The 65,279-nt window shown below is 45.3% G+C and overlaps 6 protein-coding genes across 18 annotated transcripts in view; 4 read left to right on the forward strand and 2 right to left on the reverse strand.

Annotated features, from left to right (window-relative positions):
- Positions 1–6,545, reverse strand: part of appbp2 (amyloid beta precursor protein (cytoplasmic tail) binding protein 2) — a 34,639-nt gene extending 28,094 nt beyond the window's left edge. The window contains exon 1 of the mRNA XM_080459153.1: positions 6,170–6,545. Within this exon, the coding sequence (XP_080315279.1) occupies positions 6,170–6,307 (138 nt within the window). The 5' untranslated portion in view covers positions 6,308–6,545. The remainder of the gene's footprint in view (positions 1–6,169) is intronic.
- A 1,990-nt stretch (positions 6,546–8,535) lies between these two features.
- Positions 8,536–14,039, reverse strand: LOC308107863 (uncharacterized protein). Of its 7 annotated transcripts, none has more exons than XR_013935249.1 (7): positions 13,853–14,028; positions 13,524–13,689; positions 10,810–10,925; positions 9,767–10,690; positions 9,343–9,672; positions 8,869–8,973; positions 8,536–8,830 (listed from the first exon to the last, which is right to left on the reverse strand). XR_013935249.1 is itself a non-coding variant. In XM_080460435.1 (5 exons), the coding sequence occupies exons 1-5, from the start codon at positions 13,988–13,990 to the stop codon at positions 8,921–8,923; spliced, it is 591 nt and encodes a 196-aa protein (XP_080316561.1). In that variant the 5' UTR covers positions 13,991–14,026; the 3' UTR covers positions 8,536–8,920. The 7 variants fall into 7 exon arrangements, 2 of the variants coding, with proteins under 2 accessions (XP_080316561.1, XP_080316560.1); XR_013935251.1 differs by having other exon boundaries at positions 9,753–10,690; XR_013935250.1 differs by having other exon boundaries at positions 8,536–8,973.
- Positions 14,040–19,633: 5,594 nt separating this feature from the next.
- Positions 19,634–23,244, forward strand: ift20 (intraflagellar transport 20 homolog (Chlamydomonas)). Its single transcript, XM_080459197.1, has 5 exons — positions 19,634–19,893; positions 21,093–21,229; positions 21,311–21,396; positions 21,869–21,972; positions 22,236–23,244. Exons 1-5 carry the CDS (start codon positions 19,712–19,714, stop codon positions 22,315–22,317), a joined length of 591 nt encoding a protein of 196 aa, XP_080315323.1. The 5' UTR covers positions 19,634–19,711; the 3' UTR covers positions 22,318–23,244.
- Positions 23,245–28,566: 5,322 nt separating this feature from the next.
- On the forward strand, positions 28,567–36,824 carry usf1 (upstream transcription factor 1). Of its 5 annotated transcripts, none has more exons than XM_080460595.1 (11): positions 28,567–28,629; positions 29,311–29,372; positions 29,470–29,519; positions 30,373–30,485; positions 33,780–33,893; positions 34,001–34,154; positions 34,222–34,309; positions 34,613–34,671; positions 34,755–34,849; positions 34,926–35,054; positions 35,921–36,824. In XM_080460595.1, exons 2-11 carry the CDS (start codon positions 29,365–29,367, stop codon positions 36,008–36,010), a joined length of 900 nt encoding a protein of 299 aa, XP_080316721.1. In that variant the 5' UTR covers positions 28,567–28,629; positions 29,311–29,364; the 3' UTR covers positions 36,011–36,824. The 5 variants fall into 5 exon arrangements, with proteins under 5 accessions (XP_080316721.1, XP_080316723.1, XP_080316724.1 ...); XM_080460597.1 differs by having other exon boundaries at positions 28,584–28,629; positions 34,222–34,300; XM_080460598.1 differs by having other exon boundaries at positions 28,584–28,629; positions 34,926–34,980; positions 36,156–36,818.
- Positions 36,825–37,459: 635 nt separating this feature from the next.
- Positions 37,460–59,393, forward strand: gkup (glucuronokinase with putative uridyl pyrophosphorylase). 3 transcript variants are annotated; one of them, XM_080459464.1, is made up of 22 exons: positions 37,460–37,634; positions 43,497–43,603; positions 44,195–44,239; positions 44,333–44,486; positions 44,577–44,648; positions 46,349–46,437; positions 46,510–46,666; positions 47,974–48,051; positions 50,571–50,662; positions 50,748–50,853; positions 51,047–51,126; positions 51,202–51,270; positions 53,765–53,825; positions 53,909–53,925; positions 53,999–54,056; positions 54,145–54,298; positions 55,066–55,179; positions 55,408–55,465; positions 55,538–55,606; positions 56,550–56,613; positions 56,692–56,763; positions 58,817–59,393. In XM_080459464.1, exons 1-22 carry the CDS (start codon positions 37,578–37,580, stop codon positions 58,910–58,912), a joined length of 1,869 nt encoding a protein of 622 aa, XP_080315590.1. In that variant the 5' UTR covers positions 37,460–37,577; the 3' UTR covers positions 58,913–59,393. The 3 variants fall into 3 exon arrangements, with proteins under 3 accessions (XP_080315590.1, XP_080315591.1, XP_080315592.1); XM_080459466.1 differs by having other exon boundaries at positions 37,507–37,634; positions 43,471–43,603; XM_080459465.1 differs by lacking the exon at positions 44,577–44,648 and having other exon boundaries at positions 37,478–37,634.
- Positions 59,394–63,913: 4,520 nt separating this feature from the next.
- The window catches only part of ubash3bb (ubiquitin associated and SH3 domain containing Bb), a gene marked incomplete at both ends in the record, with an annotated part of 42,270 nt that continues 40,904 nt past the window's right edge, over positions 63,914–65,279 (forward strand). The window contains one exon of the mRNA XM_080459140.1: positions 63,914–64,041. Coding sequence (XP_080315266.1) covers positions 63,914–64,041 — 128 coding nt within the window. The remainder of the gene's footprint in view (positions 64,042–65,279) is intronic.

Consider the following 65,279-nt stretch of genomic DNA (forward strand, 5'->3'; position numbering starts at 1 on the left):
GGACATTAAGGACTGTCCGAACGTCCAGGGCTGGTAAAAGCTTTGCCCGGGCAGGTGAATCATCTGCCCACCTTGACCGAACGGGTTAGTGGTTTTTAGGGATGGAGCCGATCCGATCCGGGATCGGGTTCCAATGTAATTCACAGATCAGAAAGTTCCGATCCAACCTGTGGAGATTTCTGATCCATGATCCTGGTCTGATCCATGATCCTGGTCTGCTTCATGATCCTGGTCTGCTTCATGGTGCTGAAATGATCCCCAGTGTTTCCCTGCTGCTGCTCTGCTCGCTGGCTGCAAACTGTGGACTGGATTTCCTGAAGGGAGGCGGGTCTCAATGAGACCAGGAGGAACGAGTCAGGAAATCCAGTCCACAGTTTGCAGCCAGCGAGCAGGCTAGGGAAGTAGCACTGTGCTATCCAACTTTTCATGGCAACATGTTGCTGATTGGACGGATTTTACACTCAAAACACCACAAAGCAACACAGCAACGTGGATGTTAGCAAAGCAACACAGCAACGTGGATGTTAGCAAAGCAACACAGCAATGTAGATGTTAGCAAAGCAACACAGCAACATGGATGTTAGCAAAGCAACGCAGCAACGTGGATGTTAGCAAAGCAACACAGCAACGTGGATGTTAGCAAAGCAACACAGCAATGTAGATGTTAGCAAAGCAACACAGCAACATGGATGTTAGCAAAGCAACACAGCAACCTGGATGTTAGCAAAGCAACACAGCAACATGGATGTTAGCAAAGCAACACAGCAACGTGGATGTTAGCAAAGCAACGCAGCAACGTGGATGTTAGCAAAGCAACACAGCAATGTAGATGTTAGCAAAGCAACGCAGCAACGTGGATGTTAGCAAAGCAACACAGCAACGTGGATGTTAGCAAAGCAGTTGTACAGCGAGCCAGTCGCTTTGCAAACAGACGTCAGCGTTTTAAAGGAGACATATCATGCTTTTAAATCCTTCCTTTTTACATATAAATCATACAGTTGTGGTCTATATAAAGCGGAACTGCAATGCTTGGGTCTGAATTCCTCATTATTAGAGCTCCACAGGCCCCTTTTCTACCCCTTTTCTGATGTGCTTCTGAGAGCAACTGGTTTTGGGGCGGTCTCTTCATACCCCGCCTCCTCTCCAGGTTGCAGAGGTGACACTCGGTTCAACTCCACCCTGTTCGGCCATCTTGGTAGTTTGATAGAACAGATACAATTATCTAGCGGCGCAGAAACTTTATATTCACACATTATTTACAAAATGTCAACAACGGAAGATTTGTCCATCCAGCCATACATGTTGGAGCCAGAGTCGGACCCGGCGGAGCCAGATGAAAATGACGATGATGCACCTACAGAACAACGTCTTCATATGGATGTAACGCAATGGTGTGTTACTATATTTACACTAACTTCTCCATCCATGCCCACTACTACAATACTGCCTGTATTACAACGACTATTTAACACAGAAGTTACATTCTAATCTAAAACGAGCACACAGCGCTAACATGTGAAGACGGTGCAACTGCTAATGCTAACAAAACAATGACAGGGACGTCTTATCATCACACTTTTTAGCGTTATATACAGCTTACCGAAGTGCTCTGTTCGTCGTCTCCATAGATAGAAGGAACTGACCGCTCAATCAGACCAAGTCTTTCGGCAAATCCTTCTTTATACTGGCGGAGGTTGCTGAAGCAGTCGTCCTTAAAGTGATTCGCGCACACAAAAATGACCTTACCCACAGATGTGGGTACATTTCTGTGAAAAATAAAACTCAACCAGGCACTTGGAAAAGGTTCTGATGCTGGGAGACGGTGTAACGAAGCTTGTGGGTTACTACATCCAACAACCGAACATTTCCACTTATCCTCTCGTAACTTCGGTTGGACTACATAATCGCAGCGAGAAACAAAAATGGCGGATTGCTCGAAATGTCGATGTCCTAATTTGGCAGTTCCGCTGAGAATACTGTGACGTCATTGTTCAAAAAACGTAATAGAGAATAGAAAAATAGAAACGGATCGCAAAATATGACCAAAACAGAATATAAAGATATCAACGGAGCACCTGAAGAGACTACTTTGAACTTTTCTGTACTTCTAAACACTCTAAATATACAACAAAATGCATTTAAGGGCTAAAAAAGTGGATTTAGAATGATATGTCCCCTTTAAAACTCCAGCTCCACGAGGAGACCAGCACTGACAGCAGCATCAGAACAATGAGCAGCAGCTCCTCCAGGCTGTCAGCAGGCGATTCACACCTCTGTGAAGCTGCGTCCTACTCCACGCTAAACTCCCTGAAAATAGTCCCAATCATTTGTGTTGTGTTCGAGCTGGAAACACTGTGTTGGTGCTGCCTTGCTCAAGAATTTCTCCGGGGATTAATAAAGTGTTTCTGAGCTTTTAAAGATAGAACTAGTTTATTATGAGATGATGACGTCACGCAGACCCCCACATTGTCCACATGGAACTAAAATAGTGCGTTCTGGTGTCACTTCACCAGGGCAACGTTCGCTATCTCGGAACCAACACGGAAGTTGCGGGTGTCTCGTCGCCGGACACGTCGCCGGACACGCCGCCACGGCACCGGAGCATACCAGCTTTCGCTCTCTCTGAACCAACACGGAAGTTGCAGCTGCAGCTCTGTGGCTGCAAAATAAAAGTTAACTAAACAACTAGTGCAAAGTGGAGTATGTAAACAACAACAACAGAGGATTCATAAGGTCCAGATCAACCGCCCCCGGCTGAGATTGCTGTCACATATCTAAACCCCGCCTACATTTTAATGGTACTTTAATCGTCCTCTGCAGAGGAAACGCACCAGATTTGGCTCTGGTTACACTTTGCCATACTGCTGCGTACCGCTCCGTTCCATCCCTGCACTGTTTGTGGGTTGAAAATGTAGCTCACGTGTCCCTGAGCAAGACACTGAACCAACTGGTTGAATTGAGCAGCCTGCAAGTGTGAATTAGTGGCGTGAATGGGTGAATGTGATTAAGTGTTTGGGGCTTTGGAGATTGCTCATGCAGTGGAAAAACACAATATAATGTAAGAGAAATCCATTTAAATCAAAAGAAAAAACATCCTGAAAAAAAGGGCTCCCCACTGACCCACATTCTGCTGCTGCACTTTACTCTGAAGCTCTAATGTGACGTACAGGACCTGAAGATGTACTTAACAGGACCTTTTATGATCTTGATTGTCAATATTTGGTGGAAAAAGTCCCTAAAACAAGCGGTGAAGGCAGTTGTGGGTTTCATATATTCAAACACAGCTACTGGAAGGATAAAAAATGTGAAAACAGACATCTCCACAGAGCGATGTCCAGAATAATGACGTGTGCAGAGGTAACTAACGTAGCGCAGCAGTCATCACTTCATGGATTATACATTGACTTTGTTCCTCTGACTGAGTCATGAAGTGATTTCAGGACTATTAGAAACACAGCTGGTGACTGACCTGATGTGATCAAGCCTCACACAACCTGGAAACACACACTGGACAGGACTGACACACACTTCAGAGGAGCTTGTTTTCATATTCAGCATACCAAGGCTGAGCAGTACTTACACCACACAGCACTATGTGAAGGGCAGAGGACCTCTTTACAGTATTTCAATGTGTGACAACCCCAGTAAACATTGGAAACACAGGTGTATTTCACAACAGATGTTTTGTTCTCAAAGTAAATCAATTCATGACTCTGGTTCACAAAGGACTAAAATCAACTTAAACAGGCATTGTATGTTAGAATACTATGTCATGTGTTGTCAAAAGTCAACGTGGTTTTAAAATGAAAGCTGCCTGAGCCATAAAGAACAATATATTTGTGATATTGGGCCTCAGGGTTTACATGAAAGCACTCAGTAGGTAACGGTGAGGTAAAGTAATGTCATCATTAAACAGTCATTAACCACTAATACGTGGACCAGACAACTCAAAGACTCTGGACAACAGAGTATTTCTGAGAATGTGTAGCAAAAAAATAAATAAATAAATAAAAGCAGGTTTTTCTAAGTAGACCTGCAGTAAAAAGCAGGTTTTTCTGAGAGGACTTGCAGTAAAAAGCAGGTTTTTTTAAGTAGATCTGCAGTAAAAAGCAGGTTTTCCAGAGAGAACTTGCAGTAAAAAGCAGGTTTTCCACAGAGAACTTGCAGTAAAAAGCAGGTTTTCCTGAGTAGACTTGCAGTAAAAAGCAGGTTTTCCACAGAGAACTTGCAGTAAAAAGCAGGTTTTCCACAGAGGACTTGCAGTGAAAAGCAGGTTTTCCTGAGTAGACTTGCAGTAAAAAGCAGGTTTTCCACAGAGGACTTGCAGTAAAAAGCAGGTTTTCCTGAGTAGACTTGCAGTAAAAAGCAGGTTTTCCACAGAGAACTTGCAGTAAAAAGCAGGTTTTCCACAGAGGACTTGCAGTAAAAAGCAGGTTTTCCACAGAGAACTTGCAGTAAAAAGCAGGTTTTCCACAGAGGACTTGCAGTAAAAAGCAGGTTTTCCTGAGTAGACTTGCAGTAAAAAGCAGGTTTTCCACAGAGGACTTGCAGTGAAAAGCAGGTTTTCCTGAGTAGACTTGCAGTAAAAAGCAGGTTTTCCACAGAGAACTTGCAGTAAAAAGCAGGTTTTCCACAGAGGACTTGCAGTAAAAAGCAGGTTTTCCACAGAGAACTTGCAGTAAAAAGCAGGTTTTCCACAGAGGACTTGCAGTAAAAAGCAGGTTTTCCTGAGTAGACTTGCAGTAAAAAGCAGGTTTTCCACAGAGGACTTGCAGTGAAAAGCAGGTTTTCCTGAGTAGACTTGCAGTAAAAAGCAGGTTTTCCACAGAGAACTTGCAGTAAAAAGCAGGTTTTCCACAGAGAACTTGCAGTAAAAAGCAGGTTTTCCTGAGAGAACTTGCAGTAAAAAGCAGGTTTTCCACAGAGAACTTGCAGTAAAAAGCAGGTTTTCCACAGAGAACTTGCAATAAAAAGCAGGTTTTCCACAGAGGACTTGCAGTAAAAAGCAGGTTTTCCTGAGTAGACTTGCAGTAAAAAGCAGGTTTTCCTGAGTAGACTTGCAGTAAAAAGCAGGTTTTCCACAGAGAACTTGCAGTAAAAAGCAGGTTTTCCACAGAGAACTTGCAGTAAAAAGCAGGTTTTCCACAGAGGACTTGCAGTAAAAAGCAGGTTTTCCACAGAGGACTTGCAGTAAAAAGCAGGTTTTCCTGAGTAGACTTGCAGTAAAAAGCAGGTTTTCCACAGAGGACTTGCAGTAAAAAGCAGGTTTTCCACAGAGAACTTGCAGTAAAAAGCAGGTTTTCCACAGAGAACTTGCAGTAAAAAGCAGGTTTTCCACAGAGAACTTGCAATAAAAAGCAGGTTTTCCACAGAGGACTTGCAGTAAAAAGCAGGTTTTCCTGAGTAGACTTGCAGTAAAAAGCAGGTTTTCCTGAGTAGACTTGCAGTAAAAAGCAGGTTTTCCACAGAGAACTTGCAGTAAAAAGCAGGTTTTCCACAGAGAACTTGCAGTAAAAAGCAGGTTTTCCACAGAGGACTTGCAGTAAAAAGCAGGTTTTCCTGAGTAGACTTGCAGTAAAAAGCAGGTTTTCCACAGAGGACTTGCAGTGAAAAGCAGGTTTTCCTGAGTAGACTTGCAGTAAAAAGCAGGTTTTCCACAGAGGACTTGCAGTGAAAAGCAGGTTTTCCTGAGTAGACTTGCAGTAAAAAGCAGGTTTTCCACAGAGAACTTGCAGTAAAAAGCAGGTTTTCCACAGAGGACTTGCAGTAAAAAGCAGGTTTTCCACAGAGAACTTGCAGTAAAAAGCAGGTTTTCCACAGAGAACTTGCAGTAAAAAGCAGGTTTTCCACAGAGAACTTGCAGTAAAAAGCAGGTTTTCCTGAGTAGACTTGCAGTAAAAAGCAGGTTTTCCACAGAGGACTTGCAGTAAAAAGCAGGTTTTCCACAGAGAACTTGCAGTAAAAAGCAGGTTTTCCACAGAGAACTTGCAGTAAAAAGCAGGTTTTCCACAGAGAACTTGCAGTAAAAAGCAGGTTTTCCACAGAGGACTGAGAGGTTTTCCAGTGTTGTCGTGCGGCTGTTGATGCTAACGTTAGCTGCAGTGTTAGCAGCTGGTTACACAAAGTGGAGCCGAGTGTGTGATAAGCTGCTCCCCCTGGACCTCCTTACCTTGTAGTACACATCGAACTGGATGTTCTCCGGGAGCAGGCGGATGTCCCTCCTGGAGCGGCTGTAGTTGTCCACCACCGCGGAGATCGCAGTGTTGTACAGGCTCTCCGGGATCCATTCGAGCTCCGCCGCAGCCATGTTGTTTTCCCTCTCCAGAAACTGCTCCTCCCGAACTCTGCCTGCGATCAAACCACGTCCTCTGCCGCTCCCCGCACCACATCCGCTTCGGATGGAGGCCACGGAGCAGCGGTACTGTGAGCGAGCCGAGCTCGGAATCCTGGAGCCGGGCTCGGTGTCCAGGAACCGCAGTTAAACGTCTGTCTCTGTCTCTGTCTTCATCTCCGACCAGTCCCCGACCCGACGCGATGACATCACCAACACGACGTCGGCGGAAGTCCCGCCCCTCAGCTGGAGCGCCTCTGTTATTAATATAATTCATTATTGATTTATAATCAATTTATCACTGAGTTATTATCAGTTTACTAGTAGTTCATAAACTGAAACATAACCCCATTCATTATTAATAGAATAGAATATCTTTTAATGGCAATGTTACACACAGAATAAATAAATAAATGGACTAACTTATATAGTGTCTTTTCGCTGACAACAGCCCCAAAGCACTTTACATCGCTCATTACATCCACACACCATTGGAGGCTGCAGCCATGGAAGGCGCTGTCAGCCCAATGGGGGCAGTTTGGGGTTCAGTGTCTTGCCCAGGGACACTTCGGCATGTAGGCAGATATGGGAATCGAACCTGCAACCTTCGCATTGGGAGACGAGCACGCTACCAACCAAGCTATGCCACCAAAGACAGCAAAATAAATAGCAAAGACAGTTAAATATCAAATAAAACATGATTCAAATAAAGTAAGTGATATCATGTGCAAGACTCAACAGTGACTGGAATGAGTAGAAAGGAAGAAACAGAAAACACAGCAGACACTATTTACAGGGAGCAGCTCCAGAGTCTTATTTTCACATGAAGGAAAGATCTCCTGGGGCTCTGTAGTGGACTTGGGTGGTATGTGGGGGACTAGGTTTATGGACCACTACATGCTCTTCCATTAAAACCATTTATATTATCAATACTGTAACTATAAAAAAAAAACGGAGTACTAATGAATAAATATTATTTATGAATAAATTAATATTTATGGGCCTCAGTGGAGCAGTGATTAGCACTCTTACCTCACAGTAAGAGGACGTGGGTTCAAATACCAGCTGGGCCTTTCTTTGTGGAGTTTACATGTTCCCCCTGTGTGTGGGTGAGGCTAAATTGCCCCTCGGTGTGAATAGGAGTGTGTGTGATTGTCTGAGTGTTTGTCCTGTGATGGACCGGAGATCAGAGGTCCACAGCAGGAACACCTTCAGCAACAGACTCCATCCATCTCCTATCCTACTGATCCAAGTCAGGGTCGCGGGGCACTGGAGCCGGTCCCAGCCTGCTGTGGGCGAGGCCATGTGTGGACTCATTCCTCCAGAGTCCTGGGAGATCCTTCCTTCCTCCATCACTCCTCCATGTAAATAGTGTTTGCTGTGTTTTTCATGTTCCACCAGTCAAGCCTGAGCTTAGCCCTGTTTATATTAACACTTAATATCACTGATTGGACTTTATGCTGTTGTACTGATATTTTACCTTCTATTTATTCTGTGTAGTTTTCTGAGTGGAGCTTTTATAAGGCTTTCTCTCTGGGATGAGTAAAGTAATTCTATTCTATAAGTGAGACCTATGATCCGGAGGGTTAGAGAGATGGAGGACAGCCTTCCTGCTCTCTGGGAACCAGCATTCTGAATGGAGCCGCCGTTTGTAGTTCTGTCTCACAACACACACACTGCCTCCACCTCTCTCTCTATCATCACATACACACACACTGCCTCCACCTCTCTCTCTCTCTCTATCATCACATACACACACTGCCTCCACCTCTCTCTCTATCATCACATACACACACACTGCCTCCACCTCTCTCTCTCTCTCTATCATCACATACACACACACTGCCTCCACCTCTCTCTCTCTCTCTATCATCACATACACACACACTGCCTCCACCTCTCTCTCTCTCTCTATCATCACATACACACACTGCCTCCACCTCTCTCTCTATCATCACAACACACACACTGCCTCCACCTCTCTCTCTCTATCATCACATACACACACACTGCCTCCACCTCTCTCTCTCTCTCTATCATCACATACACACACTGCCTCCACCTCTCTCTCTCTATCATCACATACACACACACTGCCTCCACCTCTCTCTCTCTCTCTATCATCACATACACACACTGCCTCCACCTCTCTCCCTCTATCATCACATACACACACACACACACACACCCCGAGCTGCATATATGTAGTTAGAATCTGTTTATTTGTCGTCATTGTAAATAAATGAAATGTTTGAAATCATACTTGCTGTCTTGATAATGAGCACAAAGACGAATGAAATGTCAACTCTTCTGTGTCAAGAACTCTAAAATCCTTCAAGCTTTACTGTTATTTCTGGTCCAAATTCCAAATGAATAGTTTAGTATAGCAACCCCGGCTAGCTCAGTTGGTAGAGCATGAGACTCTCAAGGTAGAGGGTTCATGACCCACGCCGGGCGCCACCTTCCTGTGGGCTCTCCACCTTCCTGTGGGCTCTCCACCTTCCTGTGGGCTCTCCACCTTCCTGAGGGCTCTCCACCTTCCTGTGGGCTCTCCACCTTCCTGAGGGCTCTCCACCTGCAGGAAGGTTCTTAATGGGTCAATGTGATCTGGGTGACGGTGCTCAGACTGACACCCCTGTGACCTGGAAATGGAGAAGCAGGACAAAATGGATGGATAGTTCAGTATATCTTATGAGACTGGTATGACTGAATTAGCTATTATTTCCTGTGAACAGGTGGAGCTGGTGAGGTATCTGATACAGATCAGTTTACATTACTTGACAATCAAGAATGATTGTGTTATACACTACATCCTGATTTCTCACCTTTTATTTCTGTAATTGACAGTGACTATGGGAGTCGTTTTCCCTGTGTGTGTGTGTGTGTGTGTGTGTGTGTGTCGGTGGGGGGGCTTTAAGTTTGTTTTGTAACTTCCATCCATCCCACCATTGTCTTTTGTAACTTTGTTTAGTCAAAACTTTAATAAATATAATAAACACAAAAAGTTCTACCTTGGGAGCTCTTTGCAAAAAATTGTGTTTTGATTGGCTCCGAGCACCAAAGTCAAGAGGAGGAAGAGGAGAAGGAGGAAGAGGAGGATGCGGGGGAGGGGGCGAGGAGGAGAAGGATGCGGGGGAGGGGGAGGAGAAGGAAGAGGGTTTCAGTTTCAGGGTTTCCAGGAGCATGGTTATGTTGACACTGATGCTCCTGCTGGTCATCAGGTTTTCTGCTGTACTGCTGATTGATGGTGTCACGTTCTAATTCTTCCTCCTGCTGGGGCTGTTGATGGTGTCACGTTCTAACACCTGTAGTCTTCCTCAGAGCGTCATCTAGATGGCCACCTGATAAAGACCGACATGTCATCACATGCCAATTTACCACGCCTTCCCACAACGTCCTACAAAGAACTTTTGTTCCTTACATCTCTTCTCTTACCAGTCCAGCCCCTCATCCACCTCCAGGTAGCATGATGGGAATGCCCAGTGGAAATAATCAGCAGGACAACATAATTACATATCAGGTCCATGAATAGCTTTTGTATTTGCATTGTTTCCTGCCATATTACACCATGTTTTCTTGCCAAGACAGGGAACCTGCTGGGGAGGAAAAGTAGCTTCTGAGTTTGTCGCGTTGCTCTGTTGCAGATCTGGTGGGATTTCGGTCTTTGCCAGCAGGCACTGGCTGAAAGGTGACGTCACTTCGCCAGCTTCCAGGGATGATGTGGTGGTCTTCATCCTCCGTGTCTACCAGAGCAGGGGGGATGTAAGTGTCTCTGGCCTGTTCTCGCAGGTAGTTGTGCAGCGACAGAGCAGCCAGGATTATCCAGGAGACTGGCTCTGGTTCCAGAGGAATAGGAGTGAGGACGACTCGCCATCTGTTAGCAAGTATACCAAACGCATTCTCTGCAACACGTCTGGCTCTTGACAGTCTGTAGTTATAGACACGCTGCTCATGGTTGAGACGTCTGAAGGGGTATGGCCTCATTAAATGTGTTTGAAGAGGAAAAGTCTCATCTGCAACAAACATGAAAGGCATGACTACATCTGTGCCAGGTAGACTTTGTGCTGGTGGAACTTTTAAGCGGTTGCTTTCCACTGCTGCTTCCAGGTCAGTCTGAGCATACACACCTCCATCAGATGCTATGTCTTGTGTACCAATATGTGCATACAAAAAGCGATATTGGGCATCAACAACAGCCATAAGGTTTAGAGAGAACGGAGACTTCCGGAAGGGGCTCCCACCCTTGCTTGAAAGAATGGTGATATGCTTGCTGTTGATGGCACCCAGACAGTGAGGAAACTGCCATCTGTCCTGGAACCCGCTGGCCACCTCTCTCCATTCAGGCTCTGTTGTTGGCGTCTATAAAGAGTCAAAACAGAAGAAAATAATAATGGCATCGGTTTACATTCCTGTGAATACTACATATATGTTAATAATGTCCTGCATGTTGCATTCAATCGTTTCAAAATAGAGCTCACCTTCAGGTAATCTTTTTTCAGGACACGGTGCAACATCCTGCAAGTCTCCTTAACAATTAAACCAACAGTACTCCGACCGATGCCATACTGGACGCTCAACGAAGAAAATGACTCTCCTGCCAACGTGAAGATCAAGAAGGGAAGATTGCTTTATTTTGTCTATGAGAGAGAGAGAGAGAGAGAGAGAGAGAGAGAGAGAGAGAGAGAGAGAGAGAGAGAGAGAGAGAGAGAGAGAGAGAGAGAGAGAGAGAGAGAGAGAGAGAGAGAGAGGGCTTTTCCACCAAAAAGAACCAGGTTCTAGTTCAGAGCCGGTTCTTAAATGAGCACCACCAAAGAACCGGTTCTTTTTCCACCGTTAGCGGAGCCAGTAGAGCGACGTCACTGCGTCACTCCAAAACGTGATACGTCACTGATTACACCAATTTGGCACCGACAGCCTCGTCCAGGAACCAGGAGACGGACTGTACCAGAGGGTTAGTCCGGGTCCCCGTGCTCATCCAGGAACCAGGAGACGGACTGTACCAGAGGGTTAGTCCGGGTCCCCGTGCTCATCCAGGAACCAGGAGACGGACTGTACCAGAGGGTTAGTCCGGGTCCCCGTGCTCATCCAGGAACCAGGAGACGGACTGGACCAGAGGGTTAGTCCGGGTCCCTGTGATCATCCAGGAACCAGGAGACGGACTGTACCAGAGGGTTAGTCCGGGTCCCTGTGCTCATCCAGGAACCAGGAGACGGACTGTACCAGAGGGTTAGTCCGGGTCCCTGTGCTCATCCAGGAACCAGGAGACGGACTGGACCAGAGGTTTAGTCCGGGTCGCTCCATCTAGTCTGACCTGAACCTCTGATGCACCAAAGAGCCAGAAGACATTACGTCTCTTCTTGTCTCGATTGGTGTTTTTTCACGTCCGTCCTGCTTTAGTCCAGAGTCCCAGAGTGGACATAGAGGGGAAATAACAACCGTGGATGAGTTTGGGTCTTATTTTTCACCATTCCAACGTTCCATAGTGACTTTCTGCTGCTTTCACTTTATTTCTGGACGTGTCTGAATCAAAAGCTTCAACATGGAGGAATGGAGGTGTAGAATGATAGAACGCTGCTCTACAGCCGTTTCCATGGTAACCTAGGTAACCACTCTGATTAAAGTTCTCTTTCACATGAAGCCATTAAAAGGATCATTTTATTCCTATAAAACTCCAAGCTTTCATTTCCAGTAGTTTGTAGTTTGTTTTTTAGTTCCTGAGGAACCAGAAGTCTGGCTTCATTAGAAAGACGTTCTGTGGTTCTAAAATAATATTGGAGCGTCTCGTAGCGGAGCGGAGCGCCCCCTGCTGCCTCACACTGCCTTGCTCAGCGGCTGCAGCTCCTCAGCCGGCGGTCAGAAGGTGAAACAAGACCTGGACGTGACGTTAGTTAGAATCATGTCACCATGAAAAGGGTGAAAAATAAACGTCAATGGAAACCTGCTTCTGAATTCTATCTGACGGAGCTGACTGACAGGTGGAGCGCTGCAGCACCTCCCGAGCCGCGGCTCCGCGAATGCGGATTGAATTATATCGTTCCCTCGTATTATTAACTTCAGGGAACGACTTATTATTTCGTTCCCACGTGTTAGTTAAATTTTTTTCTCTAGAACCACTCTGGGGCTCCGTGTTCGCTGGAGTTTTCAGAAAGCCGGTTCAACCTGGCCTCCTCCTTGTAGGTAGTGATACCTCCAGAGATACCTCCAGAGATACCGTACCTCCAGAGATACCTCCAGAGATACCTCCAGAGATAACTCCAGAGATACGATACCTCCAGAGATACCGTACCTCCAGAGATACCTCCAGAGATACCTCCAGAGAAACCTCCAGAGATACCGTACCTCCAGAGATAACTCCAGAGAAACCTCCAGAGATACCGTACCTCCAGACATACCGTACCTCCAGACATACCTCCAGAGATACCTCCAGAGATACCTCCAGAGATACCTCCAGACATACCGTACCTCCAGAGATACCTCCAGAGATACCTCCAGAGATACCTCCAGAGATACCGTACCTCCAGACATACCGTACCTCCAGAGATACCTCCAGAGATACCTCCAGACATACCGTACCTCCAGACATACCGTACCTCCAGACATACCGTACCTCCAGAGATACCTCCAGAGATACCTCCAGACATACCGTACCTCCAGAGATACCGTACCTCCAGAGATACCTCCAGTGATACCTTACCTCCAGAGATACCTCCAGAGACACCTCCAGAGGTACCTCCAGAGGTACCTCCAGAGGTACCTCCAGAGATACCTCCAGAGATACCTCCAGAGATACCTCCAGTGATACCGTACCTCCAGAGATACCTCTAGAGATACCTCCAGAGATACCTCCAGAGATACCTCCAGAGATACCTCCAGAGATACCTCCAGAGATACCTCCAGAGATACCTCCGCCCCCAGCTGATGACACGTCGGGTCCCAGTCTGGCTCCTCTTTGGTCCAGCAATGAAGTGGGGCCAGCGTAGCCCCTGTTTGACCAGGGCTTTGGAGGTGGAAAGACAAAGAACTGGTGCTAAGTCTACCCCTGGACCAGAACTAGAACCTGGTTCTTTCTGGTGGAAAAGCCCCCAGAGAGAGACAGAGACAGAGACAGAGACAGAGAGACAGACGTCTGTCCCTCTCCAGAAGACTGTTACAGTACAGGGACCATCGTACTAATTCTACTCGACACAATTACCTGTTGCCAAATAGCGCAGAGTGACGGACAGCCTCGCTCTGGCACTGATGGCCCGTCTCAGCTGGGTGTTGTTCTTGGAGATGTATGGCGCCACCAGCTGAAGCAGATCGTTAAACTGCTCCACATCCACACGCAGTAGTTCCTGGAAGCCTCTTTGATCGTCCACCTAAACGACATAACGAGCAGATTTTTAGTATGTTGCATCAAACATCTCTATAGTCATCACATTCATGCTGTTTGTCATGTTTACATGTGTTTGGTTGGAAAATCAAAGAGCACAACACAAAGCAGTGAATGCTAACCGCTAGTAGATGCTAACAAGTACTTACTTCAAGCTCTCCTTGCAGAACCGGCATTCCAAGTTGGCCTCTCTCTCCGAGCCACGACCGCGTCCATGTCTTCCTCTTCCTTTTTGGGGGATTTTTCTCCAGACATAAGAACGCCACCACGGCGCTGGCTCCGTCCATGCTGAGTGCTGCCAGCCTCTTCTTCTTCTTCTTCTTTCCTTTATTGGCGCGTTGTAAACAGCGTCAGGTGCATACCGCCACCTACTGTACATGAGTGTGTAGCGTCACATACCCACCTTTATACTCTCCCTGTGAAATCAGAAAGTTGAACAATGCCTTCCTGACATTACTTTCTCTTTCTCCCCTTCTGTTCCAGTAATGTCGGCCAGGCTCCAGGCTCCAGTCTATTCTATTCTATTCTATTCTATTCTATTCTATTCTATTCTATTCTATTCTACTCTACTCTACTCTACTCTGCTCTGCTCTGCTCTGCTCTGCTCTATTCTATTCTACTCTATTCTATTCTATTCTATTCTATTCTATTCTATTCTATTCTATTCTACTCTACTCTACTCTGCTCTATTCTATTCTATTCTATTCTATTCTATTCTATTCTATTCTATTCTACTCTACTCTACTCTATTCTATTCTATTCTATTCTATTCTATTCTACTCTACTCTACTCTATTCTATTCTATTCTATTCTATTCTACTCTACTCTACTCTACTCTACTCTATTCTATTCTATTCTACTCTACTCTACTCTACTCTACTCTACTCTACTCTACTCCACTCTACTCTACTCTATTCTATTCTATTCTATTCTATTCTATTCTATTCTATTCTATTCTACTCTACTCTATTCTACTCTATTCTACTCTATTCTACTCTATTCTGTTCTATTCTATTCTATTCTATTCTACTCTACTCTATTCTATTCTATTCGACTATATTCTATTCTATTCTATTCTATTCTATTCTATTCTACTCTACTCTACTCTACTCTATTCTATTCTGTTCTGTTCTGTTCTATTCTATTCTACTCTACTCTACTCTACTCTATTCTATTCTATTCTATTCTATTCTATTCTATTCTATTCGACTCTACTCTATTCTATTCTATTCTATTCGACTCTACTCTATTCTATTCTATTCTATTCTACTCTATTCTATTCTATTCTATTCTATTCTATTCTATTCTATTCTATTCTACTCTACTCTGCTCTGCTCTGCTCTGCTCTGCTCTGCTCTGCTCTATTCTATTCTACTCTACTCTACTCTATTCTATTCTATTCTATTCTACTCTACTCTACTCTATTCTATTCTATTCTATTCTATTCTATTCTATTCTATTCTACTCTACTCTACTCTACTCTACTCTATTCTATTCTACTCTATTCTATTCTATTCTACTCTACTCTACTCTATTCTATTCTATTCTATTCTACTCTACTCTACTCTACTCTACTCTATTCTATTCTACTCTACTCTACTCTACTCTACTCTACTCTACTCTACTCTACTCCACTCCACTCTACTCTACTCTATTCTATTCTATTCTATTCTATTCTATTCTATTCTACTCTATTCGATTCTACTCTATTCTACTCTATTCTACTCTATTCTGTTCTATTCTATTCTATTCTATTCTATTCTACTCTACTCTATTCTATTCTATTCGACTATATTCTATTCTATTCTATTCTATTCTATTCTATTCTATTCTATTCTATTCTACTCTACTCTACTCTACTCTACTCTACTCTATTCTATTCTATTCTGTTCTGTTCTATTCTATTCTATTCTACTCTACTCTACTCTACTCTACTCTATTCTATTCTATTCTATTCTATTCGACTCTACTCTATTCTATTCTATTCGACTCTACTCTATTCTATTCTATTCTATTCTACTCTACTCTATTCTATTCTATTCTATTCTATTCTATTCTATTCTATTCTATTCTACTCTACTCTATTCTATTCTATTCTGTTCTGTTCTGTTCTATTCTATTCTATTCTATTCTATTCTATTCTATTCTACTCTACTCTACTCTATTCTGTTCTATTCTATTCTATTCTATTCTATTCGACTCTACTCTACTCTATTCTATTCTATTCTATTCTATTCTATTCTATTCTATTCTATTCTATTCTACTCTACTCTACTCTATTCTGTTCTATTCTATTCTATTCTATTCTATTCTATTCTATTCTATTCTATTCTATTCTATTCTACTCTATTCTATTCTACTCTACTCTATTCTATTCTACTCTACTCTATTCTATTCTATTCAGTCCCGTTGCGCTGCTCTCACTTCCCCTTGCAGCCTCTTTCTTTCTGCTGCACATTTTACCCAGTGCATTAATATCTGCTCCACGTTGTCCTTGGCACCACGTCTCTCACACTGTCAGTATTCTAGTTACTCATTACATTCTTTATGTCATTCAGACCAGTATGTCTCACCCTCAGTCTCATCAGGATCATTTCTTCTCTTCTCTTGCTTTCTTTAAAGATTTGGGTTTGTTGTATGTTGTGATATGTCCTTCCTTTCTCATCCTTTTCTCATCTTTCCTGCAATATTTTCAGACCCATTTCCCTTATCATTGTTTTACCCTCTACTTTTCCATATGGTGTTGTGACCATTAGATCCTTATCCAGAGCCCTTTCTGCTTGTTATCTGCCTCCTCGTTGCCCTTCAGCCCTGTGTGAGCTGGCAGCCAGCAGAACTCTACCTCAGGAGGAGGTCTGTGCACATCGTGCTGCACTTCACTGAGCAAGTCTTCCTGAATACTGTGTGTTGACTTTAGGCTTTCTAGCATAGCAAGTGAGTCTGTGCATACCACCACCCCGTCTGGTCTGACCTCCTCCACCCACTGGAGACTGATGGTGGCTGCAACCATTTCAGCTGTGAAGACTGACAAATGATCTGATCGGCGTTTTAACATGTATACACCAAACATTGGTATGTACGCCCCTGCGTACACCAGTACACACCAGTACACACCGCTTTGTGTTCTTGGATCTGTCTGTGAATATTTTGAGATAATCGTAGTAAACAGTTCTTAGGTATTCACTCGTTCTCTCATCTACTTCACTCGGACTCCATCCATTCTTCATATTGCAAACATTTAAATCCACTTTTACATTCAGAGTCTAAATTCGAAGGCGTCTATCTCATACCTTTTGGCCCATTCATTTCCTGACCATCCGAACCCTCTCCTCTTGTACCTGGCATATTCCCAGCAGCTCTATAGCACTTGTGCAGCTGGATTCTTTGGCTGGCTACCTCCCAGTTTCACCCAGTAAGCCAATGCCAGTTCCTCTGGTCTTTGCTCCAGAAGCATCCCTCCTGCTTCTATTAGCAGGGCATTAAAGGGAGTTGTCTTCATGGCTCCTGTGCATACCCATACAGCTCTGTATTGTAGTCGGCCACCCATTTCAATAAGATTCTGACTTTCTTACACTTTGTTTCCACGTACTCAACCTGTTTTTTCTATGTATAGTTACTATCAGGCCATAAGCCCAGATATTTAGATTCCTCCAGCCTAATGGCTGACTATACATTATTAGCTTCTGCACCTCCACCTTTTTATTATTTGTGACCATCCTATAACAGGACCCATTCCTAGGACCATCTTTCTACTTTTCCAACTGCTCTCTTTATGTTTCCATCACATATGACACATTTCTCCCCCTAATGCCCCATCATCTGCATACAGGGCTGATTTAATGCCTCCTTCAACTTTTGCAAACATATCATTTATCATTACATTAAATAATACTGGGCTGATCACACTCCCTTGAGGTGTTCCATTTTCCACCCAACTTTCACTCTTATTCTCCCGTCTGTGAGAAAACGTAGTACCCAGTTGTACATTCTGCCATTGATGCCGGTCCAGTTGAACTTTGTCAGTAGCCCTTCCCTCCACATGGAGTCGTATGCTTTTTCTTTGTCAAAGAAAACAATTGCAATTGCCTCTTTGATTTTTATTGCCTTGTCAATATCATTACTTACCCTAAGTAGTGCGTCCACAGTCGATCTTCTCTTTCTAAATCCACACTGAATCTCACTTATTATTTCTCTTTTCTCCAGTTCATAGCAAGTCTGCATAGCAGAATTATCTCCATCCATGTACACATGTGTGAGGTGAGAGCTATTGGCCTGTAGCTCTTTGGGTTAGTTTGGGCTTTCCCTGGCTTGTTAAATGGCAGAATAGTCGCCCTTTTCCAACTACCTGGAACCTCCCCATTTCTCCATATTTTATTAACAAATTCCAGTATTTTGCTAAACGATTCTTCAGCTAGAACATGGCGTAACGGAGCTGATCATCCCCTGGGGCTGTGTACTTTGTGCCTTTTAGCACAGCTTTAAGTTCTTTCATTGTTAACTCCATGTCCAGTACTGTTGTAAAGGTCTTTCTTTTTCCTAACGTCTCCCACTTCTCTAGTTTCTCGCTCTTTTTCCTGCTTATGCATCGTTCCCAGATGTTCCCCTGGTTCTATCTTTGATTGCTCTACTGCATTCATCATCCCACCATGGAACTGCTCTTATATCTCCCTGAGTTGTTCTTTTTGGGATACTATGATTTGCTGCCTTTACATGTTCAGTGACTTGTTTAGCACATTCCTCCATGTTTCCATCCAGAATTACCATGTGAGCTGTCTCCTTACACTCCCGTCTAAACTGATCCCAGTGAGCTTTACTAAAGCACCATCTTGTGACTGCATCTCCTTCCTGGTTAACCACATTATCATTTATTATGGTAATGATTGGACAGTGACTAACCCTAACCCTAACCTCAGAACCAGTCAGTGTTCTGTTCCCCGCCTGTTCCAGCAGGAGAACCTCAGCCTGATCCCAGTAGGAAGTTCTGTCTGGCTGTTCTCAAACAGCTGAGCAACATGTCACACCTCACTCCTTTTAGACATACTGACATGTACACAGACAGTATTATTATATATATTGATTAGGAGAGCAGATCAATTGATTGCACGTTGCACAAGCAGTGAATTAATGTGATAACACAGGACTCTGAACAGGTCCATCTGGTCCTCACTAGGACCTCTCCTATCACTGCCCACATGTCCTGATGCTCTGACAGCCAGACTCAGTGAAGCCATGGCCGAGGTGGAGAGTCTGAGAAGAGAGGAGAGGAATGAAGAGATGGAGAACGGAGGGCAAAGAGCACAGTGGGGGGTCTTCTGGAGGAACTGAGAGGGAAACATCTAATAACTGAAGAGCTGGAAGAGAATATGTCATATCATATGGAATAATAGATAAATGTGTCACAGTAAATAAATATGTAATAGGTAAATATCTAACTATTATTTTCTATGTAATATTAAAGGTAACTATGTACAAATAAATGAAAGTACAACAGGTAAATATGTTATTGTGTTTAAATATGTTAAAAAAAATAATCTACATTTGTTCCACAAAAGAGTTATAACTTGTGCCCTGATGTACATGTTCATTGTACATAAATGTCCCATTGTGTGTAAATAAAGACTTTCCATATTGTTGTCATGGCTCCATCATGTTGCTGCTCTAAAAGGAGAGGACAGCGTCCCAATGTCCCGTCTGCAAACTGCTTCCATTTCCTCTCTAGACTTTCTATAAGTATGCTACATTAAATAAATAAATAAATGAAATAATTCTTAATTTAATAAAATAAAAATGAAAGCAATGATTCTTCACAGTCATGTAAATGTATATTTGCGTGGTTTTCTTCAGAAAACACGTCGCTGTCACATAGACTTGTTTAGGCTGACGGGTCAGACTTGCCCCTCACAAGATGGCGGCCGCTCTGACGTATCGGAGCAGTGGGCGGAGACAGGCTGCGCGGCGTCTAGTGTTTATGTCTATGCTTACAATTTTTGAACAGATGGGGCACGCATATGATGTGTAAGTCTTGCGCGCACTGGCAGTGGGTGGGGCTTGTAGCGTGTGGTTGCCCGGGCAGCGGAAGAAGTGGGCGGGGCTTACTCCAGGCTCCGCTCACTGTGTCTCACACACAGACGGTGCGGTGCCACATATACACTCAGACTCCGCTGCGTTCACGGCACAGCGTCTTAAACAGGTAAAACCGACACTTTTATCCCTATTAAGCATGTCACCACTGACACGGAGAGCCAGGCTATCTAACCAAACTAAGTTAGGCTCACGGAGGCCGATGAGCGCCCTACATCTACCTTTAGTAAACAGGCTAGCGTCACGGAGCTAAGAGCTAGTAAGTTCATTCAAGTGGCTCACTTAGCCTGGAAGCTAGCAGTGACTCCGAGACGACAACAGCTGTTTACTAAAGACTGGGAGAGAGATCAACCGGTACTAACCGATTCAGCAGTGCTCGTGTCCACGATTAGATTCGCGGGAATCAAACCGTGGGAGAAGGATCCATCGGTACAAACCTTTAATATAGGCTTCATAAATGGGTGTTTCGGAATAAGTGGTTTCCTTGTTAACTGGTGACGGACTACCTTCAGCGTTGCTCGTTGCTGCGAGTAACAGTCACATACAATCAGCTCATATTTTTCATGTGAACGTTATTATGCCTTTTTATTGAATGGAATACACACAGAGCCGTCCAACCTGGCTTTGGTTTACATCTTTTAGTGTAAGTCTTTATATATTTCTGTGTGTCGCAAACAGCTGGGAAGAAAATGGAGTATTCATCAAGTGAAAAAGTACATTTCCCCACTTTTAACTTTGCTTCTACGGGATTCTCTTTCAGTTACCTCTAAACATGTGCGAAATCATTATGTAAAACAGCAACTTTTCAATCTGAATGGAGTTGAAATAAAATGTTTGCTCTTTTTCTACACCAACTGCAAAAACAGCTGACACTGCAAGTGTCTTTCAAATCCATCAAAATTCACAACCTGAAATGTAAACTGGAAAACCCCAGAGGGGATTTTGTGTGCCTGCTTCTCGCCCCTGCTAACAGACGCTAATCTCCTTAGATCCCCTCCATTGGGTGCCTCTCCCATCTGCTTTGTATGGGACATTTGTCCGCAGTTCTTTGCGATTTATTCGGAAATGGTGAGCTGAATCGTTAACAAAAGTCATAGCAACCTGTGTCTGCACGCTTCGATGTGCTTTTTGTGTCTGCGCTCTCAATGGGGCGGGACTAGCTACCCAAAGAAAAAAGTATTAGAATAAAAAAATGATAATAAAATTGACAAACCACCCACGGTAGTAATATTTTAGCCTCTCACTGCCCATTTGAGTTCAACTCACAGGATTATAATCTGGTCTCCTGCTGTTTGTCTTGTGCCACAGGCCCGTGACCATGGCTAAAGACCCGCTAGCCGAAGCGGGCTTCTTTTTTGATGAGCTGAAGAAGCTGCGGGTTCTGGAGCCGGACGCCAGCCAGAAGACGTCTGAGCTCAAAGACGAGTGCAAAGAGTTTGTGGACAGTAAGGAGATGTTTTGATGTTCCTCTCCGGACACCCACCAGCTGAGACGGCGTGTTCACATGTGTGTTTCTCTCCTTTCAGAAATTGGTCAGTTTCAGAAGATCGTGGGCGGCCTGATCGAGCTCGTGGATGAATTAGCCAAAGAGGCCGAGACAGAAAAGATGAAGGTGAGCTGGATGTTTGACAGTCGTCCTCAACATCTGGATGTGGTCCTAACTTTATGGTTCCAGCTGCAAGCGAAAGTCCCAAAACTTAAAGATATGTTTTAAAATGTGATCCGATCTGCTTTTAATAACCACAAACACAACGTGTTTCACAACTTCCTGTGAGCTCAACTCTTTGAACTTATCTCAGTACATCTCCAGTTCAGTCGGGTCCAAACTCTGACCTGCTGCAGCTGGATCTTCAGCAGGTTCCTTGAATCACAGCTTATCTTCAATAGAGTCCAGAACCTAACAGAACAAGCTCTTTCATCTTTGATCTGTCTTTTTGAACTCCTGTCTTCACTGCAGCTGGAATTAAAACAGTTTGTGTTTCTTCGTACTCTCATGCTGATCAAATCACGTTTTTACAAAAACTTTATGCAGAAAAGTAAAACCTGTGATGCTGAAGTTTTCACCTGCCACTGTTCTCTGTCAGGCGATCGGAGCTCGAAATCTGCTGAAGTCTGTGGCCAAACAAAGAGAAGCCCAACAGCAGCAGCTGCAGGCGCTCATAGCTGAAAAGAAGATGCAACTGGAGAGGTAATCTATTACTGTTTCTCCATCACGGCCCGATCGAGGGAAAGGTTTGCTCAGAAAATAAAGACGACCTTATTGGATCTGTAGTATCTTTGGTCAGGGCTGATTTTAGTGTTTCTTAATTTATCGGTGTTCAGCAGTTTGAAGCTCAGCATCAGCATGGCGGCAGTGTGGAAGGGCCATTAAACCCAAATGTCAGGGAAGCCAGAAGCCAGACTGGCGTTCTTTGACGCCCCGGGTGTTAACGCGCTCTGCTCCTGCTGCAGGTATCGCATCGAGTACGAAGCTCTGTCCAAAGTGGAGTCGGAGCAGAACGAGTTCATCGACCAGTTCATTCTGCAGAAGTGAGGCCGTCGACCACAAACCTCCAACCTCAGAGTGCCTGAAGCGTCTCCTCTGCTGCCAGGCTTCTTTCTCAAGCAATCCAGTGGCTCCGCCTCCAGCCTGACTGTGGCGCTGTCTGCAGACCCACACCAAGGAGGCCGGAGCGCTTCATCCAAAGGCTAACTATTTATACTATTTATACGCCAGGACTCGCCTGTATATCTACTTTTATGACTTTTTGTATCGGTCTGGACCAACGCAGCATGTGCATGCATTTTATAAATCTGTTGAAGTTCCTGAGTGGATCAGGAGGTTTTTATTCCATCCGTCATGGTCCAGCACAGGGAGACATTCACACATGTTCGTCTCCTGATGACGTCCAGCTGCTTCCAGTGATGTTCATCCCCCAACAGGAACCAACAGGAACCAACAGGAACCAACAGGAACCAACAGGACCAGTTCAGACATCATGTGGAGGTATAAAAAGAAAAAATGCAACCAAGGAAGAATTTCAATCTCTGACATGAAGCCGGAGTGAAACTGAACCAGGTACCACATTACACAGAACATAACCTCAATGGATTTGAACCTATTTGCTGCACATTGCAGCATTTCAGTCCGACTACTGGACCAGAACAAACACAAATAAGGACTGTTGACGTTTCACTGTATTTTACACCAAAACCACATAACAGTGAAAAGGTTTGGTAAAGAGATGGAGAATACCCTATTTTCTGGACTGTAAGTCACACCTGGGTGTCTGTTTCAAGAAGAGCCAGAAAAATAAACTCTTTTCAAGCATGAATAAAAAAGTTGATTAACATGTTTAAAACTCTTGTAACAAACACCTTCTTATAAAAACTGTTATTTTGTGCAGATCTTTCCTTCTTGGAGACGTTTTCTAACTCCGTCTATCAAATACAAATTATTGGAGATTTTTCTGTGGTACTGAAGCAGCTGTCTATTAATACAGCGGCATCTAGTGGTCTCAGATGGTATGTACCGATATATATATATATATATATTTAATGTACGAGAAGCCAAACAACTACAATAGTGTGACCTATAGTCTGGGAAATATGTCAACTGGTATCAGATGCTATTCGTACGTCGTTGCACTTAAAGGGAAACTTTGGGATGTTCAGATTGTACTGGTCCATAATACTGGATAGAAGTGTCGGTACCATCACGTTCACATGTTCTATACATAATATTTAATTTAAAACAAAGATTGAGTAATTTATTTGACCTGTGAGTCTCTGAGAAAAACAACCAACTTCTTTTCCATTCCTTTCCTGGACAACGTGTGTGTGTGTGTGTGTGTGTGTGTGTGTGTGTGTGTGTGTGTGTGTGTGTGTGTGTGTGTGTGTGTGTGTGTGTGTGTGTGTGTGTGTGTGTGTGTGTGTGTGTGTGTGTGTGTGTGTGTGTGTGTGTGTGTGTGTGTGTGTGTGTGTGTGTGTGTGTGTGTGTGTGTGTGTGTGTGTGTGTGTGTGTGTGTGTGTGTGTGTGTGTGTGTGTGTGTGTGTGTGTGAGATGTGAGGAAACCAGGCGCGGCGTTCAGGTAAGCGGCACCGGTTCCGCGTGCAGCTGCTGCTGCAGCTCTTTGTATCTAGAACCTTGCAGTGCCTCCAGAACCGGTGCGGTCCAGCAGGAGCCACAACACCATGGTTTACTTGAAATACCCTCGATTACACAAACGGATCATTGTTGCGGTTGTCGTGTTTCAATAAACGACTTCATGCATACTTGTGGATCTTTTCTTTTTGCATTAATTGAAAATAATTATCCAGAGTGAGGCGATCCAGTGTTGATCAGATTATCCAATCAGTAATCTTTTGAAATTTGTAAAGAAATATTTGGTGGCGTGATGTTACTTTGACTGATATTCACTGATTTGGAGGAAAAACCCACAGAATCCAGATTTTCTCTCTTACTTTGTGTTCCCGGTTCTGAATTTGACGCTCACACTCCTGTATGCTGCAATCAATTGGTTTGTCCTTGAAGCGAAGCAGCCCCAAGCCATGATGCTCCCGCCACCCTACCCTGCTCCCTATTGTGTTCTTCCCAAATAGAAAAAAGCCACAGAATTACTGCAGTTTTCTTTATTGTCCAAATCTGTCAGCTCATGCTGACCACATGAAGCCATCCTGCTCCGACACAGGAGAACAAACGTGGAGTTTAGCTGGCGAACAGACGGGACGGCCACCAGTCACACTCACACTACCGGACCCCCTGCTGCCTCGTCCAGCTCACTTCTCAGGATATTGTCAATCACCACAGAGACCTTGTCTAAGAACTTTCCTGCTTGTGTCACGCAAGGATAAGATTCAAACGTTTCTCTGCTGGCTGGAAACTGGAACTATGTAAAAATGTCCGTCTGGCATGAGGTTTGTGTCTTTACTTCATGGAGAATCCAGCCTGCGCCTGCGCCTGCGCCTGCGCCTGCGCCTGCGCCTGCGCCTGCGCCTGCGCCTGCGCCTGCGCCTGCGCCTGCGCCTGCGTCTGCTCTTTGGATCATCAGGTGAATCCTTTCCGGGTCGTCCTGGTCTGAGTGGCAGTTGGAACCCAGGAGGATGGACACCGCCACGAACACGTAGGAATGAGTTTAACATTGGGAGGGACGACCTGACAGCTCCCGAAATAGTTTAAGAAGAAATGTCAAAAATGAACGACATCGCAAACCACTGCTTCTCCTTCTTTCTCTGTGACAAGTTATTCACTTTGAAATATCACATGATTAAAATACAAAAATGATAAGTTTGAACATTATAGAATTATACTTCTCAAAATCAAGAGTACTTCATGATGCCCGTGGTCGTTAGAAATCCCAGTGAGCAGATCGGGTCTGCAAGGTTGGGAATCACTGGTCCAGAAGACTGATGGAATATTAATTATAGGAACATTCAGAGGCTCCCTGGGACGCAGCAGGTTCTCACCTGTCCAGGGTATCCGACCTGGAGCTCTTGTTAAGAAGATCAACAGTCATGTCAGATCTTCAGGTGCGTCTTTAGGACTGTGCCTGCATCCTCATCCTCCTTCCTGAAGCCATAAGAACAAGAAGACAATTCAGCAGTGACTCAGCCAGCTGCTGAGAAAAAAGCTTTTCTGCAGGACTGTTCATACTCCAATAAGAAGCTGTCGAGCTGGCAGGCCACGCCCCACCGCAGCAGGCCACGCCTCCTCACAGCAGGCCACGCCCCCCGCAACAGCCACATGTCTGTGAAGCCCGTTTAAACTTTTCAACTGCAGCTTATCTCTGTCCTCCAGAGCTTTCAGAACCCCATTCCTCTGAACTGCTCCAGTAATAAAGAGAGCTCTGTCAGAGCGCCATGCTGGTTGGTTTGAACTCCAGGAGCTGACAGCTGTTCGTGATGCGTTCAGGTGCATCACGTAAGCCTGCACTCCCACATTTTAAGGAGCTGCGGCGCTCCTACAGTAGAGAGGTTACAAGCTAAATATGATTAAAATATGACTGATGTTCATTAGCGAGCTGGAACACATGAGCAGCACACGGCAGAGCAGAAGTTTAGGCAGAGCAGCTCCTACACAGAACAGCCAGGACGGCTGGAACAGCCCAAACTAGTTTCTTCAGCCAGAAGGAGCTGGAAGAAGGAAATGACGTCATTTAGTTCGACAGGACCCCGGAGTGCTGAACTTTCTTCTGTGGTCTGAACCATAGACATATATGTGTGTGTGTATATGTCTATGTCTGAACCTACATGTCCATGTCTTCTCTGCTCCCTGCTGGTGACAGAAGGTATTACATCTACAGAGCAGGGAGGAGCTGCATTTCTGCTTTAGAGGCAGTTTTATAAAGAATGCCGCTGCAGCGATGATTTAGATTTTAAAGTTGATATTTTATATGAAGATCCACTTCCAGTTTCTATTCACAATGTGACTGAAACATCCGGATCAGTAGCATTTATATAGCAGCTTCTCCTACCACATGTTCGCCCTGGTTTAGCTCAGTGGTTACTTCCCTGACATTCTCCACCTCGGAGATCCTCAGTTCCTCCCTCTGTCGAGGGATCGACCCACGGGCGCTGTCCAGTGCTTTTGATTTCTGGATTCATGAAGCATCCATGACATTCTCTCCTCCTGGGTGTTTGTGTCGGAACCCTATCCTGCCATGTTTTTTGCTGTTGTCACGTGGTGTTAATGTGGGTCGATCTAAAGGGGTTCTAGTCACCTGTCCAGCAGAGGCAGAGGACAAGAAGAGGGGGGAGTTGAGATCGTGTGTTTTTTGTTGATTTACACCATAAAGTAGAATGAACCTTCAGAGGTTCTTGCCTCTCCAGAGAACTGGGTTCACATCTTTCTTCTGTACAGAATGTTGGGGAGGGGCTCCTGTGTCTATGATCAAACACAGCTCTGCTGGTAGGTTGTCCTTTTTAACCTCCTCCATGACCCTCCTGAAGACCAGGACCTGGACTGTGGGGGTTCTTGCTTCTCCAAAGCCATATTGGTTCTGTCTCAGGTGCAGGTCGTTTGCTCTTCAGGCTGAATTTCTTTGGAGTGAATTCAGAAGCTTTAAAGACGCCATCATCAATGTCCGGATTACGGAGGACAGCAGGTTTCCTTCCTCAGCTTCCTCCACTGCCGTTGGTCAGTCCCGGAGTGAGTAATCAGAAATGTCCTCTTCCTCCTGGACTGTTGTCTTCAGCCTGGCCCTTCTTGGCTGTCATGCACCAACTTCTCCATGACTCTCCAGAACTTTGTTCTGACTGAGATGTCTCTTCCCTCCACACCTTTTCCATCAGTTCCACTCACTAGATGTTATCATCCCAACTGAAGACAGGTTGTTTTATCTGATTCAGTACCTCACGGTTCTAATCCTGGTCAAAGTTTCAGTATCACTCATCATCAGTGGATTTTAAAGTTGATATTTTATATGAAGATCCTCCTCCCGCTTCTATTCAGTCACATCCGGATCAGGAGCATTTATATATCAGCTTTTCTCCCGTCATGTTCGCACTGGTTTAGCTCAGTGGTTACTTCCTCTGACATTTCATAATCTATGATCCTCAGTTCCTCCCTCTGTCGAGGGATCGACCCACGGGCGCTGTCCAGTGCTTTTGATTCCCTGTCATGACAATAAGAGTAAAAAAATATGTTTTTAACTGCCGTGAACCTTCATGTGTACTCGTAGTACTTTATTCTGATTCCAGTATATCTTGTCTGCCTCAGGGAAGCTGCGACACAAACACGACTGATCGGAACTTTCAACTGTTATACCTGCTGTCATCAACAGGGGGCGTAGAAGACCTGGAAAGAGCAGGACTGCAACATTAATGCCCCTGTGGCAAGTGATGGTCACTCTTCTGGAGCATGTTTGGCCTCAGAATGAATATTCAGCATCACGATGTTCTACTTCTTCTTTACTGTATCAATGTCTGGACAGTTTGACATCATGAAAGACAATTATATATATATATATATATATACTTCTCGCAGTGACAGTCACATCTAGATCTTTACCTAAGATAAAGTCTCTTTGTCGTCAGGTGTCGTCCTGGTTAAGCTCAGTGGTTACTAGTGGTTACTTCAGTAAACAATGACAAATGTCTACCACTTTCCTCAGTCGAGGGATCAACCCACGGCACTGCCCAGTGCTCTTGGATTTTATTAATTCAACACACAAACACATACTATATATAGATATACACACACACACACACACAAATATATATACACACATATGAACTGTTGTGACCTTAATTAATTTAAATGTATTGTAATATCTGTGCAGTTGTGTTATAGTTGTAGTTTTATAATGGTCAATGATGTTCTGATGGCTTAGACTATTTAGTGTTGTTTGAATACAACCTTGGACTGAGCTGGCATGTGAGTGTCCCAGAGTGGAGGAGGGGTCCAGAGCACACGTCTCCAGGGTTCTAGAGTCCAGTGGTGGTGTCTGACGCTCTGCTCTGCTCCTGGTAATGTGCCTCTTGTGGAAGCGGCTGTTCAGCCATGGGAACCCTCACTGAAGCTCTCTATGCACTGTTCTGGAGCTGCTCTCAAGATGCCATGAAGTTTGGAGGTCTGTAACTCTAGAAGTTGGGCCCCTCTGCACACACTATGTCCCTCCGCATCTGCTGGTAATAAAGTGTATTTCAATCTGAATTAATCGTATTTTGCTGCTTGTTTTAGTGTAAGACACGGTGTCTCAATGGTGTCCAAACATTTAAAAACAAAGAAAAAAAAGGTTTTACTTTCTTCACTGCACTCCTGGGGTGTATGAAGTGATCCGGAAGTGTGTCTTGGCTTCCGGTCACGCATGCGCACACCACGCCTCCAGAGCGCTGTTGACAAACATCAGAGGAGGAGCTCTGCGGCGTAAGTACATCTTTGTTCTGCATTGAATCTTACCCGCGGTGGCGGGATGTAGTGGGAGCAGCCGCTGCCTTTCCTCTGCGCCTCGTTTATCAGGGAATGCTGATGATGGCTGATCGGAGGAAACGGAAAGTGCTTTGTTCTAAACATCTGTACAAACCGCTGGGCCGAGCGGGAGCGGAGCTAAGACCGTTAGCAGCAATGAGGGCTCTTGCTTCCGGTGAAGCTTTCACAATAAATTCTAGGTGCTGCATTACTTCGTGTAAACTTGGCTCAGTCTAATGCATTAGACCAATGGTATAGAGTACCTGGTGCTCTTAACTAAAGCCTGCTGACACAACCCATCTTCGTGTCGAGCTTTGCATTTCACTGTCTCCTGGAATGCTTTAAGTTTGGTTTTTGAGACGAGCAGCTTCCGCTTTGCGCCTTAATGGCGCCGCTGTGACTCGGCTTCCACCGCTAGCTTCCACCAACCTTTCTCTACCGTCCTCCCTCCTTTAACCTGCAGATGTTCCGAGCTGCTTCTGTCTGAACACTTCTTCTTTCCTTCTTCTTCCCTTCTTCTTTCCTTCTTCTTTCCTTCTTCTTCCCTTCTTCTCTCCTTCTTCTTCCCTTCTTCTTCCCTTCTTCTCTCCTCCTTCTCTCCTTCTTCTTTCCCCCAAACTCATGACTTTGTTTTTATAGTCTGGCTGTAGGAGCGAGTGAAGGCGGTCTCCTCGTCCAACAGCTTCTCCAGAAATGAAAGGGTGAGAGTGTGGCTCTAACTACCGCTAAACTACCACTAAACTACCACAGTAACTCGGTATCAACACTATAACTAAGCTCTTTGTTTCTGTTACTCAGCCAACAGAAAAGCCCCGAACCGGACGGGACTGTCTCTGTCAACGAGGAAGGTAAACTAAGTGACTAGTACATGTGGTTTACCTGTACTGGTTAAGAACAGCTGTGGTTCACAATGGAATCTAAGTCACTTACTAAATGAACTACATGGCAGCTTTTAATGTTCCTTATGTATCAATCATGGATTGATTTGTCTCAAAATGTTTGCATTACACAATAAAGCTGAGTAAAAGTACAAGTACAGAAATACTCCCGGTCCTTCATCAGTTAAACAAACTGCAATACCGGTACTATCTCTCCAGTTCTCCAGTTCTCCAGTTCTCCCAGAAACACCCACCTTCGTCCCTTTTTAACAACGGTACAAGATACGGCTGATTAACAACCAAACTTGTGATCATTAGGGCAATCATGCACTTGGGGAAAAATAAATATATATATATAAAACATCCACTTTATGTATGTCAGACCACTGAGCTTGCTTTAATATTTAAAACTCCACCTTTAGGAACCATACAAAGTTACAAACGCATAAGAACAATTAAAATATAGAAAAATAATATGGTTTTATGTGGGACAACGGATGGAAAATTTGCCTTGTGCTAAATCGGTCATATGTCCCTGGTAGAGATGGTGTGTTCATTCATTCTGTCCCGTCCAGATAAAGAATTGATTGAAATGAACTCCGCTCCGATCCAGCAGGCATCCTGCATGTGTTTCATACTTTTATTCCACAAAGCTGAAAAGTGTTTTACATCTAGATTTCTGTCGGCTTTAAGTTGATGTTTTGTTCATGCTGTGGTTGAATGATGAGAATTACTTTGTTGTGGGAACATTGACAAACCCTCCCCCACTGTGATGAGATCCGATCCTCCACACAGTCGTCAGTAAACTCTCCTGTTGTTTCAGGGTCCGTCGCCACCGCAGAGGATCCTGCCGCCATCGCCACAATCCAGTCTGCAGCCACCTTCACCGATCAGCCCATCAAGTATCTCTTCAAGACGGAGGGAGCAGGAGGGCAGGTGGGACACGGGGCTCAGAGTCCAAACCGGTACTGTGGTGAAGACCTGAGCTGCTAATTTGGATCAAATCTTTATGAGCCACAAATCATGTGTCTGTTCTACAATCCAATCATGAGTTCATAAACACGATCACCGAGGGGCCAGAGACACCGTTTGGTCTGGGGTCGCCAGTAAAATGAGAGCAAAAGAATTCTGAGTAATTCCTTTTCGTTTTAATCAAAGCAAGTACTTCATTTTATAAAAAAACAAAGAAAAAATAGATTGACATTAAATAAAACTTTCCCAAATCCAAACATGTCAAATTTCAACGTCCTGCCGTTTTTTACTGACGTTAAATAGAACCTGTGTCTCACGGACGGTTCCTGTTTCATCTGGGTGTTTGGTTCAATCTAACAATGAGTTTCCTCATTGCTCCGTTAGATAAATCTAATGATGGATCTGCCCGGCGATGGACTGTCTTACTGTGTTGTAATAACTGGATTTGCCCCGGAGGCTCAGAATCTTCTAGAAACGTCTCTGGATTCACACGAAGGCTGAAATAATGACATGACGGGTATTTAAGGGGTCATTTTAAACAGCTTACAACACTTTCTGGTCGGTCCAGAAACCTTCAGTATTCTAAGGTTCTAGCTCCTCCTCCTCCTCCTGTTCTCCACCTGTTCTCCTCCTCCTCCTGTTCTCCTCCTCCTCCTCCTCCTCCTCCTGTTCTCCACCTGTTCTCCTCCTCCTCCTGTTCTCCTCCTCCTCCTCCTCCTCCTCCTGTTCTCCACCTCCTCCTGTTCTCCTCCTGTTCTCCTCCTCCTCCTCCTCCTGTTCTCCTCCTGTTCTCCTCCTCCTCCTGTTCTCCTCCTGTTCTCCTCCTGTTCTCCTCCTCCTCCTCCTCCTGTTCTCCTCCTCCTCCTCCTCCTGTTCTCCTCCTCCTCCTCCTGTTCTCCTCCTCCTCCTCCTCCTCCTCCTGTTCTCCTCCTCCTCCTCCTCCTCCTCCTCCTCCTGTTCTCCTCCTGTTCTCCTTCTTTTCTCCTCCTCCTCCTCCTCCTGTTCTCCTCCTGTTCTCCTTCTTTTCTCCTCCTCCTCCTCCTCCTGTTCTCCTCCTCCTCCTCCTCCTGTTCTCCTCCTGTTCTCCTCCTCCTCCTCCTCCTCCTCCTGTTCTCCTCCTCCTCCTCCTCCTGTTCTCCTCCTGTTCTCCTCCTCCTCCTCCTCCTCCTCCTGTTCTCCTCCTCCTCCTGTTCTGGTCGGTCCAGAAAGCTTCAGTATTCTAAGGTTCTAGCTCCTCCTCCTCCTCCTCCTCCTCCTCCTCCTCCTCCTCTTCCTCCTGGTCTGGTCAGTCCAGAAACCTTCAGTATTCTAAGGTTCTAGCTCCTCCTCCTCCTCCTCCTCCTCCTCCTCCTCCTCCTCCTCCTGTTCTCCTCCTCCTCCTCCTGTTCTCCTCCTCCTCCTGTTCTCCTCCTCCTCCTCCTGTTCTCCTCCTTCTCCTGTTCTCCTCCTCCTCCTCCTCCTCCTCCTCCTGGTCTGGTCGCTCCAGAAACCTTCAGTATTCTAAGGTTCTAGCTCCTCCTCCTCCTCCTCCTCCTCCTCCTCCTCCTGTTCTCCTCCTCCTCCTCCTCCTGTCCTTCTCCTCCTCCTCCTGTTCTCCTCCTCCTCCTCCTGTTCTCCTCCTCCTCCTCCTCCACCTCCTCCTCCTCCTGGTCAGGTCGCTCCAGAAACCTTCAGTATTCTAAGTTTCTAGCTCCTCCTTGATTTTCCTCATTTGAATATTGGATCATAGGAGCTGCATTCAGAATCTGCTGTGTCTGTGTGAGCTGGACTGGCTCCGCCCACACATGCCCATCTTGGGAAGAGGAGGAAGTACTTCCTCTCGTGGTGCCATGTGCCAGAGCAGAGCTGCCTAATTGTGGGAGGAGTCAAAGGGAGGGCCTACCTTGATTGGGATTGGCTAAATCCCCGATGACAATATACAGCAGGAGTGTCAAACTCATTTCCACCGAGGGCCACATCAGCATAACTACTGCCCCCAGAGGGCCACATCAGCATAACTACTGCCCCCAGAGAGCCACATCAGCATAACTACTGCCCCCAGAGAGCCAAGTGTAACTGTAATACAGTATAAATGTAACTACTCCTCAGTTTGAAATAACTCTGACTTTAAATTCTGACTATATACTTCATATTACAATTATTAATATGCATTTGCATAGATCTAAAAAAATATATTTACTAGTTGCTCTGTTAAGTCTAACTTTGGGGTGTTCACCGGGTGGAACCCGGGTCGGTGCGGGGGAACACATTACAGTATTTATTTTAAGACAATCAGACCTTTAAGCCCTCGCGGGCCACATAAAATAACATGGCCGGCCTGGAGTTTGACTCATGTACAATATAAGGTTTGACTCCTGATTGGCTGGTTGGAGCAACACACTTTTAAAAAGTGAAACAAGCCAGGAAGAGAGAGGACACACTTTGTTCACTTCTGGGGCGTCACTCCAGGTATGAGGACGGTTGTTACTGTTGGAAAACCGTAAGAAAGTGACATTTGCATAATATGAGCTCTTTAACAACGCTGACCTAGACGCTCAGGTAACAGACCCTCACATCCACACACTGGAGGCTGAAGCACAGACCCTCACATCCACACACTGGAGGCTGAAGCACAGACCCTCACATCCACACACTGGAGGCTGAAGCACAGACCCTCACATCCACACACTGGAGGCTGAAGCACAGACCCTCACATCCACACACTGGAGGCTGAAGCACAGACCCTCACATCCACACACTGGAGGCTGAAGCACAGACCCTCACATCCACACACTGGAGGCTGAAGCACAGACCCTCACATCCACACACTGGAGGCTGAAGCACAGACCCTCACATCCACACACTGGAGGCTGAAGCACAGACCCTCACATCCACACACTGGAGGCTGAAGCACAGACCCTCACATCCACACACTGGAGGCTGAAGCACAGACCCTCACATCCACACACTGGAGGCTGAAGCACAGACCCTCACATCCACACACTGGAGGCTGAAGCACAGACCCTCACATCCACACACTGGAGGCTGAAGCACAGCTCTTCACAGGTCACTCAGGCTTTTGTGATTTGTACAGAAATGTCCTTCCCAAGCCAGAAAACACTCTTGAGGACTGTTTTTGGTTCACAGACCATTGCATTAGGTCGGATCCCTTGTGTGTGTGTGTGTGTGTGTGTGTGTGTGTGTGTGTGTGTGTGTGTGTGTGTGTGACCTCAGTGGTAACCAGCAGTGGGGGGGTGGGGGTCTCCTTGTGCACTGCAGGTGACCTACAGGGTGATTCAGGTCTCTGATGGACAGCTGGAGGCTCAGAGCGACGGCGCTGCGGCCGTCAGCCTCGTCACGGGTTTCCCTGCAACCACTCAGGCCGTCACACAGGTGAGGACGACACCATCTTCAGTGGCGCCATTCGGGTATTGAAACGTAACCAGGCCAGACACGTTAGCAGCGTGTGTGTGTGTGTGTGTGCGTGCGCCCTCCCTCAGGCGGTCTTCTCTCAGTCGGAGACTCTGGAGGGCGACGGCAGCGCCGAGACACAGTACACCTACTACCCCGCCACCATCGCAGACGCCACCACCGGCACCATGGTGACCACGGTGCAGGCGTCCGACACGCTGCTGGGCCAGACCACGCCCACAGGTACTGAAACACACACCTGGAACATCTGGAACGAGGCGTCCTGACGCTCGCCACGTGTCGTCCACAGGGCAGCTCTACGTCATGATGTCGCCGCAGGAGGTCCTGACGGGAACCAATCAGAGGACGATCGCTCCCCGCACACAGCCGTATGTGGCGTGAGTACGTCGCTCTGGGGCCCGTTTACACGGCAACACTTTCAAGTGAAAACACCAAACGTTTGGTGTGTTCACACGACAGCAGCATAAAACTCAATGCAGACTAATGGAAGTCTGGTTTAATTTCTCTCTTTGCGGTACCAGAGGATATTCCTGCGATGACGCTTTTCGGAAATGAAAATGTCAAACTTTTCACTTGAGACGTGTGAATGAGGCCTGAGCTGCTCCCGTCCCCGTGTCGGTACGAGTCCCTCTGCTGCTCTGGAGCACTGACAGGATCTCCCGTGTTTGTTTGTTTCCCAGGAAGCAGGAAGCTCCACGCGCCTCCAGAGACGAGAAGCGGCGAGCTCAACACAACGAAGGTGAGCGCTCACATTCACATCCGGCGTGAGGAACCTCCTCGTCCTCCTCCGGCCCAGAGTAACAATCCTCCATGTTGTGACAGTGGAGCGCAGACGCAGAGACAAGATCAACAACTGGATCGTGCAGCTTTCCAAGGCCATCCCGGACTGTAACGTGGACTACACCAAGACGGGACAGGTGAGCGCTGCTTCAGTCTCGCTGAAAGAGGAACTTCCTGTCCAAGCTTCATGGCGGTTTGTTTGCTGCGTCGCAGAGTAAAGGAGGAATCCTGTCCAAAGCGTGCGAGTACATCAAGGAGCTGCGCCAGAGCAACTCGAAGCTGGGAGAAGACATCGGCACTCTGGATCGACTCCGGGTCGATAACCAGCTGCTCAGACAGGAGGTAGGCACTGTGCCATGTCCTCTCCGAGCCACCAGGGGGCAGCTCTGTTTCTTTTAGGGCTTTATTAGACTTCCACTGCGGTCAGACATGAGGCCAAAAGTTCATTGTCAAATGTCTCAAACGCTCCACTTTCAGCCTGAACTCCCCTTCTTCTCACATAGTACCTCAGATGAGACCAACAGAATTATAGTCCAGTTTTATTCAGATTTTGCTGTGGAATTTTCTCATCATTTCATTTTCCCCCCAAAAGCCAACAATCAACACACAGCATCAGAAAAAAGAAGTAATATAAAGTAAATTAAGAAAGACGTTTTGTTTTTTTATACAAGCTGACAAAAACTAACATTTATCAAGTCCCAGTTTTTTGATTTTGATTTGATCTTATCCTGAATCCATATCCAGATCCAGATCCAGATCCAGATCCAGATCACCTCCCAAATTCAATGGCCTCTTCTACGGCCTAATGTCTACCTGGGGGGAAGATTTTGACAAAATCCGTGCATCATTTTTGACGTAATCTCGCTAACAGAGATACAGATAAATATACGTGATTATTTTATTCCGTCATCGGTGGACGTAATGAAACCTTCTGGTGTGAAATAGTGAAATGTCCTCTAGCTGTTGCATTATGGGTGTTCTTACAACCTCCCCCTGACTGCACAGCTTTGAGGCCAATATTAGTGTCGCTGATATCTCAGCTTGTTTTTCGGTGATGTGTTGTTTCTACTCCTCCTGATGGTTCTTCGGGCTGGATTGGAGCCTCTTGTGGCCCACGGGGCCTCACCTTTCACTCCCCTGTTCCTCTCCACGCCTCTGGTTTCCTCAGATAGTCATCCTTTCTCACCACTCTCCTCCGTGTCGCTCAGGTGGAAGACTGGAAGTCCAAGAACCAGATCCTGAGGAACCTTCTGCGACAGCACGGCATTGTGGGATCGTCCAGCACGGACCCCCAGTGAGCGGCGAGTTTGAAAACCACCACCGGGGCCAAAAAAGGACTAGAAACGCTTCGAGATCCAGTGTGCATGACACGGCAGAAAAATAACCCAACATTGAACTTGATATTCAAATTACACATCTTGATAAAAGATATTGCTCTCCCAGCTTTTTTATTCTTATTTTGAATCATCCTTTGGTAAAACCGTACAATCATAGAAGCTCCACGATGAAGAGAAGAAACCATCGATTACCATTGTGCACGAGCATCAGTTCAGTAAGCTACTTCTGTCTTTGGTTCCTTTAAAGTCTGTGTAGAGTAAATCAATCTGTTTTCTTAACAAAAGAAATCCATGATTCAATCCCCATTGACTGTAAGTCAAATCCCCAAACTCCTGAAAGGAGTCTTGCCTTTCTGTGGTGATAATCCAGGAATCTGTCCTGTGATCAGATTAAAACTAGGCAGTGTACAGTGACGACAGCTGGAGCTGCTCAGCAAACAGACCTCCATCAACATGGATCTTCATGAGGAAGGAATTGGAACGGAGCTCACCGAGGTTCACTGTTTTCCTAACGTGTAGAATGTATTTAGACACCTCTCTCTGATTCTGCTGTACACAGACTTTCACCTCTGCTCTCCTCTAACCCATTCATGTTCTCCTCATCTCCGTACTTTTTCTTTTGTTTTTGTTTATGACGTTTCACGACGCCTCACTGGGGACGATACTTACATTGCAACAATGGAACTAACCAGAATGAACGGGGCGGGAAGCATCGCATTGTAGTCAGGCTGTGTATGTCTTTGTAATAAAAATTATACTGTATGTCATCAACCACGCTCAGTTGTGTTCATTGAAAGTGCAGAGCTGATTCCTGTGTGTTTGTGTAGACATGGAGCCCTCACTGTGTCTGTCTCTGACAGTTGGAGTAGAGACTCCTGCCACTATGGATGTGCCATCCTGGAGGAGCTGCAGGACCTTCTGTGGGTCCTGGAACCGGACAAAATTAGCCAAGAATCAGTTTCCGATCTTCCGTGGCCAGCGTCTGCAGGACCATTCTTCTTTCCACCTGTTAGTCCAGGTTTTTTTTAAGCCTTGAACAGTATATTACACTTACATTTCAACCCACTGCCAGAGCATGAACCCCAGAAGAGCAGGTCTCAATCACACTTGGGCATTTCATTGCCCGAGAGCCACATGTGGACCGTGAACAGCCCTCCATGAATAAAATACTAATCTGTGTACTGCTTTAACCTGTGCAGAGTTGTCCTGGTTTACTGTTGGTGAGGGCAGGACACAGCTGGACATGTCTCCTGTCCATCACAGGGCAAACACCAGACAGCATTCACACCTCAGGACAATTTAAGGTCATTCATTATGGCTCAACCTTCCATTAATGGCGCATTGTTGATATAACTCAAACTTCCAACCGGACGAAACCCTGGTCTTTTAGTTTGAAAGAGGAAGTGTTTTATTTTGAAGGGTATCACCGGACGCTCCTAGTTTGTTCTCTGACAGGACTGTTCTCTCCGTCTCACTGTGTTTTTTTTTGAGGTTTTAAACGACTACGGGACGACCAGCAGCCTGTCCGATGATCTGCATCCTGCTGGTGGCCGGTCACGGCACCGTGCTGGAGGCACAAATCAAGGTGAGTGAGCCCGGTGCAAAGTTCACCTCTGCTACCAGACTGCACCGAGGAACCGGGCACTTCACCGCTCCGAGGCCCGTGCTCCGGCATTTATAGCCGTTAGACTGTCACATAGCATATTTACAGATGTAAAACAAGTAGCTGTGACTTTCGGCTGAGGTAAAACTACATACCCGCATTTTATTTTTTCTAAACGTGTCATTTTTAATCAGTTCCCGTTGGTAGTATTTACCGCCCCCTGCCGACCAGCGGAGGAGCTTGTTCGCCAATAACTGAGAAAAGTTGGTGTTTTTGCCAATATTTAGGCTTTCTGTTCATTCATAATCATGCAGATGTTTTTACGACGGGACACTCGTTTAAACAAGACTTTTCAAAGTTTTAATAACTGAACACCTTTCAAAGAAAACGAGGGTAAGATAACGTAGTAAGTATTTTTCATGAGGTTTGGCACAGAAGCTTTAAATAAACATAAAGGGGGCGTGTTCAGAATCCAGGAGTGGTCCTGCCATTTCGAAACGTCATCAAATGTCACGTGGATGCATTAGAACTTACACCAGCAATGTGTTGTATTAAAAGCTACACATAATTAGAGTCTGGTCCGTAGTGGAGATTCAGTGCTCTTCAACATCCACCCATGGATAGCTCATAGTTGTGGCCGCCAATTAACCTCAAATTGATATTTTGGGACTGTGTATCTGGAGAAAATTCAATTCAATTCAATTCAATTTTATTTGTAAAGCGCTAAATCACATCAACAAACATCTCAAAGCGCTCTTACAATGATAAGAGTACAACAGGACCCAACTAAACCCTTCCAAAGCAAGCAGGTGTAACAAGCAACAGTGGCCAGGAAAAACTCCCTCGCATGGAGAGAAGTTCAAGAACTCCCTCTTCAGGAAGAAACCGTGGGGCGGAGCCTAGACTCTGGAAGGACGGCCATCCGCCTTGACCGGTTGGGGGGAGAAGTACATGGGATAGGACAGGGAGAGAGAGGAAAGAAGAGGGAGAGAGAGAGTGGCAGACAGGCCAGATAAGTACAAATACTAAGAAAAGTCTATGATGAGCGTTGGTCTGATGATGAGCCAATCTCAGTCTGGAGTTTAAGGGCCGTGCCGTTGCGGTGGGGTCCCGGTGCTGTGGGGGGGTCGGGTAGTAGGACCGTCGTAACTCCACTCTGTGAGTCTTGGGTCTGATCCCCTGGATCCTGCTCTCCTCCTGTCAGGGATAAAAAAGACGGCGGCAGTTTCTGGTGGCTCCAGTAATGTTGTTACACAGAGAGAAAGAAAGAAAGACAAGAAACAGAAGCTCCAAATGTAGAGTTCCTCCCTTTAACGGGAGAGAAAAAATCCCCTCAGCAGTCTAGGCCTATAGCAGCTCAACTTAGTGGTCCTATTTTATTCCTATTTTATTACTAAGGATAAGCTTTATCAAATAGGAATGTTTTTAGTCTACTCTTAAATAAACTAATGGTGTCGGCCTTTCGGACCGAGGCTGCTAGTTGATTCCAGAGTAAAGGAGCCATATGGCTGAAACTCCTGCCTCCTGTTTTACTTTTATGGACTTTAGGGATTACCAACAGTCCTGCATCCTCAGAGCGAAGGGCTCGTGGAGGGTGATAAACTTCTAGAAGTTTCTCGATATAGGACGGAGCCTTCTGATGAAGAGTTTTAGATGTGATCAGAAGGATGTTGAATTCTATTCTAGATTTGATGTGAAGCCAGTGTAAGGATGCTAAGACTGGGGAGATGTGCTCTCTTCTTCCAGTTCTGGTTAGTAAACCTGCAGCAGCGTTCTGCTCTAGCTGGAAGATCCTAACAGAGGAGTTTGGACATCCTGACATTAGGGAGTTACAATCATCTCATCTTCAAGTCACAAAGGCAGGAAGCATTTGTTCTGCATCTTTGAAGGACAAGAAGTTTCTAATTTTTGCAATATTCCTTAGATGGAAGAAGGCTGTCCTGGAGACATGTTTAACATGGGACATAAAGGACAGATCCTGATCAAAAATAACACCCAGGTTCCTAATATCACTGTTAGAGGTTAAGGTAATATTATCTAAGGTAATCAGACTATCTGAAAAGTAATCCCTGAGCTTTTTAGGACCTAGGATTAGAACCTCAGTCTTGGATGTGTTGAGCATTAAGAAGTTGATAGACATCCAGGACTTAACGTCCCTGAGGCAGGACTCTAGTTTAACAAGTTGGTCGGCCTGATTGGCTTTAACTGATAAATAGAGCTGAGGATCATCTGCATAACAATGAAAGTTAATGCTGTGTTTCCTAATTATATTTCCGAGTGGCAACATATAGAGATTAAACAATATCGGTCCGAGGACGGAGCCTTGTGGTACTCCACACCGGACCCGTTCATGCATTGAAGATTTGTTATTTACATGAACAAATTGAAAGCGGTCAGATAAATATGATTTAAACCAGTTTAAGGCTAAGTTTTTAATGCCGACGGCATCTTCTAATCTCCTTAAGAGTATATTATGATGGACAGTATCAAATGCAGTACTAAGGTCCAGAAGAAGTAAAGCAGATCGAAGAGCTCTATCTGAGGCCATTAGAAGGTCATTAGTAACTTTTAGCAGAGCAGTCTCTGTACTGTGGTTCATTCTGAAGCTGGACTGAAGGTCCTCTAACAGATTATTCTCCTGCAGATAATCCTGGAGTTGTTTAGCCACTACTTGCTCCAGAACCTTTGACAGGAAAGGAAGGTTGGAGATGGGCCTGTAGTTTGAGAGAAGGCTTGTGTCTAAGTTTGGCTTCTTAATGAGAGGTTTAATAACTGCTAGTTTAAAGGATTGGGGCACATAGCCTATTGATAGAGACTGGTTAATAATTGCGAGTATAGAATTATTGATTAGTGGCAGTGCCTCTTTCAGAATTCTAGTAGGAATTGGGTCCAACAGGCTAGTAGTTGGTTTAGCAGAAGAAATAAGGGAGTTTAGTTGGACTAGTTGTATTTGCTGAAAGCATTCCAGATGACTGTTAGGTTTAACCAGTTCCTCTGTTATGGGGCTAACGGACGGTAGGGTTTGATGGATGTTATCCCTAAGCGTTGTCATTTTATTTTGAAAGAACTTCATGAAGTCCTCACTACATATATTGTTAGGAATGGTGGGCTCAACACTATTTTGGTTCTTGGTCAGTTTGGCTACAGTACTGAAAAGAAACCGAGGGTTGTTTTTGTTTTCCTCTATTAAGGATGAGTAGTAATTAGTTCTACTTCTACTCAGAGCTTTCTTATAAGTTTTGAAGCTATCCTTCCAGGCTATATAATCTAGCTCTGTTTTTGTTGAACGCCAAGTTCTTTCTAATCTACGGGAGCGTTGTTTAAGCTGGCGGGTTGATGAGTTAAACCATGGGGAGGACTTTTCCTGTTTTTTCAGTTTCATTTTTTGAGGAGCTATGTCGTCTAGCGTTGTTTTTAGCATATCTGTCAGACTGTTTGTTAGGTATTCAATGTCTGAGCTAGCAACAGTATACGGGTCAGGAAGATCCACTACTGATTCTATAGCAGAGGGAATTCTTTCCTTGAATTTAGTTACTATGTTATCAGAGAGAGACCTGGTTAACACGGCTTTAACCGGAGGGTTAGAACTATTTAGAACAAAGTCAAAGGTTATTAAGAAGTGATCTGACAGGAAATCATTGTGAGGAGAGATGGTCAGATGCTCTATATTCAAACCATAAGTTAGAATAAGGTCTAGGGTGTGGAGATGTTTCTGGGTAGGCCCGTCTACTACCTGAGAGAAACCTAGAGAGTCAAGTGTAGATTTAAAGCTGCACTGAAACTATCATTTTCTACATCAACATGAACATTGAAGTCTCCTACCATGATAACCTTATCTTTAGTCAGGGCTACATCTGACAACAATTCAGAGAATTCAGTTAGAAAAGTTGAAGAAGGTCCAGGAGGACGATAAATGATTACAAATTCTACAGAATTTACTATTTTATTTGACGGGTGTGGCATGGTCATGCTCAGACTCTCAAAAGAACTAAAGTTGGGTTTTGGGTTCATGTTAATTAGTAACTGAGAGTTAAAGATGGCTGCCTCCACCCTCCTCGACCACTTTCACGAGCTATTTGAGTGTTAGTATGACTTGGAGGGGAGGCTTCATTTAGACTAACATACTCATCTTTACGTAGCAGGTTTCTGTTCATCCAAAGAGATCAATGTTGTGTTCGGTTATCAGATCATTGACTAGAAGAGCTTTGGATGATAAAGATCTAATGTTTAGGAAACCACATTTAATTTTTTTGTCTTGATTTTGTCTAGTTTCACACTTGATACGGATGAAGTTTTTGTAGTCATTAGAAGTTATTTTCCTAGGTTTAGATAGTTTTATACTTGTGGTGGTCCGAGGGATAGACACAGTCTCTATGGGATGTTTAACTAAGTTAGCTATGGTTGGTGACTGCCGAGAGGGAAACTCAGAGAGGCGTGTAGGACTGCCACTCTGTTGCCTGGTCCCCACTCTGCTACGTCAGGATGGAGGAGCTAAGCTTTTAACTCTGTTTCTAGATAAGAGGTACACTCCATCCAACGTGGGATGGATGCCGTCCCTCCTGATGAGACCAGGCTTGCCCCAGAAGGACTTCCATTTATTAATGAAGCCTACCGAGTTACTGGGACACCACCCTGACAGCCAGCGGTTAAAAGATGACGTGCGGCTAAACATCTCGTCACTGATGAGGTTTGGGAGGGGGCCAGAGAAAACTACTTCGTCTGAAATGGTCCGCGCGTATGTGCACACTGACTCTCCGTTAGCTTTGAGGACCTCAGACTTCTTCAGGCGAACGTCGTTTCCACCGCAGTGGATTATAATCCCTTTAAATCTCCGTTTACTCTTGGTCATTAGCTTTAGCTGGGACTCAATGTCGCCTGCTCTGGCCCCAGGCAGGCAGCTAACTGTGGCCGCTGGTTGTCCTAGGTTAACGTGTCTCACTATAGAGGAGCCAATAACCAGCGTGTCCTTCTCAACCAGCGTGCTGCTGAGTGGGGCAAACATATTGGAGACACTGACGGAGGCCTGCGGGGTGTAGCGGGGGTGTCCGGTAGACTTCTTGCTGCTACGTTTACCCCTGGCAGTCACCCAACCGCCCTGTTCCCCCGGCTGCTCGGGGGCCACTGAGGGGGGGCTAGAGTTAGCAGCTACCTGCGCTGCTAAGCTAGAACGCTCCGCTCCAGCTAAACCTGGCGGGGGGCTACTAGCTACAGGGCTAGCCCTAAGCTCGACAGAGAGGAGACGTTCCTCAAGCTGACTCAGCCTCGCCTCAAGTGCTACAATAAAGCTCCAGGTCACAGGTCCCTGAGTCAGTAACTGAGGTGGAGGTGGAGCTAAACATCTGACATTTGGAGCAGGAAAAAATAGGAGGAGAGGAGGGGGAAGCCATGGCTAAACAGGTGCTAATAGGAGCTAAAACAGCTAAAACAAAGCAAAAACAGAGAAACTGGAAGGCAATCACCTTTTCGGTTTAGGAATCCGGTTCTTTTCGTCCAGTAGTTGGGTTAAGCAGCTCACCTGCTCTGAGCTCACCTGCTCTGAGCTCACCTGCTCTGAGCTCACCTGCTCTGAGCTCACCTGCTCTGAGCTCACCTGCTCTGAGCTCACCTGCTCTGAGCTCACCTGCTCTGAGCTCACCTGCTCTGAGCTCACCTGCTCTGAGCTCACCTGCTCTGAGCTCACCTGCTCTCAAATGAAAACTCATTTGAGAGCATGTTCGCCCAGAAAACTCAGGGCGAACATGCAAACTCCACACAGAAAAGCCCCTCTCAGACTGAGGTATTGTATATCTAAAAGATCATCTTCATATGAATCCTTTAGATTTTTCCACTCTTCCATCCCTCCAGAATGATGACACCGGACTATACAGCCACCTGACCGGGGTGCCGAAGGCCCTGCTCCCCGGCACCGGAGGCAAGAAGATCCTTGACTTTTGGTGGGAAACTGTAAACATGTACGTAAGACTGAAACAAACACAACAGTGAATTCTGATTACTTTAACTCAGCCTACAGGAGTGAAATATAATGTCCTCTACCGTTCACGATTTCACTCTGACAGCACTCTAAATAAACACTAACCCCCTCCAGGAGAAGAAAATAGTTCCTTCAGCAGCACCTCAGGCAGACAACCCCATAATGCAAACAAAACCTGAAGGAGCATCTCCAGGAGTCAGTCTGTCTAATTTAATATTGTGGGGAAGAGGAAGAATCCTGATTGCGCTCTGATTAACAAACCTGAACGCTCCTCCATAGTCCCAAATACTTTCCTGTTCAGTGAAATTCCATGTGCCAGTATGAGGGGAATTCCAGTATGTTACAGTCTAAAGCTTAGGGTTCAAATTAGGGTTAAAAAGCAGGAACTCTAGGAAAATACCCCCATATCGCCTCCAAAATTCCAAAAAGTGCAACACATCCATAGATTTATCGTAGTCTGTTCTGCCTCGTGGTAAAGCAGCACCGCAAAGGTCAATCATGATGCACCGAGAGGTCCTTCATAGTCCACAGTCCATCTTATTCTTCTGATTTGACCTGTGGTTCTCTGCAGGAGACAGCTCTTCACAGAAGTGTACCTGGTTACAAACGCAGACAAGTGAGTCCTGTGATCGTCCTGCTGCTCGGCTGCGGTTTTCTTTCGTTGCAGTTCAACCTTCTTCTTTCTGTTTGCGTCTCTCTGCTGGAGCAGGTATAAGCATTATGAGCGCTGGGCCACAGCCAATGACTTCCCTGTGGAGAACGTGGTGAACGATGGCAGCACCACGCTGGACAACCGTCTGGGCGCCGTGGCTGACCTGGAGCTGGTCATACGAAGCCGTGAGCTGCAGGACGACATCATGGTGGTACGATGGACCTGCTCACTGCTCACTGATCACTGCTCACTGCTCGTCTGTCGTTATTCTGTCAGTCTGAACTCGTGTTGGTGCTGGCAGATTGCAGGAGACATGCTGTGTGCAGACCAAAACTTTGACATCGCTCAAGTCATCCGATTCTTCCGCTTAAAGGTAACTTAGTCCTCATTAAAGATGCAGCAAGTTACACCAGCCCAGATTCTTTTAAATGTGCTGTGAGCATGCATGGAATCATATTTTGAATGGAATTCAGTTCACTCATCTGGATCACATAAAGCAAAACAATTCATCCAGTCCTGCTCACCATCAGTAGCACCTCTGAAGTTTAAGTAGTGGAATAGCTCCTGAGAAAAACAACCTATCAAGTTTTTGAAAGTTGATGTGAATGGTGGGGAAACACACACTACGTCAGAAGGCCAAACTAGAACCGTCTGGGGGGGTTCATCATGTCCCGTACACTGCACACTAAACCAAACAGGGCTTATGTGCAAAGTCCAAGGAAGACGTCATTGCTGAAGAGAAGTCCTAAGAAGGGAACACTTATCTTTGTACCGGGACAAAACACACTATTTCTGGGAAAAAGTTCTGTGGACTGATGAAACAGACATTCAGCCTCTTGGCAAGGTGCAGTATCAGATGTTTAGGACGGTGCAATGAAGCCTTTAAGGAAAAGAAGACCCTCCCAACAGTTCAGCATGACGGAGGAACCATAATGTTGTGGGGCTGCTTTGCTGTATCTGAATCTGGAGGTCTTGACTGTGTCACAGAAATCATGAAATCAGAGAAAATCATGTGATTTGTCAGACAACTTGGTTTGATTAAGATCGTGGGTCCTCCTGCAAGATAAAGACCCAGAGCAGACACCCGAAAGAATATAGGAAGGCTTGAAAAAGGAAACAAATGGATTGATGAGTCCTGATCTCAATCTGATTGGAAATCTTTGAGATGAGCCAAAATCTGTCATTGGAGAAAAGAACCCTGCAAACGATGAAGATCTTAAAGTGCAAAGGACGAGTGGGAGAGAATACCAGCTGAGAAGAGCAAGACGCTTATAGACGACGACAGGAAGCTTATAGACGACGACAGGAAGCTTATAGACGACTAAAAGACGCTTATAGTCGACTAAAGGAAGCTTATAGACGACTAAAGGAAGCTTATAGACGACTAAAGGAAGCTTATAGACGACTAAAGGAAGCTTATAGACGACTAAAAGACGCTTATAGAGGCCCTTAGTTTGGTTTCTGGTAGTTTACTGCTGATCGCAGTGATCTGATCAGCTGGCTATTCTTCTGTTGTTCTTCACTCGTTCTTCACTCGTTCTTCACTCGTTCTTCACTCGTTCTTCACTCGTTCTTCACTCGTTCTTCATTCGTTCTTCATTCGTTCTTCACTCGTTCTTCATTCGTTCTTCATTCGTTCTTCACACGTTCTTCATTCGTTCTTCATTCGTTCTTCACTCGTTCTTCACTCGTTCTTCACTCGTTCTTCACTCGTTCTTCACTCGTTCTTCATTCGTTCTTCATTCGTTCTTCACACGTTCTTCATTCGTTCTTCATTCGTTCTTCACTCGTTCTTCATTCGTTCTTCACTCGTTCTTCACTCGTTCTTCACTCGTTCTTCACAGTTCACTGCAACAGGAGGAGGATGAGTTGAAACAAGCAGCTGAAACAGTTGAAAATGCATTTAGGAAAGCAGTGGCAGATCAGTGCTGTGGTGTCCGTCTCTCTGCAGACGGTGAGCTCACTGTAACGAGTTAATGCAGCGAATGCTGAGTCGGTATAATAATAAGTGTTTGAGTCAGAACTCAGCAGTGAGGTGATGATGGTGAAGGTGTCGCTCTGCATGTCTCCCAGCCTGGAGAGCTGATCATCTACTACCAGCTGGAGGAGAGTGAGAGCAGCAGCAGCCGGGGCATGGTGGAGGTTTGCCCCGACACTCACAGGTGATCCTGCTTCTTCCCAGCATGACGCCGCGCTCCGGCAGCCTCCTCTCACGCTCTCGTTCTCTGAACCAGGGTCAGGCGCTTCCTGGAGAAACCGCAGGCGGGCCTGACGGCGTCCCGGCTGGCCAGCGTGGTGTTTTACTGCATCCGGAAAGAAACCCTGTCCCTCATGTGTGACTACCTCAGCCTGCAGCCTCAGGCCAACAACAGGAGCTTCGGACGCTTCTGGGTGAGAAGGCTTTTAAACTTGTGCTTGAACTTGTAGCCCGTGACTTACAGTAGCTCATGCTTTTCCCTTTAACGTCCATAAAGAAACATTCTTCTGTCCCGCCCAGGCTCTCCTGTGTCCTCTCTGATCTCAAGTTTATTTAGATGTATTGTGAGGCTGCTACTCTTTCTGCAGTGGGTCAAAGGCCGGCTGGGAATCTGAATCGATGTTGTTTATTTACCAAAGGAAGAATGTGATTGTTGGAAAACTGAAAGCAAAGTTTACAGAACAAAACAAATCTTAAGGAGCTTAAACAGCTCAACACAGTTCAAGGTTCATTTAAGGTGATGCCACAGAGGAGAAGAGGACTGAGGCCCTTTTACATGTTCAGGTCAAACCACTGTGTGTCTGGTGACACAACAAACTGTCATGGCTTCCTTTACTCTGCTGTCATGCAGTTCTTAAGATGCTCCTTTGGGGGCGCTCTCGCTCCAAATGAACACGCTCTACAAATTAACAAAGCAAAGAAGAACAGGAACATTGAATAGCCAGAATAAAAAACAAACGCCCCCCAAACTGGAGCAATATAAAAACCTGTGCTATGTAGTCATGTGACCGTGTGTTGATCAGTCTGAACCTCCAGTGGAGGGCCGAGCCAATTCAAATTCTTATTAAAACGCCACATGCTCACTTTTTCTTTGCTCTGCATTGAGGAACTTCTTACTTTTCTTTGCATGTTTTCAGTGATTGTGATGAAAGTTGGTTCATTTCAACATTTTCAGAAATCCGTCTGCAGTAATGAGCTTCACACCTAAAGAATAAACCTTCACAGCAGGAATTCATGAAGAGTTCACACACCTTTTCCTCCCACGGTATAACATTTTACACAGTATTGCCAAAAGTATTTGCTCAGCTCTCCAAATCATTGACTACAGGTGTCCTAGTCACTTCCATGGCCACAGGTGAATAAAATCAAGCAGCTTGGCAGCAGACTATGTCTACAAAGGTTAGTGAACGAAGGTGTCGCTCTCAGGAGCTCAGTGAAGTTCAGATTGTGTGCCTTCCCGTCCTACATCAATGTCTGACCTCACAAATGGTCCATAATCCCCATAAACACTCCTAAACCTCGTGGAAAGCCTTTTTAGAAGAGTTGAAGCTGCTCTAGCTTCAAAGGGTGGAGCAACATATTCAATCCTCTGGTTTAAGAATGGCAGGTCACTCAAGTTCGTATGCTTGTGAAGGCAGGTGAACCAATTCTTTTGGTGATATAGTGTTTGTTCTGGGTACACCCAAGATGAGAAGTGACCACTGGACATCTCTGTCTTCAGGAGTGGCTCATCAATGACAAGCAGCAGGACGTGTTTGGTATGAAGCTTCCCACCGGCTTCCAGCTCATCGGACAAGTGGTTCGTATCTTCACCGTTAACCCTAACCCTTCACACTCAATGTGCCAATCAGAACTCGTCTGAGTCGTACTGGAGCTGTACAGCTTCACACATGTATCTGCTTTTAATAGGACCATTTGTCTTTCTTTTCCATAACAAAGAGAGGACATAATAGGGAACAATCGTCACCACAAGAAGTCTCCTGCCACTTTAAAGAATATTGAATTTACCAGCAAAAACCTTGATGAAGTGAATGAAAGGTGTTAAATCTAGGGTGTAATATATATATATATATATATATATATATATAATGTAGTAAGAAGAGGTAGAAATAGGTGTTTCTTTTTCCTACTTTCATTAATTCATTGATTTTTCTTTTTTGTTCTTTTTCGGTCTAGTTTTTATCTCCATTTCTAATGGGACATCATTTTGGAATACTTTTGGTATATACTGTTTGAAAAATGAATGCATAAAAAATTAAGAAAAATAAATAAGTTTAAAACAAATAAGATCAAAAAATTTAATAAATCATGAAAGAATTAAATAAAAAACAAACTGAAGAAGAAAAAGGTTTTTAAAAGTATTAAATATATTTTACCAACAGGTGTCAGGTACATTACTTATGTTTGTACTTTGGAAGTGAAATATGTCTTAAATGGGATCTGGTACACATTTAACATATATCATGGGTTTTCTAAATTTTAAGTTTGTACACAAAAATCTTCCCTCGATTTACCTTAATGTGAAGCTGCTTCACGCAGAAAAGATTTTAAACCAGTCAAACATAACGTCCAAGAGAGGCTCCAATCTCACCTGCCAAGCAAATAGGAAACATTCCAAAGAAAACGTTGATATTTTAGTAGGTAACATTCATTTCTATATCACAGACAAAAAGCCACAAAGTACACACAGTTCAAAAACATCAGAAAGTACACAGAATATAAAAGGCCAAGACGAGACAAAATCCTAGCAGCGTCAGGGAGTTCATCAGAAGCCTGAACAAGTCGACGAGTCTTCAGTTTGATCAACAGTCACCTGAGCACAAAGAGGGAAGAAGATCCTTCCAAAGCCTCGGAGCAACATCCTGGACGGAACCTTCAGCAGGTTCTGATCCACAGAGCTCAGAGCCGTTCAGGGCCGTAGGGCCGGATCACATCACTGATATAAGAAGGAGCCTGACCATGCAAGGCTCTGAAGACCAGGACCAGAACTTTAAACTTGATCCGATAGGACACTGGCAGCCAATGAAGTTCTTTTAGAACCGGGGACATGTGAGTCCTCCTACTAGTACGGCTCAGAATTCTCACTGCAGGGTTTTGCACTAATGTCAAAGAGAACTCCAAGGTTCTAAGACTTGGCTTAGCAGACTGGCCTCAGTCACCCAGGTACTGTTTAATCCCAGGAATGGACCCATCAGGGGCAATAACCAGTGTTTCTGTTCTGTCTGCATTGAGCTGCAGAGAGTTATCGCTGAGTCATTGTTTTATTTCCACCTGACAATAGAGCAAGTTTAGCTTCCTGATCTCAGACGGCTTAAAGGAACAGTAACGCTGATATCATCTGCAAATAGGTGGAAAGAAACATCACGGAACCTTTGGAGGATCTTCCCCAAAGGGATCAAATACAACAAAAATAAAAGAGGACCCAAAACAGAACCTTGAGGAACTCCACACAACAAATGGGCAGACTCAGACCTTATTTGGTTTACTGTAACACTAAAGCTACACCCAGATAAATATGAGGAGAACCACTGGAGAACTGACCCTGATAGTCCTACCTGATCCCTCAGTCTTCTCAGCAGGACCTGGTGGTCAGCGGTGTCAAAGGCTGAGGACAGATCCACTAGAACAGAACTAGAACACTTTCAGTAAGAGCGTTTCTGGAGAGTTGTTTACGGAAACCGGACTGAAACGCCTCATGGACGTTACTTTGATCCAGGAACCATGTTGGCTGTTCCCAGACCACCTTCTCAAGGATCTTAGACCGGAACCGGAGCTTAGGAACAGGCCTGAAACTACTGAGATCTGTCAGATCTAAACCTGCTTTGTTTAGTATTGGCTCCACTATGGTATGTTTGAAGCACTGGGAAACTCACCAGGAGACAAAGAGGTTCACCATCATTTTAGTAACACAAGGGCCAATTTCCTCAAACACTTTATGGAAGAGCCTCCAAGGAATTATTATTTTCTTGATATTAGCAGACACAACACAACAGTGAACTGAGATATCGGCATGGAAGAGAAGTACCTCGTTGCTGTTAGAGTGAGTTTGTGGGTATGTGAGCCTCTGTTAGCCTAACCCTAACCCTCTGTTAGGGTTAGCCTAACCCTAACAGAGGGTTAGCCTAACCCTAACCCTCTGTTAGGGTTAGCCTAACCCTAACCCTAACCATTCATTGTAATAAGATAATAGGATGATAAGACATTCGAGTCCTGTAGGACAGGTTGAACGGTCTGGGACTTGTCTTTCTCCCCTGAATGAGATCATTGACTGTCCTGGATGGAGAGAATCAGTCTCCATGTTTGTTGCTGACCCCCCAGGGTCTCTCCGACTACACCAGGTGGCTCACCCACTACTCCAGCAAGCAGCAGAACAAGCCCGCCAAGCCCATCACGTGCCGTTCGTACGCCAGGTAGCTCCACATCACCCACAATCCCTTTCACTGTGGCTCTCCGGCCACTTTCAGGACTGACCAAGAGCTCTGTGGTGCCTCGCAGGGTGGGCTTGATGGGAAACCCCTCAGACGGCTTCCACGGGAAAACCATCGCCATGTCCATCTCCAACTTCTGGGCTGAGGTCACTCTGGTGGAGAGCCAGACTTTGGTAACACACACACACACACACACACACACACACACACACACACACACACACACACACACACACACACACACACACACACACACACACACACACACACACACACACACACACACACACACACACACACACACACAGATGGGATGTTTGGGAGCGTGACGCTGAGCTGAGGCTGTGGATTTGTTTGAATCTGCAGGTTTTAGTGCCTCATCCTCTCAACGACCCCACAGAGTTTGGCAGCCTGCAGGATCTGTTCTGCATCAGCAGGAAGGAAGGGTGAGTCCAGAGCTGCGGCTCCTCTACGTTATTATCCAGAATGGGAAGCTTTTACATCTCCCCGTATCCCCGCAGGTATCTGGGAGGTCTGCGGCTGCTCCAGGCCACGTGTAAGAAGTTCTACCAGTTCTGCTCCAAACAGGGGTGAGCTCTCTCCCCCTCCCAACACATGACACCCTCAGGAGGGTCTGGAGCAGCTAACCCTAACCCTAACCCTAACCCTAACCCTAACCCTAACCCTCAGGAGGGTCTGGAGCAGCTAACCCTAACCCTAACCCTAACCCTCAGGAGGGTCTGGAGCAGCTAACCCTAACCCTAACCCTCAGGAGGGTCTGGAGCAGCTAACCCTAACCCTAACCCTAACCCTCAGGAGGGTCCGGAGCAGCTAACCCTAACCCTAACCCTCAGGAGGGTCCGGAGCAGCTAACCCTAACCCTAACCCTCAGGAGGGTCCGGAGCAGCTAACCCTAACCCTAACCCTAACCCTCAGGAGGGTCTGGAGCAGCTAACCCTAACCCTAACCCTCAGGAGGGTCCGGAGCAGCTAACCCTAACCCTCAGGAGGGTCTGGAGCAGCTAACCCTAACCCTAACCCTCAGGAGGGTCCGGAGCAGCTAACCCTAACCCTAACCCTCAGGAGGGTCTGGAGCAGCTAACCCTAACCCTAACCCTAACCCTAACCCTCAGGAGGGTTCGGAGCAGCTAACCCTAACCCTAACCCTCAGGAGGGTCTGGAGCAGCTAACCCTAACCCTAACCCTCAGGAGGGTCTGGAGCAGCTAACCCTAACCCTAACCCTCAGGAGGGTCTGGAGCAGCTAACCCTAACCCTAACCCTCAGGAGGGTCTGGAGCAGCTAACCCTAACCCTAACCCTAACCCTAACCCTCAGGAGGGTCCGGAGCAGCTAACCCTAACCCTAACCCTAACCCTCAGGATTAGTCACTGATAAAAATCTACAATAAGAATGGAACCGAACAACAACTGGAACAACATGCTTGAACATACAAAACAATTGAGTGGAATGATATTTACAATTATAAATATATATATATATATATATATATTGTACTCAACAAGTAGGAGCAATGCACAGGTTTTGCTAGATTATGTACTCTAATATTCGCAGTCCTTAAGAGTTTTTGATGCTATCCCATTTTCCCCAGTATTCCTTTCCTTTTTCTTTTTTAAAGTCAATATTTCCATCTTGTGAATCAGGTTTCTTATGTTTTTAATCAGTTTCATGCTGGGTGGGTCCTTCTGCAGCAGCATGTGGTTATAGCCTTGTAGCTCCCCACCTTCCTGCTCTAACCTTGACCAACACACTCTGACCCTCTTTGTCTTTGTGTTCTGAGATCAGTTCTACAGTTTGGTCGGAGTTCAGCTGCACCTCTCTGTCCTGGTCTGTGGGAGGAAGAATACGTGTTTCTGAAGCCCATTGTCTTCAATGTCTCATGTTGTATGTTTGACAAATGTGTTTCTTGTGAAAAGGAAATATGAATTCTTTCTCGTTTTAACTTAATTATTTTACCCCTTTTAATGGGATGGTTTATCCCATTGATATTTAAGGATTCTATATCATAGCACTGCATGTAAGTTGGTTATTGTAGACAGAGATATCCTCCACCTGCGCATAGTTAAACCAAGCCCCCCGGACACGCCTTGGTTTAAGATAATTATAGATTATACTCTTACATTACAACCAAATCATTGTGTTTATTAGGAACAATAACCTCCAGTTCTAGTCAGTTCTGTATCAGAGTTGCCAGATTCTTTGTTAATCGGCTATAAAAGTTTCTGTGCACATTGAACTCAGAACACGTCTGTCTTGGATTTTCTCTTTGTAAAGTGGTAGAGCTTTCCATTTACCATATTTTCTAGATCAGGAGTGTCCTGGAGGACCCCGGTCCTGGGGGACCCCGGTCCTGGAGGTTTTAGCTCCTCCCTGCTTCAGCATACCTGACTCTAATGATGATGTCATCGCCAAGGTTGTGAAAAAGCCCAATAACGAGCCCCTCATTGCGATCAGGTGTGTTGTAACTGGGAGGAGCTAAAGCCTGCAGGACAGGAGTCCTGGAGGACGGAGGTTGGACACCCCTGATCTAGATTATAAGTCTTGTTTGTCAAAAAGTTCATCATGCAGAAAAAACATATCTTGAAAAAAAACATACATTCATCAGAGTAACAGTTTCTCCTGCTTTCTTTTTTGTTCTGATGCACGTTTGATCGTTTTTAGTGTAGGTTTTTCTTTTTAGAGACGTTTTTCTTGCTCCGTCAGTCAATTACAGCAGTAATAGAGACATCTAGTGGTCATAGCTGGGATTTACTGTATAGTTTTGTGAATGTCACTTCCTTTTGTCAGCCAACCAATTAAAAAGAAATTACTTAAAGTCCTGACAATACAGGACTGTGATTAACTTTCCTCTTGGTGATCACAAGCTGCCCAGGCAGCCCCAAACCATGATGCTCCCTCCACCGTGCTTCACTGTTATGTTTGTGTTCCATGACAGTTTCATATCTTAATCATATAACTCTGTGTTGACATATGAATTTAGTTTTGGTGTGTTTTTAGTCTTTTTCCAGTATGTTTGGCAGCAGTTTACCGTGTAACACCTGTTTGAAACCTTTTGGTTTTCTTGTAGGATTGCTTTGACGAAGCAGAACTTCACACTCAAGTACGACACAAACATCCCTCGCCAAGTGGTGAGGAGCGTTCCTTCTAGGACACTGTTGAACTGTGACGCAAACACTCAGCTTTAATGTGGCTATTTCTCTGTTTTATGAAGGGTCTGGCTGGAAGCAGGTAAATACTCCTATTTAAATTCTGTCAATGTTCATGCTTTCTCATGTTGAGTAGTTGATATTCTGGGTGTCAGTGCGATCGTCTCGGCTACCCTGAAGTGTCTCATGAAGTTCTACAACATCACCGACAATGTGAGGATCTTTTTTTGTTTGTTTTTTTAATCTACCATTATAGCCGACAGTCACATGTTGTTGTTTTTTCCTTTTGCCACATTTGTAGGATCTCCCGAAACCGATCCGAGCCAATTTCATCCTGAACGTGGAGACGGACGAGCTGTTCATCACCGCGGGGCTGCAGGACCGAGTGGTGCAGGTCTACCAAGGCCTCGTCTACATGGACTTCAGCAAGGAGCTCATGGACCAGCAGGGCTACGGTACTATTTAAAACAATCCGCCAGGCTTAAAATAATACAACGGTTAAGCTCTTTGTTTCTGAACAATATCCAGCTCAGGAATGACAAAATGAAAATCCACCGTGTTTCTTTAAAAAACCGTTTCAATTCATTTTTTTCAGGAATGGCAAAGAAAAGCAAGTCTCCCTAATTAATCTGACATCAGTTTAGAGAATTAATGCTTTCTGCTTTGTTGCTTTAATTGTAGAAGCTTCCCTTGGATAATGTACAGGGTTAGGTTAACTCAGTTCAACGTCTGCCTATAGCCTTCGGTCACACAGTAGAAGGACTTTGTCACATTGGAAAGAAATAAGTTGACTGAAATTGTTGTTGTTGTTAGTTTGTTTTGTTTTCCTGTTTGGTTGCATCATGTATTGGTTTGACCAAATAAACTACTACTTCTATTACTAATGTTGACGTCAAAGTAGAGGAGGAAGGAGAGTCACACAACAGAAATGATTAGAGCTCGAAAGAGAAGAGAATTAGAACCATCAACCTGTTTTCTACCAGTTCAGGTTAACAGGAGAACTTCAAAACATGTGGACGGATGTAGATGAAAGATTATCAGGCCAGAAGATACTTTAACATACTGCATATGGATGTTCTGGGAAAAACATACATCGTAGAAGTTATAAAAATGTGAGATTATTTCTTAAATCTGATCAATAAAAGCAGACCATTTTCCTTCATTCCTGTGTGCTGTACTGCGGCCTTCTATCTGTGGTGTGTTTGATTTGTTCTACTTTCAGGTCATTATGTTTCGTTGGACATGAGTGACCTGCCACCGTTCTGGCTGGCTTACCTGAGCGACCCCAGCGACTCTGGCCGTATCCATAGCAACATCCGACAGCGCTGGCTGAGTGGTACGAGCAGACGTCCCGGATGAATACACCTTTCTGTTGGAGATGTAGTAAAACAAATGTTAACCTTTAGCTCCAGTGTAGCCTGACACCATGATAGCAGGTGAATTTGGGCCTTTCGCACCGTCGCTGGTGAGCCAGTGGTAGCAGGCCGGTGGTCTCCCCAATGGGGGGCTGATTAGATGCTGACAGGTGGAACCCAGTCAGCATGGCCTCTGTGACTGTGTACAGGAGAGCAGGTGGTGGTGGAGGCCATGAAGACCTTTGCTGAGCTCACCGACCAGGCCAGGTGAGTCTCATGTGAAACGTGTGAGCAGGTGGAGTGTTTCAGTAAAGTCCCAGCTCCTGGGTTTGTCTTCAGGACTGTCCTGCAGGACGGAGACTGGAGGCGTCTGGCACAACTCATGGACCAGAACTTTGAGCTGCGGAGGTAAACGTCACATCACGGCCCGTGTGGACACAGTAATCCAATTACTGATTACTAGATACCCCTTTTAAAAGTCACTTCGTTACTTTACTGATTACTTGTTTTAAAAGTAACTAAGTTAGATTACAAGTAACTTTTAAGTTTCTTTCAGCATCTGCTGACTTCACCCCCCTATTGTCTCAACATAAACATGACAACCAGTTTTAAGAAAAACTGCTGATCCCTGCCAGACCTCCTGCTGGTCCAGGTTTAACCTTTGACCTCCTGCTGGTCCAGGTTTAACCTTTGACCTCCTGCTGGTCCAGGTTTAACCTCTGACCTCCTGCTGGTCCATGTTTAACCTGTGACCTCCTGCTGGTCCAGGTTTAACCTTTGACCTCCTGCTGGTCCATGTTTAACCTTTGACCTCCTGCTGGTCCAGGTTTAACCTTTGACCTCCTGCTGGTCCAGGTTTAACCTTTGACCTCCTGCTGGTCCAGATTTAACCTTTGACCTCCTGCTGGTCCAGGTTTAACCTTTGACCTCCTGCTGGTCCAGATTTAACCTTTGACCTCCTGCTGGTCCAGGTTTAACCTTTGACCTCCTGCTGGTCCAGGTTTAACCTCTGACCTCCTGCTGGTCCATATTTAACCTTTGACCTCCTGCTGGTCCAGGTTTAACCTTTGACCTTCATTCTTTGTTGTATTTATATCTGACTCAAGGTTTTATCATCAGATTTGTATTATTATTTGTATTTATTTACCCGATGACATCGCTGCAGTCTGTTCTTGCGCTCGCCATCTATGTATTTATTGATCTATTTGCCCTTTAACCTGATTACTGCTTTGGAAATAGTAACGCGTTACATTACTTGTTACTGAAAAAAGGGGTCATATAAGAGTAACGTGTTACTATTTAACGCGTTAGTAGCATCACTGATCACGTCACACCCCCCCCCCCCCCACAGGTCTGTGTACACCGACGAGTGTCTGGGTCCGGGGAACCTGAAGATGGTGGCGCTGGCGAGGCAGGTGTGTCCACAGAGCTTCACTTCTTCTCCTCTCTGACTCTACTTGATGCGTCTCGGCCTCGTGCCGGTTTCTCTGCAGTTCGGCTCGGCTGTGAAGTTACCGGGCAGCGGGGGCGCCGTGGTGGGTCTGTGTCTGGACCAGGACAAACTGGTGAGATGGGCGTCTCCGTTAACGTAGAAATATATTAGACTGACAGCAGCCCCACAGCCTTACAGAGCTCATCACTGTCACACACCATGGGGGCTGCAGCCGTGCAAGGCGCTGTCACTTTGAGGTTTGGGGTTCAGTGTCTTGCCCAAGGACACTTCAGCATGTAGGCAGGCAGAGATGGGAATCGAACCTGCAACCTTCCGATTGGGAGACGACCGCTCTACCAACCCAGGTATGCCGCCCTCGTTCAACTAGAATCCTGATATGAAGCAACGCAGCTACTTTTTACAGTTACTCACTAGTAACTGATTACTAGCATCAAAGTACTAAAAATTCTGAAACTTAGTTTAGGCGACAACATTTTTGAAGACGATGTCCGTTTACACAGAAACACTGAAAATGATGTCGTTTTCATGTCAGGCCACTAGTGGGTGCTGTTTTGTGTGTCATGATGGAAGCACACACTGGTTTGTATACGCTGCCTAGATATCGTCCACATTGGACACGCTGACTCAGCGTCCGTATAACGTCAGACGGGCTTTAATATCGATATATTGTTTTTTGAAATATCTTTTGATTTCTGAATATGTCCCATTGATATTTTTGTGCTAGTTAGGTACAAATAAATCTGTGAGCGGGTCTCAGTGAATAGTAGCTCAAATAAACACGCATCTGATTCTAATCCCGTCTCTAGATTCAGATCAGATTTATCAGGAGGTCAAAGTATTGAGAGGTTAATCAATTGTTATGATCTCTGATCGGGGCGATCGTGGCGGGTTGGCAGTTTGAATCCCACTTGATTCCAAGTCAATGTTGTGTCCTTGGGCAAGGCACTTTACCCATATTGCCTCCTATGAGTGGGAATGAATGGTGGTGGTGGTCAAAGGGGTGGTTGGCCTCTGGCAGCAGCCACAGCGGAGCTGAGCAGCAGCGCTGTGATTGGATGATGGTTTCTGGACGCGCTTTGAGTCAGCTTGAAAAAAACGCTATAGAGGTCCAAGTCATTATTATTATTATTATTATTATTATTATTATTATTATAATTATTATTATTATTATTATTATAATTATAATAATTATTATGATCTGTCAGAATCCTGTCATGTAAACACTCTGACCTTATTAGATCGTATTTCCTGGTGTTCATGATCACATTCACTTGGTCCTGTCGGGGCTTTGTGTGTGACGTCACGTCTGTTACGTAATTCCACACACAATATTATGGAAAAATATTAACTAGATGACTTCAGTCAGTCTTCATGTAAACGGGATGATTAAAACAAAAGGCTTCCGTTAAAAGTGCTGTTGTGTAAACAAAGCCTCCGTCACCAGGAGGATCACTACAGCTGCTTTCTTCTGGAAGAGACTTTTTCTTTCAGAACAGGTCAAACTTGCTTCTATAATCCAGAGATTAACTGTCTGATGATGAAATGTGATTCACAGAAAAGGACAGCGTCATTCAGAAGCTCCACGTCTACATTTGTTATTGCATAAGAGTATTGTTATTCCATATCCTGCCTGTAAAATTGGCTAATTATTCAGTAACATTTCAGCTCTGAGCTGCTGTGTGTGTGTGTGTGTGTGTGTGTGTGTGTGTGTGTGTGTGTGTGTGTGTGTGTGTGTGTGTGTGTGTGTGTGTGTGTGTGTGTGTGTGTGTGTGTGTGTGTGTGTGTGTGTGTGTGTGTGTGTGCGTGCGTGCGTGCGTGCGTGCGTGCGTGCGTGCGTGCGTGCGTGCGTGCGTGCGTGCGTGCGTGCGTGCGTGCGTGCGTGCGTGCGTGCGTGCGTGCGTGCGTGCGTGCTGAAGCAGATTATAATTTGCAGCTTGTTGCTCTCATGAAGTTGAAAACACACGATCATTTCAGATTGTTTAAAAAAGGAGATTTATATTTTCCACTGCGATTTAAGGAGTCAAAGTTCAGCGTTATGGTACCAGTCCAGACAGAAGCAAGAAAAGATCCACCTGGGCAGTGTCCAGATTAAAACGTTCTGTAATCTACAGCAGAGTAATCTGGGAGACGGTCCAGACTGACGCAGTGTGTGTTTGGTCCACCAGGTGGCGATGAGGCAGACCTTCCAGCAGGCCGGCTGTGTCTTCTGTGTCCTCTCTCCTTACAACCCCTCGGCCAGGGGGTCTGCTGGGAGTCCATGATCAGGAAGAACCTCGGACGACATGGAGAGTAATCAGATTACTCTACTCGCTCAGCTCTGTGAGAAGAAACTCATGAAGGAATCATTATTTTAACCTAAAAACAGTTGACTTGATGCTGTTTTAACAAAGTCTGTTGATCATGAACTTAAATTTTATATTTAGATTTTAATCCCAAAAACTTAAAGGAATGACAATGTGGGCGTGGTCTAACTCATGATATTTTCTGCTTCTTCATTGGTCGTTGTCATCTTTAGCTCACAACAGCGGTCATGTCATTTCTGTCAGGGAATAATGTGAGATAATCTGTGTTGAGGCGGGTTGGTTAACCCCTCACATGATACAACATGAGACTAAAGAAGGTCTTGATATTTCCATCGCCCTGCCAGAGGGAGGCTTCACCTGCATGTTCTGTTAAAGCTCAGAAAATATGGACTCTTTAGATAGAAACTCTGGGAATTTGTATAATAAATGTGTTGGAGCCAAAATCCTTTGTTCACTCACCCTCATGAGGAAGGGGGGGGGGCGAGGAGGGGGGTGAGCCACGTTTCTTTGAGAACAAAGAAACCATGTGCTCAACCCTGGAAAATTCGCCATTGATCACCTGACCCCCCCCTGGGGGGCCCCCCGGGTCCCCCCTCCTCTAGCTGCGGCACTGCGGCTCGACGGCAGGGGGACCCAAAATCCCGTCATCACCGGGTCACCGGCCCGGTGACGCGCAAGCCAACCCCGCGTGGATTGGCTGAACCACGGCCAACGCCGCGGGGAGCCCGGAAGACATCATAACGGTATAAATTCAGGCCCGGGAAGAGATCCAGCCTCTTCCAAAACGAAATCGCGTCAACCCAGACGCACCTTTTCGTAAGGAGACAAAGCGCCTCGTGTTAACGCACCTGGACCGGGCCTGAATTTTCTTCACCTCGCTGGACGAGCTCAAGAAAAGCGGGAATTCCCTTTATTTTTGGTTTCCCCTTCTTTTTTTTCTTCCTTTTTTTTGTTTGCATCCTCCGGACCCCGAGCGCGCGCTGCAACCGCACGCTCGTCTGCAGACCGACCTGAGCATCGCTTCTTCACTCCCCCCCTCATCGCAAGAAGCTGCTGATCGCCCCTCGGATCACACTACGGGTTTCCCCTCCGTAGTCCACGTCAGGTCTCTATTTTCTGGGACGCCAGAGAACCGCCCGCGGCCACAAATCGACGGATTTCACCTGGCCACGGAAGCACGTTTCCCCCTCGTCCAACCAAGTAAGGCTTAGAGTCTGGGCAGGAATTAGAATAACGTGATATTATTATTGCTGTGTGTTTATTGTTGGTACTTGTAACTTTGGGACGCCGATCCCTGTTTCTGAGTACTTTTGTGTCTACGCGTGGACGGCCATCCACGCGAATCATCGCACGCACGCGCGAGCCTCCTCATCCTCAGCTCACGCTTCTGCTCCCAGAGTCCATATCTGCCTGAACAGCCGTTTTTGGACTCTGTACGTGTAAGCTGAGGCGGTCGCGTCAGTGTACACAGTCAGACACCCCCTCCTCTCTCCTCTCTCTCTCTCCTCTTCTCCTCTGTTTCCCTGTTCACTAACCAGCGCACGGTACGGCCGCCGCTGCCTCCAAGCGCCTCCTTTCAGTGCGTCCCTGGGACCGTGTGTAGTTCACTGCGGCTCGGATTTCTCGGCCACAAGGAATCCGGCGCGCTCCCGACGGCTACGGCCCGTGCGGAGCTCAGTGACGTCACGCTATCCCAGGCAGAGCACGCCGAGCGCCTCTGGTGACCGGGTGGGTAATCACATCGATTTCCTCGCCGGGTCGCCGAGCCGTTTGGCGCCCTCTGGTAGTCGCGTGGGTAATTGCAACCGCTCGTACCGCCATCTGGTGGTTGCATTAAGTCATCACAACTGCCCCGCGCGCCGACGCGCACCTAGTGGCCAGATCGGGTGATTACACCGGACCGCCGACGTCTACCTCCCTCTGGTGGACGTTCGTGGTCATTACCCTCTCACCAAGTCACGCCCCTTTCGCTCCACAAACCCGCACACACACACACACACATCGCTCCCCACACTCGAACACACACACACCCACTCACGCACACACACACACACACTCACACACACACACACACACTTTATTAGCTGGCTTTGTTTTGTATTGTGTTGTTTTATGAGATCTTGCTTGATGTTTATTGATTAGATGTGATTCATAGATTGATGATTTAGGAATAGACGTTTGTTAATAAACACTTAATAGTTGAATTGAACGATTCTTGGTGGTTTTTGTGTGCTTTTCAGCGACAACTGCTGGTTGTAACAGTCAGTGCTCGGATTTACAGCCTTCCTTTCCTGCTTCAGTTAAATTGCGATTATCATTTCAATCAGAAATAATAATTTAAACATTTTAATTGAACTTTCTTTTTTAAGACTGATGTTTCGTTTAAGACCCTAACTTCAGCTGGTGCCCCGACTTTGATTAAGTAACGGTAATATTCAATTGATTAATAGTTTGAATGGTTTAAATCAATTTCAATGATTTTAACGCTTTGGGTAATTTAACACACCTAGGAGGCGTTGGCGAATGAATGCAGGTTTTCCACGGGAATAACCCGCATTGCTTTTAAATAATTTTAAGTGTTTCATCGCATTTTCTGTGGTTAATTACCCGCACTATTATTGATTGATCTGTTACCCAGTTAACCTAATCACAACTTGAATTGTCTCTAAGCTATTGTTCATTTATTTTTGTTGCAGATAGATAATTTGTATGCTTTATTAATTAATAAATTAGTCAATTTATTCAATTAATACTCAAGAGTGCTTTTAATCATTTTTAAGTGGTTTTCGTGCATCTCAGCATCCAATTATCCAGTATTATTAATTCATGAAGCGCAAGTTTATCCAATTAATAATCCTAACTGCATTTAATTCAATTTCAATGGTTTAGCTCATTCAAATAACTCATTGTATTTAATTAGTAAACCCCGACTTTACTTAATTAATTCCAACTCCTCCTTGATTACTCCCGATTGTTATTAGATAAATAACCAAACTTGTTTGATTAACAATCCATTCTAAATTACTTGCAGATCACCTTCGGTGGTCCACTCCACCGAAGTAATTCAGCCTCCCCTCAGTTATTGACTTACAAATCGCAGGTTTGTTTCATTGATAACTTGAATCATAGGTTGCTCTCCGTAATTTAATCATCACTCGTAATCAAGTACCGTTGTTCATTGATAGGTCAATAGCCATTTGTGACGCCTTCGCAGCTTGAGCTTTTCCCCGGTTACTCCAGCGAGTCGCCTCCTGTGGGTCCACAGGCGCTTCGGTAGGTCACGCCACTGACCCGCAGTTGTCAACAAAGGAGTGACCCGTCACGCCTGTTGACCGGTCGTGCCACTGGTGGACCGCCTTCGCGATTGGACCCCGTGGAGGTTCCTCCCGTCAGGCGACCCTTTTTAGCTCAAAGCTGTTGGCCGATAACTGACTATTTACTCCAATCAACCTTTATAGCTTTGCATAACTTACACTTGGTACATTACCTTAGTAATCTATTACTCCAGTAATCCATTACTTTGGTGGCCTACCGCTAGTGATCAGTAATTGTCAACCCGTAAATAACAATTTACTTCTGTTTGGCGATTCGTTTATATGTAAATTACCTCTGACAGGGTAGAACCTTCCGGTAGCCTACCACTAGGGTAATTTGCATATTCTGATCACACGCTGACCCCAACAAATGTAAGTTTTTGTAATTAAAAGAAACTTTTAAATTTCTTAATCCTTTGTGATCTTTTCAAATCTGAGTAATCTAATGTGGGTTTGACGTGTTTTTCTTTGAATATCAGAATAAGAAAGTGAAATAGTAAGAATAACTGTCAGCATTAGGTTGACATTAGGATCACAAATTATTTGTTTTTTACTTTTGTGTCTTACTTAAATTCTAAACTGCCGTTACTTTGGTGGTTAATATGCAATTGTTCCACCTTGACAGCTCCTCACTCGGCGACATTCACACATTCAAGAGAAACTGCATCGTTTTGACTTTTTCATTTCAGAAAAGTTTTGTGTTTCCATGGCAACGTCCTGAAAATGATGAGCGTTTACACAGAAATGGCAGAAATACTGAAAACAATGTAGTTTTCATGTTAGGCCACTAGTGGGTGCTGTTGGTTGTTTTTGTAAACCACACAGGTACACAGAGAACAATAGGCTTTAAACTTGAATAATGATGAGTACACAGACATTCGTACAGGTTGGATTATTATTACGAGCGATGTAGTAGCCAGAGTTTTGTCTTCTACAAGGAGACAGGCGTTTTCACAAAGTTTCGTTGTTTCCTCTCGACACATGGACTGAGATGAAATGTTTTCAAGAAGTCCACTTTGGGAGCCATTTATGTATTTTATTTTTAAGTTGTGTTTTCAGTGCCTCCCAGTGTTGTTGTGTGAACGCACAATCAAAAAGGTTTTTGTTTTTCCACTTGAAACCTTGTAAACCGACCGTCCAGCAGCCGCTCTGGCACCCCTGGTTTAAAGTCTGATATAGTCATTTAATTCACATGGCATTTGGATGTAAGTAAATTCAGTAAAAGGGAAAAAACAATATATTATGTGTATTAAAATTACGTCTTTTTTATCATTTCATCAGGCTAAACTGCTTTTTTAAATATTAACTGGTCACTGTTTCATTACCGATGGAATTCAAATGTTATCGATGAAAAGATTTCTATAATGATAATCATTAATAAATAATATAATGTTCGCCAGTCCCCCCCCCCCCCCCACACTCCCCGCTGCGCGGCCCGGGCTCGAGACTCTGTGAGCGGATCTCATTCGCTGCTTCCTCCGGTGGGCGGAGCAGCAGCAGCACGCAGCCTGGCCGCGCCGCGCCGCGCCGCGCCGCGCCGCGCCGCGCCGCTCTGGGCTGCGCTCCGTGTCCCTTCGCCGCTCTGCGCTCCATGGACTAACCGGAGGACGGGCTGCCTCGGCTGGGTGGAGGGACCGAGCGGACCATGGCCGCCAAAGAGGACCTGTACAGCAAGATCCTCCCGCGGAGGCTCCGGCAGAACCGAGCCGGCTCCATGAAGAGCGGCTCCAGCCTGGACGTGCTGCTGTCCATGGGCTTCCCCAGACCGAGAGCGTGAGTAGCGGGCCGGGCTGGGAGGAGGTCCCGGGGCGTGTGGAGGGGACCGGGGCAGTGAGCTGCTCTGCTGGGGGACGGAGGGCCGCTGCCCCGCTGCCAGGAGGACCCACTGCTGATATAGGAAATCACGAGTGTAACTTTCCTCTGGAACAAACAAATTAATGAAATGGACCTTTTATCAGTTGAAAACGCAGCTTTATTGAAACAGCATTTACAGCTTTATTACTACTTTATACCATATTACACAATATTATCAAGCTTATTGTGTTTTAAAAGCAATTTTTGCTGAGATTTTCTTGCACATTAAAATCGAAAAGACACACAAACTATATCTAATAATTCTATTTAATTAGAAAACAATTCTAATATTTAGAAAAGAACGAACTTATACAAACGTTTATGTTCGACCTGCATTACCTGCAATGACCAGTAAGTGGCAGTGTACTTTACGCCTTTTTTTGTATTACAAAAGCTGAATATTACAGTGAAAACAGGAACATATTTTTTTTAAACATTATTATATCATTACCATATTTTCAGGACTATAATTCACCCTTTTTTTTGTTGTGTGGCTGATCATGAGATTTATCGTAAAAAGAGACTTTTAAAATATACTGGTACGTTCCATCAGAGAACTAAAGCTCAACATTACGTCATGTTAAAGTCACGCGTTGCAAAAATTATGAATGTAACTTTTGATCTTTGGAATATAGTTTAGGCTTTAAAGATTAGTGCTCACTGAGAAACTCGGTCAACTTCTAAAATTTTAATTTCATTAACCTATTTGACTAATAGATTAATAGACTAATAAAAAATGGGAATTACTCGTTTTACTACAAAACATGTCTCAAATGTCAGGAAACAAGGTCGCATGGTCGAATGTAAGATTCAAAATGGTGACAATCGGATTTCAGATGAGAAGTTTCTAACTTGCAGAAGAGTTTTTATCGTGTGTGAATATAACCTTAACCCAAACCCTGACCCTAACCCTAACCCTGACCCTAACCCAGACCCTGACCCTGACCCTAACCCTAACCCTAACCCTGACCCTGACCCTAACCCTAACCCTGACCCTAACCCTGACCCTAACCCTAACCCTAACCCTGACCCTGACCCTGACCCTAACCTTAACCCAAACCCAAACCCTGACCCTGACCCTAACCCAGACCCTGACCCTAACCCTGACCCTGACCCTGACCCTTACCCTAACCCTGACCCTAACCCTAACCCTGACC

This window comes from Lipophrys pholis (genome assembly GCF_963383615.2).
Source record: "Lipophrys pholis genome assembly, chromosome: 3".
NCBI classification, from domain to species: Eukaryota; Metazoa; Chordata; class Actinopteri; order Blenniiformes; family Blenniidae; genus Lipophrys; species Lipophrys pholis.

Bases quoted from the DNA above. Each gene is read 5' to 3' on its own strand.
- usf1 (XM_080460595.1), top strand. The intron at 30,486-33,779 runs GTGGGACACGGG...TGTGCACTGCAG, and splicing joins CGGAGGGAGCAGGAGGGCAG to GTGACCTACAGGGTGATTCA. The intron at 34,310-34,612 runs GTGAGTACGTCG...TTTGTTTCCCAG, and splicing joins CGCACACAGCCGTATGTGGC to GAAGCAGGAAGCTCCACGCG.
- ift20 (XM_080459197.1), top strand. From the start codon at position 19,712: ATGATGTGTAAGTCTTGCGCGCACTGGCAGTGGGTGGGGCTTGTAGCG. The intron at 19,894-21,092 runs GTAAAACCGACA...CTTGTGCCACAG, and splicing joins CGGCACAGCGTCTTAAACAG to GCCCGTGACCATGGCTAAAG. The intron at 21,230-21,310 runs GTAAGGAGATGT...CTCTCCTTTCAG, and splicing joins GTGCAAAGAGTTTGTGGACA to AAATTGGTCAGTTTCAGAAG.
- LOC308107863 (XM_080460434.1), bottom strand. From the start codon at position 13,990: ATGGACGGAGCCAGCGCCGTGGTGGCGTTCTTATGTCTGGAGAAAAAT. The intron at 13,690-13,852 runs GTAAGTACTTGT...TATGTCGTTTAG, and splicing joins TTCTGCAAGGAGAGCTTGAA to GTGGACGATCAAAGAGGCTT. The intron at 10,926-13,523 runs GTAATTGTGTCG...TCACGTTGGCAG, and splicing joins TCTGCGCTATTTGGCAACAG to GAGAGTCATTTTCTTCGTTG.
- gkup (XM_080459464.1), top strand. From the start codon at position 37,578: ATGATCTGCATCCTGCTGGTGGCCGGTCACGGCACCGTGCTGGAGGCA. The intron at 46,667-47,973 runs GTGAGAAGGCTT...CTCTGTCTTCAG, and splicing joins GGAGCTTCGGACGCTTCTGG to GAGTGGCTCATCAATGACAA. The intron at 51,127-51,201 runs GTGAGTCCAGAG...GTATCCCCGCAG, and splicing joins TGCATCAGCAGGAAGGAAGG to GTATCTGGGAGGTCTGCGGC.